Source organism: Pinus tabuliformis, chromosome 9 (genome assembly GCF_031772625.1).
Source record: "Pinus tabuliformis cultivar Carrire ecotype Pingquan chromosome 9, CPIR1, whole genome shotgun sequence".
Classification (NCBI taxonomy): Eukaryota; Viridiplantae; Streptophyta; class Pinopsida; order Pinales; family Pinaceae; genus Pinus; species Pinus tabuliformis.
Window position 1 is genome coordinate 1,540,560,844 of NC_142307.1, and position 72,089 is coordinate 1,540,632,932.

Consider the following 72,089-nt stretch of genomic DNA (forward strand, 5'->3'; position numbering starts at 1 on the left):
TCCAACTCATCATCTTTGATTGCTTTGACTGCCTCTCTGACATCCCAGGCTTCCAAGGTGATGTCCTCTTCTCGGTCATGAAACCCTGCCTTTCTCTCTACTTCCTCCCATTGCCTGTGTTCTTCTTCTTCTTTGACCCCTTCCAGCAGTCCTAAAAGTAATGGAGGACTGAACTTTAGGCCAATCCAGTTGGCCTTCAGATTTTGCATTGACTGTTTATAAAGTGGCACTCTTGCCAATGCCTCCCTCATTCTGGTTAGGGAGTGGTACTCTCTTATTTTCAGACTATGAGGCAATGTGTTCCATCTCCTTGTGCAAGCATGAATGCAATTATCACCAAACAGTCTTTCCATGTCCTCAAAGTGAGCAATGGCCTGAGCTTGCCTTTCAATGTAGTTTGGGAGAACCTGAGGGTTGTTGGCAAGGTGCTGATGGGCATATACTAAAGCTGAGGGATCTTCTGGTTCTGCACTGATCATGAGTGGCTCACTTAGCTCCCTGTCCATAACTTTCCAAATTTCTGTTGCCCTCTTTTCCTCATGGCTTAACCAAGAAGCCATGGCCATGAGTTGCACGTCTCCCAATGCAGCATTGGGGTCCCATAGATTCATGTTTGAAAGTGCCAAGTTGTGTAAATAGAATTTTGCTAACTTGGCCTTATCTTCAGTTGAGCTACTATCACACAAATACATAAACTGATTGTAGTTCTGGAATGGAATGGTGCCCCTTTTTTCTAGTGTGTTAATTTGAAATTGCAACCATTGATTTTTAAGATATAATGCATAGGACTTAGCAAGTTGCCTACATTGTAAGGCTTCTACTGCCCAGCTGGCCATGCAGGCCATTTGGGATTCTTTTTCTTACAACTGCTGTTTCAAAACTTGTATTTCTTTTGCTGCCTGAGATTCCTGTTCTTGCAGCAGTTTTGTTAGCATATCCACATTAGCTTGTAGCTCTTCCTCTTTCTGTTGTTTCTCAGTTGTGTCCTTGTCTGCTGGAGGTCCTTCTTGCTGCTGTTTCCCTCCCAAAATGGACATCCTATCTTCCTTATGGACTTCCTGTAGCTGCAACTGTTTTTTCAGCAGCTCATTCTCCTCCTGTAGCTGGGCTCTTTTGCAGCTTTCTACATGCCTTACCATGGCCAATTCTCCCCTTAATTCTTTTAACTTATCCTCCATGTGGCCTTTGTCCTCAACTCCCTTGGATTTGGAAATTCTCATCCAAGTGTGAGTCCTAACCCGTTCTTGTTCCAATGCAAAGAAAAGTAGTACAACAAACTTCTGTGGGATGATCTTCCCACTTTTTAACAAGTTGTAATATGAACCCAAGCTAGGCTGAGGGCTTGGTTCCAGTATCTCCGCGGTCTTGTCTTCTCCTTGTGATTGTTTGGCTGCCTTCTCCTCCAATTTCTCGGTCTCTTTCAACTTAGCTAGAGTCTCCTGTAGAGATGTTTCAGCTTCTTGTAGAGTTGCCTTTGAGTCCGTCATTCTAATTCTCTCTTTCCATGTGGAGGTTTTTGGGCTCCCTCTTTCATAGGTGATAGATATCTTGGAAGGAGACTCTTCCTTATGTTTAGTGGTTGTGTCCTCAATGACAATTGGTTCCTTTGGTTGTGGCTAAGGTTTGCCCACTTTGATCCTTGTGCTTCTTCTGGCTTTAAAGTACATGAAGGTTTGCCTCTTTCTTTTTCCTTTTTGTTTTGTAGGTGTGCTTATTGCAGCAAGCACAGCCGCTGCTTCCCTTGCCAACTTATCGGGGGATTTCTCTTCCTGCTGTTCTTTTCCTTCACTTCTTGAAGAAATCTCTGTATCCATTGTTTCTGTCTGTGTTTCTGATATCTCAGGGTGTGTTTTTCCCTTCTCTTGTTGGGTGCCTGCTTTGGCTGTGGCATCCTTCTGCTGGGCCTTCTCGGCCTTTTCCTTTCCAATATGTGTCCTCTTTTCCTTCGTTGTTCTTGATGTTGTCCCTTTCTCTATTTTAGGTTCAGCAGTCTTGCCAAACCCTTCTTTTTCTTTCTGTTCTTCCTCTGTTTTGCCCTCTGCTTGAATGTCCTGTGCTCCCTCATCCTTGTTCTTCTCAATTTCTTCAGTTTGTTCCCCCTCATCACTGCTAGATGGGGTGATGTTCTCAACCAAAGTTCTAATGTCATCATCCCTGGACATATTTCTGAAGATTTCCCAAGCTATGGGGATAGTATAGGTGTGTAAAGCATCTTCCACCAACAGTTTGATGAGCCCATGGTGGGCCAATTGATCTGGGATCCCTTCATTTAGCTTTGTACCACATTCAATTAAGGACTGAAGTAGGAAATATGGGATGCTCAGTTTTCTGGCTGGAGGCAAGTCCATCCCATACCTTAATTCATGTAGCAACCTGAAATGGTATCCATAAATGATGCTAAACCTCCCTTCACATGTGATATACTTCATTATTTGATAACTAACTTCACTCCAGAGAGGAGGCAAGCTTGTCCTTCTAACCCCGTTTTTGTCTTCTACAGGATGCTCCTCAGGCAGAAAAAATGTTTTCTTAGCAACTTGTCCCAATGATCTCTCCTCTTTGCTCCAAGGGAGCCCCAATGGTAGACCAGTAATTCTACTGATGAGCTCAGGTGTAAGTTCTAGGGTCAAACCCCTAAAACTAACTGTGGCATGTGTCTTCGAATGTGGTCTTAGGGACATCAGAAACTCTTCAGTTATCTCCTCATCATAACCCTGAATTCTGTCAAAGAAGGATATCCAATTTGCCCAGGTGAAAAGGTCCACTACCTCGGGGTGCTCATGCAACTTGCTAGAGTCTGAGGGTTCTTTCCTTATGAATCCTCCTGGCATGGTGTTGAGTGCTTTTTTTATGTTTTAACCAGAAAAGAAAATGCTCAGGTGGAAAAACAGTCAATCACTGAAACAGAGGATAGCTGAATGTGGTCTCTTTTGAACCCAAGAAGGAATGTCCCGGGTGCTTCTTTGCAATATCAAATGGCAATAATTCTCCTATTTTAAACTGCTGCCACCCTGAATTTGACTTCCTAGTTTTGAAAAGAAAGAATTTTTCTCTAGAACAGAGGATAAGGACACAGGTTCTTTTCTCAACACGTAGACAGATATGCACAGTCGTTTTTTTTTTCACACACACACAGGCTAGCCTTTATTGCTGCATGTATCTTTCTTACAGGAGAATTTTGAAAAAGGATGGGGAGATTTCAAATGTAGAGAGAAAAAGAAACTGTGTAGACTCAAGGAAATATGCACGCAGACTTTCACTTTTTCAATGCACAGGCAGACTTCCACTTTCTTTTTTCAATCTACTGTTGTGTTCAATTTACCACCTTACTCAAACAAATCATGCACAGAGGAGTTTTCCCGAGCCTACATCATTTTGGACTTGAATTCCGACAAAAAACCCAAATTTCCTCTCCACAGAGCTGTTCTCTGCCTTTCCTATAGAACCCTTCCTGTAGAAATCTCCCGGCTCCTGTAGGATAGAACTGTGCTTCCGGTAGAGCCCGATAGGTGCGAGATTTTCGAAAACAGGCAAAAAAATCATGGAGGATGACTGGTTAACTGCTCTGGAAGCGGTGGATGCGTACTCCAGTCGAGAACATCGTGAGTGCAGAATGAACAAAGGGTGGTGAAGTTTCAACTAAGCTGTCTTTTAACTGTGGTGTGATTCGTGGTGAGGGGATGAGGTGGCCAGACCGGACCGTTGATCCGACGTCACAGCCATAATGTTTTTGCATGCCATCTGACTGCCATCACCTCCCTTCTCCTGTTAACCGCCGCCACCACTACCAGTCCCGATGATTTCTTCCTGAATGGACACTCCACACGTGCTGGCTGCACATCTAATCGGCAGTTTTGAATTTAATGGAGCTCGTTGGGATTCCACGAGGATGTGTAACTAGCCGAGGGTGGCCAGTTGACTGGCCACTGATTCCACTCAATCTGAACCATTCCCATAGTCACGCAGCCTTGAAATATGATTTATGTAATTGAAGAATGAGTTTAGGCACTTACCTGCGTAGTCAAGACCGTGTTATGTAGATTTCGGATGTTGGAGCCCATTTCTTCGTCTGCTGTTGCTGCATGCGCACTGCGTGCTTGGCCTTGGGTTGTTGCTGATGTTCACACGTTCAAGCAGAGCTCCATGCATGTTTCTTATGCCATACTTTGTTGTCCCTGTCTCTGGAGTATGTCTTTCAGAGGGATCAGCTGCTACAGGAATCCTGTAGGATGTCCTATAGCTGCTTCTCCTCCTGGAATGCAAGCTAGAATGAGCAGGGCTACACTGCTGACGAGGGTCTCGGTTGATGAGGAGTCTAGATGGATGGTATCAGGTATGGTGAGTGAAAGACTGCTGCTTTGATTTGTCATTAAAAAAAATTTGTTGGCAGCATGAAGGAAACAGGATTTATGTGTGTGACTGTGCAGGGACATAAAAAATGAGCACAATGGAGGTGTACAGAGATGGAAAAAGGGCGACATATGGCGATGGATGGAAGCAAGGAGGTTTACATGCCTCATATACAGATTCCCAACCTTCGGGTCCTCTTCTGAGATCGATTTTGGCTTGTCTGTAGGTTCTACAGGATCTTCCTGTAGAAGGTGAAATCTTAGCTCGAATGAGACCAAATCTTAGGAAAGGGTAATGGTCATGGAGGAATGGATTGTGAGGGATGCTTGCAGCCTGGTTATGACCTCTGTCTTTGTCTTGTGCGATCCTCCTAAAACCTGTAATGACCTTCCTGCAACCTGCAATTTATCCAACAGAAATTAGGTTTATTTTTCTTTTTCTTTCTTTTTCTTTTTTTGTTTGAGACAGCTGGGGCGCCTCCAGGAGGTTTTCACCCTCACTGTCTGCCCTGGGCGCCTCCAAGAGGTTTTCACCCAAGGATCTTTTATTCCTTTTTTCTGTTTTTTTTTTTTTGTTCAAGGTGTGGGTGGAGTGGAGACAGGGGCCTGCTCCACTACCAGCACTGATTTACCCAGAGTTTCAATGAACTCCTGCTTAGAAAGGGGCTTCCTGTAGATTTTCAATCGATGCCCATTGACGAGCATGGGGATGGCTTCTTCATCAATGGTCCTGATAAGGACTGAACCATTGTCGTTGCATTTCTCCACTGTATATGGTCCCAGCCATCTTGTCCTCAGCTTTCCTTTGAAATCCTTGTATCTTGAATCATATAACAGCGCCCAATCTCCTGGCTGAAATTGCTTTTCTTTAAGGTGTCGGTCATGCCATATCTTTCTTTGAAGTTGGACCACCTCTGAGTGGAGAAGGGCCTGCATTCTCTGTTCATCTAGTCCATTCAGCTGCAGTAATCTTTCCTGTTGTGCATGGCTGAGATCTAGGTCTAGCTGAGCTGCCAACCTCAATGTGTTATATTCAAATTCTATGGACAGCAAAGCCTTCTTCCCGTAGACCAGCTCATAGGGTGTGAAACCTATTGTAGTTTTCCAAGTAGTGTTATAAGCCCAGGTGGCCTCAACCAAGCGATTTGCCCAATCTTTTCTGCTACTGCTCACTACCTTAGTCAAAATCCCTTCCAAAGCTCTGTTAGTAACTTCCACCTATCCATTTGCTTGCGGATGATAAGGGGTGGAAGTTCTGTGCTTAATCTTGTGATGAGTGAGTAGGTCTTCAATCAGGTTAGAGGTAAACTGACTTCCTTGATCTGTGACTAATTCTCTTGGGTAGCCAAACTTGTAGAAGATATTTTCCCTCAAAAACTTAGCTACCTTTTCTTCTGTTACTGCTTTGATTGCCTTTGTTTCTACCCACTTTGTCAGGTAATCTGTGCACACAATGATGTAGGACCTATGTTTTGAAGGAGGGTTAATAGGACCCACAAAGTCCATGCCCCACTTCTCAAATGGCTCGAAAGTCACCTAAGGCTGCAAGGGCATCTCATCCTTTGGAGTAGGTTTCCCCATCCTTTGACATTTGTCACATTGGCTGATGTATGTCCTGACATCTTGATGAAGAGTGGGCCAATAGTAACCTACCTGTAAGATTTTGAAGGCGATTCTCTTTGCTGCAAAGTGGCCTCCACAGGGCCCATCATGACAAGTTAGGAGGATGTCAAAAACTTCCTCCTCCCTGACACATCGCCTCAAAATCTGATCTGGGCCAAGCTTAAAAAGATTGCCCCCAATCCAAGTGAATGGAGTGCTTTTCCTCACGATCTTGCTCTTCTCTTTTGAGGATAGGTGTGGCGGGAACTGTGCTGAAACCAAGTAATTTGCTATATTAGCAAACCATGGAGAGAGTACTGAAATAGAAAACAGGTGTTCATCTGGAATTTGATCATCCACCATCCCTTCTTCACCTACAGGCAAATCTAGTCTAGACAGAAAATCAGCAACAACATTTTCCTTACCTGGCTTATCAACAATGGTCAAATCAAATTGTTGCAATAAAAGTAACCATCTAATGATACGAGCATTTACATCAGGTTTATTCATCAAATACCTAATTGCAGCATGATCAGTGTGTACGAATGTTTGATAACCAGTGATGTAGTGTCTGAACTTGTTTAGGGAATGGACTACAGCTAGGAGCTCTTTCTCGGTTATAGTATAGTTTAACTCTGCCTTGGACAGGTTTTTACTGAAAAAATATATGGCATATGGTAGCTTCTCTTCAACTTGTCCTAAGGCTACTCCTATGGCTTTGTTTGAGGCATCTGTATGAATGTGGAAAGGTAGGGCCCAGTTTGGACCTCTCAAGATTGGGGCAGTTACCAGCTTACCTTTCAACGCATCCAAAGCCTCTTGACAGTTGTCAGTCCATATAAACTCAACATCTTTCCCCAAAATACCAAACAATGGAGAGGCTAGCTTACTGAAATCTTTAATGAATCTTCTATAATATCCTGCTAAGCCTAGAAAACTCTGAACATCTCTTACCTTTTGAGGAGGTGGAACCCTTTGGATGATAGCAATCTTGTTGGGATCCACCTATAATCCTTGCTGAGAAATTGTATGACCTAGCACGGTCCCTTCAGTCATCAGGAATTCACATTTTTCAGGACTGAGGGACAGGTTCATTTCAATACACTTGGTTAAAACTTTTCCCAGGTTAGTCAATTCTTCTTGGAAGTTGGACCCATAAGGAGTAAAGTCATCCATATAGATTTCCACCGAATCATGAACCAGCTCAGCGAATATGCTCAGTACTGCTCTCTGGAAAGTGGCAGGAGCATTGCATAACCCAAAGGGAAGGACCCGGTAGGCAAAGGTACCCCATGGACAAGTGAAAGTGGTATTATCTTGGTCTTTCGGGCTGATTTGGATCTGATTATACTCGCTAAACCCATCTAGGAAGGAAAAGAACTTCCTTCCTGCCAGGTCATCTAACACTTGATCTATGAAAGGCAAAGGGAAATGGTCCTTCTTAGTAGCTTTGTTAAGTTCTCGATAATCTACACAGATTCTCCACTTCCCATTCTTCTTGGGCACAAGCACCAAAGGAGAAACCCACTCACTGTCAGAGATGGGGTAGATGAATCCTGCATCCAGCAACTTTTGCAGTTCTTCTTTGACAATGTCCTTAAGGGCTGGATTCATTCTCCTCTGAGGCTGCCTGACTGGTTTACAATCCTCTTTAATGTAAATGTGGTGGGTACAGACTGAAGGGTGGACTACTTTCATCTCTTTATAGCTCCAAGCAAAAGCATCCAAATGGCTGTTCAATAAGCTACACAACTCCTTATCCTGAGAGGGGGCTAGGGATGAGTTGATTTTCAAGGTTCTTTCAGGGCCAAATTCCACATTCTTATCTCGGGGAGAGGTTGGATCAGCCACACAGAGATCCACTAAAGCACTGGCTTGGGTGTCTTCTACCAACTTTTCTAATGGCAACTCACTGGGGGGCAGATTTTGAATCAAATCTTCAATAAGATCATCCTCGGTTTGTGGACCTCCCCTGGTGGCTTCCACTGTGCACAATGGTGTGGAGTAGACTTCATCCTCATCTTCCTCCTCCAACCAGAGAGGCTATTCATGTTCTAGTAGAGGTTGAGCAGGAGGATATAGGCCAAGTTGTTTGGACATAGGCCCATTCTTAATGGTCATGCTCCTAGCTCGACAACTGATATAAGCATCTGCAGTAGCTAACCAAGGCCTTCCCAAAATGAGGGGGTATCCAGTGAGTTTTGCCTTCAGCTGAAGGACCAAGAAGTCCGCAGGTTACTCCCATGAATCAACAGAGACCATGACATCTTCCACAATCCCCTCGGGGGTCACGGTGGAGCAGTCTGCTAACTGCAGTACTCTCGAGGTCTTTCTTAGGGAACTTTGAAGCTTGAGTCTGAGCATAGTGTCCCTAGTCATCACATTAATGGCAGCCCCTAGATCAATCAGCGTGTGGGGGATTATGGTGACATTAATGTGGACATCGACTACAGGACTCCCAGGGTCCAGATATTTTGGACAGATTACTTGTCCCAACATTAGGTCAGACAATTGTCCTATGACATTGATAGTTGGGAAATCTTTCTTGCGCCTGCCTGGGTGCCTGAAACACTTCTCTTTGATCAATTTGTTGTAGATTGGTACATCTTTTATGGCTTGGAGAAGTGGTATTTTTACACATAACTGTTTAAGTTCTCCCAGAAGTTCAGTCTCTTCTAGGTTTGGTTGCGTGGTTCCAGTTAGTCTCTCAGGAAAGGGTGGAATGGCTTTGGGTTCACTTTCCTGTTTTTCTTCCTCATCCTCCTTAGGAGGAGGTTTGCTATCTGGGAGGACCTTCCCAGATCATAGGTTAATCTCTTGAATTTCCACAGCATAGGTAGGGCATGTTGTCTCTCCAGTATATACCTGCTGGGTCTATCTGTTATTGGGGTTCAGGTTCGGTTGAGCAGGCATCTGGGGTTGTCTTGGAGGAGCAGGAGGAAATGGTTGTGGTTGAGCAGGTGGTGGAGGCAAAACAGTGAGAGGAGAGTTGTACTAGGGCCTCCACCCCTGTTGAGGTGCATTCCACTGAGGTTGTGGCTGAACATGAGAATGAAATGAATGAGCAGCAGGTTGAGTATGGTATTGAGATGGATATGACCAAGGAGGGGGTGTGGACCAGGAAGGATGAGCAGGGGGACCCCAAGAAGGTATGTGAGTGGATTGGTTGGGGTTGTAATAATTATGGGATGTCCCTTGCATCCCCTGCTGGTAAGGTCTGGGTCAATGTGGCCTCCTTTGGTTCAGGAAGTAGAGCGGTTCAGTGGCTCCTTCAACCCCTTGGTACATAGCTTTAATTCCGGGTAAGGTTGGGCACTGGTTTGTAGGGTCTTCTGCCTCACAAACGAAACATACCTCTATGGAGTGCAATGGGCACTCATTCCTAGGATGCTTCCTTGTACATCTAGTACAAAAGATGGCCAAAGCCCTCTCAGCTTCCTCTTGCTTCTGTTGGATTCAGAAGGTATCCATTTGCATGGCAATGGTCTGTCTCACCTCACTTTTGAGGTCTTCCATCTGATTTGCAAACTCGTTTTTGGATAAGGTGGTACTAGCTGAAAGTTGACTCCCCCTACCTTTTTTCCGGGCTGCCCTAGAATGGTTTCTAAATATAGTATTTATGTCATCATAAGGTAGCTGGTAGATGTCTCCCCCAACCAGCAAATGGAGGGTATCTAGAAGGTCTTCAGGGACTCCTCGGAGCAGAACCAGCTTCAGAGATTCGGGGTCAAGTGTGCACCTGGCCCTTTTATAACTGAGTTGGAACCTTTCTTCATAGTCTTCTAAAGATTCATCACTTCCCATGGTCATCTGAAAGATTTCTCCCTTTGTTTCCTTTGACCTACAGTAATCTCGGTATTTGTTGTTAAAGGCTTGCTGCATCTGAGCCCAAGTTGTGATATTGTTTCCAGGTAACCCCATGAACCAGCGTAGTGCTACATCCTTGAGGGTAGAGGGAAAGAGTTTCAACTTTTGCTCATCTTCTGCATAGTCATAAGTTCGACAAAGGACAGCAAACTCAAACAAGAAGGTATCAGGGTCTTCAGTGGTCAATCCATGGAAGTGAGGTAAGGCTGAGGGACTTATGTTTTTCATTTTTGTGTCCCCATTGGTCTCTCGAATGGGAAAGGTGCCTTCTATTCTCTCCCCATTTCCTCTACCGTTTCTGTTTTCAGCCATGGTCTCAGGAGGAATGTTTTCTTGCTCTTCTTCTGTTATAGGATCTTCGTATATCTCTGGAGGTTCACCTATAAGATCTTCTGGATCACTGCCACTGAAGAAGAGAGAAGGGTGACTCAGTGATGTGGTGGGGGTGTTGGGTAAGAATTTTCTTGAATTGTCTCTGTTCCTACGAGGCATGAAAGGAAATCTTTTTGGTGGTTGTTGTTTTGTTTTTTTTTTTTTTTGCTTGTACCTGCAAAACTGAAATTGATTGAACAACAAATTGCAACTAACTAAAATAAACCTTGCTGGAATGAAAATTGCAGAATTGAAATGAAAGCAGGAAATAACTAATCTATGCTGCTGAAATGAAATTGCAGAATTGAAATGCTAGGCTATGCTTGCAGAATTGAAATTGCAGAAATGAAATGCTAATCTACGCTTGCAGAATTGAAATTGCAGAATTGAAATGCTAATCTATGAAAGCGGGAAATGTCTAATCTATGCTTGCTGAAATGAAATTGCAGAAATGGAAATGAAACAACTACTCTACTCTTGCTGAAATAAACTACTTAGCAGAAGGTTGTAGTAGAAAATAGAAGAAAAGCAGCAATCACAAATACTCTGACACTTCCCCGACAACGGCGCCAAAAATATGGTGAGCTCCAGTATTGCAGCAATGATGCTGCAACTCCTGGGACTCCCTACTTTACTTTTATGAACCCAGTAGTTCGTAACAAACTTGGAAGCGACAATGCTATATGCACAAGTACTAGCTCTTACTGCAGGCTGTCACTTGATCAGCTGGCACAAGTTCGCTAGGAGCTTAAGCCAACTTATATGAGTTCTTAGAAGAAGATTTTAACTGTGATGGATGAAAGCTAACTCAAAAGAGACTAGTCTACTTGCAGAAAGAAGATGAAAGCTGAAAGGAAATGCAAACCCTAGTTTTACCGACTAACCCTACTTGTGCAAGAAAAGAGATGAAAGTTGCGGAAATGGATGCCATTGACTCTTGGAAAGGTAAAATGCATGTGACTAAGCTACTTCTGAAGGAAAATATGAAAAAAACATCTTTTTGTATTTTTGAGTAATTTTGTAGAATTATTATGCATGTGCTTTAACTATTTTTGACTGTGCAGCGGTTGATTGACGAAAGGAAATGGAGTGGGTGCTTGCAGGAGGTTGGGAAGGTGAGAAGAGGGCCTTAGGGGTCCCTAGCACTCTTCTAGAGAATTTCACAGCGATCAAATCTCGAAAAACTGCTCACGTGAACTTCTACAGGTAGTCTGCAGGGGTTCTACAGGAAGTTCTACAGGAACGACCGAAAGAGGATTTTAGAGGGTTGATGGAGGAAAAACGGTGGGAAAGTGGAAATGAAGGATGGAAGGATGTTAAGGGGTCTAGGACCTGGTAAATGAAGCTAAGGAGTGATGAAGGTGGTTGGATTTGTTCAAGGATGGAGAAAGCAATGTTGCACAAAAATATAGAAATTAGAGTTAGTTGGGAAAGTGTGGCGAATGAAGGGAAGGAATCTTGGATTAGGGGTTGGAACAGGTCGTATGATGGAGGAATGGTAGGTAGGAATGTATTACAGGTACTCTGCACACTTTTTTCCAAAACTGATCGAACAAAGACTGAAAAAAATAGAGATCTATCTATTTTGACCTAATTTGACCTATGTTGGGTTGTGTTATATTCTTTCCACGACTAACCCACGTAGTTAAACGGGGGGTTAGAGGGGGGCGGGAGCCCCCCCTGTCCGGGGGGTTTGAGGGGGGCGGGTAGCCCCCCTCTATAGGGTCCGGGGCAGCGCCCCGGGAAAAAAAATTTTGGACCCTATATTAGGTTGGGCGAACCTACCTATGGTTTTGTGCATGATTTTCGCACATGGTATTGGACGCGATGGTTTTTCAGTCCATGGTATTGGATGCTTCGGCATGTATAAATATGTATTGTAACATTGAAAGGAACATAATGAAAAAATCAAGCTGGTAGTCCCGGTTTTGGGATCCAGGGAAAAATCTCTGTGCATATGTGTTTTATGGGTTATGCTCTCGCATTGTTTATTTTCTTTGTTTAAGAATTCGTATGCAGGTAATTTCTGTACAGGGTTAAAACCTACAACCTAAAACCCAGAAACATGATGAACAGAAGTTTATAGACAGAAAATCATGCAAGAGAGCTATGGAAACTAAGCAAGAACAGATCTAAACATGAAGACACAACTGGTATCAACTTCGCCAACTCAAAATCTAACATTAGCAATTGCATTGGAAGGCAAAAACAGTGTTTTTGTGGCAGCAAGTGTACCTTGGTCTCGATTCATGATCCCAAGGAGGGAGAAATGAGATCAATGACTGCTTGGTGACCTTTTTGTGGATCTTTTCTATTACCAAACTGTCAAATCAACCTGAAGCATGAAAAGCTATCTTAATCATCAAAAACAACGTAAGTAACAAAGAAAGATCTTAACCTAAATAACAGAAATTATTCTATGAATGCAAGGAAAACACATAAAAGTACACAAAGGAGGTATTGGCACTTGGGTTGGGCCCCACCCCAAGAGCTACAGCCTGCTAAGAAAGCTGAGAGCTGGTGCAAAGTGAAATTCATCTCCATTACTCAAAAAATAATAGTCATGTCACAAAACTATTTACAGCAAGAGCTCGAAAATGAGCTAAAATGCAGAGATGCACTAAAGTGTGAAAAGAAATTGTTCCATAGCTAAACTACCAAGGCTTGAAGCCTTCCTACTTATGCAACACGAGGACTCCCAACAGTCCTCCTTAACTTTAGGAACTTGGCTGCCCAAAACTGCAGTTAATCAACCTCTTCACTAAACCTGCTCGGCTGCCCCTTGAAATCATCTTTGGTGCGCTGTTGAACTCCGAGCTGATGGTGGAGAGGAAGGGGTCATTTAGTGCAGGAGACACCCCTCCTATAAATCCTCAACCTTGTTCCTTCGTATTTGGCTGCCAATTTGCTCATAAATGCCTGACCTTGGTCCAAAAAATGTCCAAAAATCTGCAATAAGCACGTATTAGACTTTGTGGTCAAGTGACTATTCTCATTCATTAAATTACATAAATATATTCAAAAGCATGCATAAAACTATGAAGGATGGTGGATTAATCGAGAAAAATAGGCAAAATGAGCCCATAAAGTTACCCTTTTTTGGGGTTCATCACTAGCAATCATAAAACCCTAATCCAATAATATTGGATTAGAATATAATTGTAGTTCCTTTAACTAAATGAACAAAACCATGGGAAAAACCACCATTTGCCCAAAAACTATTAACAATGAAAACCACTTGCCATAAACCGCTAAAAATGGAAACAAAAAACCATCCTTTTTTTTCTACCTCTGCACCCAGCGTGTACACATCACATGTGACACTAGTCATGCAAAGAATATAACACATACCCAACAATTTTGAATCTCTCAAAATCATTTGATTTTTCTTTAAGTAACCCATGTCATTCTTGTGTAATCATCAATGAACAACATAAAATATCTTTCACCTTTCAATGTTTATGTCCTATTTGGTCCATAGAGATCTGTGTGGATGAGCTGATATGGTTTTGATGTGGAGTATTCTTTTGTTTTGATGAAAACTCTGGTTTGTTTCCCATGTTAACATGGCTTACAGATAGTCTTTAGGAAAATAATTATTTGGTACTCAAGAATTTCCATGATTTTTTTCACATGCGCAACAGCCCAGCCCGAGCCTGCGCTGACCTAGCCGCTGCTGCCCCTGCAGATCCATCTCTCAGTAGCCTCCTGCTGCTGAGGCCAACCAGACCATGCATCCCTCTGAGGAAGACATCCTCACTCTTCCACGCAGCCAGGGAATGAAGAAAACGCAGAAGCCTTCACATCTCTGATCGCAGAGAATGGAGCTCCAAGGAACAGCCCATCAATCAATAAATTTGTAAAGAAACTTGAAAGTATCCCAGAGATTTCTCTCCCTCTAGCACTTCCAAGAAGAGCAGCCATCTCTCTAGCAGAACGCGGACTTGTTGGATAGTTCATAAGGCTATGGCCTTCACCCAAATCAGTGCAAAAATGGGTGGAAAGAAACTGGAATGCAACCACACAGGGGAAGATAGCAATACGATTCTGTGGAAGGGGATACTACACCTTTCTCTTTGAAACAAAGGAGGATAGAGATCTAATATTTAGAAACGAACCTTACTTCATGGACTCCAGAGGTTTATACCTGAACAGGTGGACGCCAGACTTTGATCCGGAGATGGATGTTCCAAACGCAGTGCCTATGTGGGTCAGGCTCCTGCATCTTCCCCTCCACTCCTGGGAAGACGAATCTGTAAGGGCTATAGGAAACGCAGTGGGCAAATATATTGACAGATGTGAGCCAAAATACAACATGCACGCGTGCGCAAGAATATGTGTGGAAGTAGATCTTGGAAAAGGCTTCCCAGAGGCAATAAAGATCAAGGTCAACCAGTGGACACACATTAAGCAACTGGACTACGAGCAAATACCATTTAAATGCAAGGTATGTTATGAGTATGGTCATTTTGCAAATAGGTGTCTTAAAAAAATAGAGCATGAAAATGTAAAAGAGAAAGAACCTACATGGGAACAAGTGAAAAGGAAAAAACCTACCAATAAGCAGACTGCATCAAATATCTATCAATCCCAACAAGTGAATGAAACAACCTCTCAGCCTCCAGCGAAGGTTACTCCTCCTGATCACACAACACCGAATCCTTTTGAGCCATTAGAAGACTCCTTTGATCCACCCTCTCCCAGATCCCCACCCTCAAACCCTATCTCTTTAGCTCTCATATCCACCCCCAACCCTATATCCTCCCCACCTCCTCCCTCAGTGGACCGCATTCTAACTAGAAACAAAGCCAAAGAAATCCCCCAAGCCTGGGATCAGCAAAAAAAAGTGGGAAGGAAATCCAATAAAGAAATTAGAGATGAGGCAGCAGCTAAACAGGAATGCAATAGCCAATGGATTCATTCCTTGGGAAACAAACAGGAAGTCATGAAAAAACTCAGCAAAGAGGAAAGGGAGGACCACACCAACACAACAGTAAATAATGATAGTGGTCTCTTGGAATTGTCGCGGCCTTGGCACCTCCTTTAAAGTCAATGCAGCTAGAGACATTTTAGCCAAGGAACAACCAGACATATATATGATCCAAGAGACCAAACTAAACAAGCAAGAAAATCAAAAAATGATTCAAAAACTAAAAAATTATGAAGAAGTAGCGTTAGAAGCCACAAGAGCATCAGGAGGAATCAGCACCATTTGGGATAAAAGAAAATGGGAATTAATGACCCAAAAAATCAACAGACATTGGATTCAAACAGAGTTGAGGAATCTCAATACAAAAGAACAGTATAGCATTATAAATGTGTATTCTCCAAATCACTATAGAGAGAAAGAACAATGCTGGAAATCAGTTAAAGAAGAAATAGCAGAGAGACAAAGTGGGCACTTAATCCTGGGAGGAGACTTAAATCTGATAAGGAATACAGAAGAAAAAATTGGTGGAATCTTCCACAATGATCCATCAAGAGAAGCTCTTGAAGGAATAATAGAAGAACACAAATTAATAGACATTCCACCAAGCAATGGAAAATACACTTGGAACAACAAAAGAATTGGAAAAAACAACATAAAAGAAAGGTTGGATAGAATTATTATTCATGAAAGCATAGCAGCTGCTTACACTCTTGTGAAAAGTAAAATTGTTCACAACTCAGCTTCAGATCACAAGTCGGTGGTGCTAACCTTGGGAAAGCTGGAAAATCAAGGACCCCTTCCCTTCAGATATAATTCAATTTGGGACAGCAAGGAAGATTTTGGAAAACAAATAAAGGATAGCTGGAAAAAAAGTGTCACGGGATCTCCCCAGTATGTTTGGGAAACTAAGCTAAAGAACCTAAGGATGCACTTAAAAAATTGGGCAAGAGAAAATGATCTCCGGGACAAAGCTAGGAAAATCGAATTGCAAAAAAAAATGGATAACCTTTGCAAGGAAAAAGAGAACAAGGAAGAAAGTAAGCAAGATCATATACAAGAAAAGGAAATATATCTGGAAATATATAAGCAAAATAGGCAAGAAGAAGAGGAAAGCAGACTGAAATCAAGATGCCTCTGGCTAAAATTCGGAGACAAAAATACAGCCTTCTTTCATAATACAATGAAAATAAGGAGGTCAAAAAATCAGATTGAACAGATTCAAGTAAATGGTCAAGAAATAAAAGGAGTTGAAGTAGTAAAAAATGCAGCCCATAAACACTTTAAAGAACTCCTCTCAACAAGTGACCAACAGGCAGCTAATTGCAGCATATAAAAGAAAAAAAATGACCTTTAAAACAGGGAATTAGACAAATAAATTACTGAGGAAGAAGTCAAAGAAGTTGTGTGGAATCTCCACCCTGATAAGGCACCAGGTCCAGATGGGTTTACAATGGCCTTTTACAGACAACATTGGGAAATTATCAAAAAAATACCTAATGAGAATGCTCAAAAATGCTTTCCAAAAAAAAAAGATTGGAGGAAATACAAAATCCTCCTTCCTAGCCCTCATTCCCAAAGAACCCAATCCTACAACTTTTAACAGATATAGGCCAATCTCCCTTTGCAACTCGTCTTATAAGATACTCACCAAAATTCTAGCAAACAGAATGAAAAAATTACTTCTGGAAATAATTTCAGAAAACCGAGGATTTGTCCCCAAGAGGCAAATCATAGACAATGTGATAATTGTTCAGGAGGCTATTCACAGCAGTATCCAAAGAAAGGAGAGAGGAATGATTGTTAAGTTAGATATGGCTAATGCTTTTGATAGAGTTAACCATAACTTTCTTGCAGCAGCTCTCAAAAGGTTTGGCTTTTCAACAAATTTCATAGAGATTATCCAGGCATGTATATCAAATCCTTGGATAGCTCCTTTAATCAATGGTCGGCCCAGTAAATTTTTCCAAAGCACACAAGGGTTGAGGCAAGGCTGTCCACTTTCTCCATTCTTGTACATCATCATGGCTGAATCGCTGAGTGCTATGCTGGAAAATCAGAGAAAAGAGAAAAAAATAACAGGGATCCAAATATCGAGAGGAGTCAAAGATATAAACCACTCTCTCTTTGCATATGATACCCTTCTCATAGGCGGGGCATCCTGCATTATAGCAAAATGATTCAAAAAAGTCTTGGATGAATTTCTCCTAGCTTCAAGAGGAATTTTAAACAACTCCAAATGCAAAATTTATTGCAACCCCAACAAAAACAATGCAGTGTATCTCACAAATACTGGAAATACCTTTACAAATAAATTGGAGCCACTTCACTTATCTTGGGCTGCCCTTAGCAAAGGAAGTGGTAAAATCAGAAGTCTGGAACAAGCAAGTGGAGAGAATGAGGGAAAAAATTGAGAATTGGGGAGTGATGTGGTTCAACCTGGCAGGAAGAGTGACACTGATTAAAGCACTTCTCTCGGCCTTGCCTATATATCAGTATGCAATCATTATGGCTCCAGCAAGTGCCCACAAGAAAATGGAACTGATAATTAGAAGCTTCCTCTGGCAAGGAGGAAAGATAATAAAAAATTCAGCCTTGTTAAATGGGAGCAAGTTACACTTCCCTATGAAAAAGGAGGTATAACAATACTCCTCCCAAGACTAATGAACATTGCTCTAGGGAAAAAAATTATCTGGAGAATGATAAATGGGAACGGTCACTGGTGGGAAAAAGTACTAACAATGAAATACTTAAATTGTCATAAAACAAAGCTGCTCACTGATACTATTCTAGACAGGCCATGCACCCAAATCTGGAAATTGGTTAAAAGGATAATTCCTCTTATTAGAGATCAAATATCCAAAAATCCAGGGAATGGCAAAACAATTTCTATCTGGGAGGATAGAATAATGGGGAAAAACCCCTTAAATCAGCAACAAAATTTAAGGGGACTTCAGAGATGGATGGAAGAGCAAAGTTTTAATACTCTTTATTCTATTTCGGATTGGGATCAGAATAACTAGGTAAGATGGAAAAAGCTGGCTACACCACCAAGACTAAAAGTAAGTGGGAAATTTTAAAAGTCCATCTGGCAGGGGCCACGCCCATCAACATAGAAGAGCAAGATGACTTTGTTTGGGACCCAAATGGAGGGGATTACACAGTGAAATCAGGGTACAACCTCCTCCAAAAACTTCACAATCAAAATGACTGGAGTCTTTGGAAGGCAGCTTGGAATTCAGAGAGTGCCCAAAATTAAAGTCTTCACCTGGACCCTTCTCAAAGGTAAAATTCTTACCTCTGAAAATTTAAATAAAAAAAAAGGAATACAAGGGCCCTCAAAATGTGTCATGTGTCAAAAGGAGGAAGAAACAATCCAACACCTCTTCATTAACTGTATGGTGGCGAGAGAGTGCTAGAAACAGGAAACAAGTCCTTTGGAAATAAACATAAATCCAATAATTCAGTTGACAACTCTTCATAAAAACTGGGATAAAAGCTACCCATATACAAAGAAAAAAAAGGCAACAATAAATAGGATATGGAAATGTCTCCCTTCAATCCTGTGTTGGAAAATTTGGTTAGCCCGAAACAAATGCATTTTCAAAGAACAAAAGCCAAATCTAGGCAAGATCCTAGCAAAAACTTGGAGCCAAGTTGCAGAGATAATAAGTACAAATGGAATCTCAAAAATGGACCAGAACAATTTACAACAAGAAGAGAAAGACTGGTACAGCAAAGCAATGTTAGAAAACAAAGCAAAAGCAGCAGCTATAGCAAAAAATAAAGAATTTCACACAAACAAGAATTGGAAATTAAGATTGGAGGATAAAGAATTTGCAAAATGGATAAAAGAATAGAAGAGACACATTCTCTTTTTTTACGGAGCTGCAAAAAATAACCCAGGTAAAGCAGGGGCAGGAGGAGTTATACTAGATCCAAATGGAAAAAAAATAATAACCTATGAATGGAGCCTTGGAGAAATGACAAACAACAGGGCTGAAGCATACAACCTTCTCCTAGGCACAAGGCTTTTAAACAAAAATGCAATCAAGGACCCTATAATAATAGGGGACTCGGCTATCATAATAGCCGCATTGGATGCCAAAAGGGACTTCAAAAGCATAGCCATCAACAAAATCTATCAAAGGATCAGAACAAGTTTTGAAAGTCTAGGAAAAATAACCATAAAGCATGTCCTGAGAAACCAAAATAAGGACGCTGATAGCCATGCCAACAAAGCAATTGACAGACTAGTTGGGGTTGTCAAAGAGAATAATGAAGTTTATGAAGAAAGTATACCATGACCCCATCACCCAGTATGAGGATCGAGAAAGAAGATATAGATCCGAAGAATATCACAAGAAATTTTACAGGGGAAAAAAATAAAAAAGAAGAATCAAAACATCAACTCAAGATGGAGATTGCATGAGGAAAACAGAGAATATATGTCAGCAGAGGTTCTCAACTGTAATCAGCCTTGCTTAGAGCACACGAGTCTCATAATCCCAAAAAAGCTACACTATGTGATGAAACAAGATTTCAATTGTCCTCCTCTCTTGGGCGAAGACAACATTAGTCATGTCAACCATGAACGCCTGGACTGTAACGGTAATGCAAGTAACAATCAGGTCTCCACGTTCACCTGCACAAGCTCCCAGGTGACCTGAGACAGTATGGAAATCAACAGCAGCAAGTCTCTCCTCAACAGAGACCAATACATTAGGAACAGAAACCACAAAACATTGAAGAATTTCCGCAAAGAAAGAGTGAGGAGACAGATGAAGAATCATCGCACAAGAACCGTTGGATCCGGAGATCAACGGATGAGGAATGACATCAGTAGTATCGGGAGAGGAACTCGGAGAAGCCGTCACAGCCATCGATGGTGGCATATCAAGGGTCATCGGGCGCTAACTTGCTCGAGATTTAGTCAAAGAGAAAAGGTGGGAATAAGCAGGAATGGTATTTCGGGAGGTGATTAAGCGGTAAGTGGTTTCAGGAGGGAACCACCCGATTCCACTCACCATTGGACACGTAGCAAGTGGGTGGGGTGAGAATACCACTTTATCGGGTGGGTATTCTCCACGCGATTTGCCCACCCGAAACCCCTGTTAGCTGTTGGATCTATCGGTGTGGATCGACGGTGGTGGAGTGACGTGCAGGTTGAAGGATCGGCGATCGGTGGTGTCCGTCAGATCTGACGGAGGAAATCTATAGTGGAGACTGAGCCTAATAAAGGTAAGCCATGAAAATCGCACCAAGGCTTTGTAAAAGCAGAAATTGAGTTCCCGTGTGTTTGTGTTTATGTCCGCCTTTTCCAAAGTTAAGTGTGGGTTTATGGTTAAGTCCGCTTTTTTCAAAGTTAAGTGTGGGTTTGGTTACTTCGCAAGGCTTAAGGAGTTCAAGTCAAATTTTGGAAAGTTATCCCATAGCTCAGAACCTCGACATCAGCACTTTAGTTTTTGAAGTTTATAAGAAACAGGGTTGTTAAAGTAGATGTGGGGACTGCGCTCCCTTTTGTGCACTACTTTGATCCAGCCCTCCTCTGATTATACAAGGAACTAGCTTCCTTTCCCCTTTTTTTTTGCAATATATAAAAAGTAATTGACTGTGTTAAAAAAAAAACATGGCTTACAGATAGGATTGTCTGATTTTGATATCTTTAGCATATCTTTCACTACTTGAGTTTTTCTGATTTTTATTAGATTTTCAAAGCTTATGTGACCCATCCTCCTATGCCATAACCAACTCTCATCTATTTTTCCCACACAACATCTTTCTCCTTTACTACATCAAGAACATATATGTTTCTTGAAGTCATGTTTTCTTTGCTACTAGTTTTCCTATTTCTACATTTCTAATTTCACATTCTTTAGACTGGAATGTGATATCATATCCTTGATCACACATTTTACTGACACTCAAGAGAATTTGTTTTAGTCCTTCAACATATAAGACATTTTAAGCTTTAGTTCTTCCATTGTTTATGCAGATTGTTCCTTTTCCAATTAATCTTATGGATGCATTGTTTCCAAGTATTACTTTGCCTCCATCTTCTTCTTTTAAATTAATAATTTACTTTGATCTCCTGTCGTGTGCCTTGAACATCCACTATAAACATATCATTTGTTTTCTTTGTTTTGGGCATTCAACACAAAATTGCTTCTTGTTTCTCTTGTTTCCTTTTCCATATTGTTGAGTATTGGTCTTTGAAGGTGTGCTCCTCCTTGCATTGATTTTGAGGCGTGCTTCAACTGCTTCTACAATCCCGATATTTATGCCCATACTTGTTGGATTTGTAGCATTCAATTTAATCCAATAAGGGAGAAAAATAATTACTTTTTCTAATACCACTTTCATACATACTTCTAGGTTTTTTGCTTAAATATATGTCCATTGGAGGTTTAAGGAATTCTCTCCTCCCTTAATCATTTCATGTATAAGCTCCACAATCAGCTACTTTATGACCAAAATTATTACATGAAGATAAATATCCATAAAACAAATTTTGGTACTTGGATGTATATTATCTCCTAAAAGGACTAACTTTGATGAATCTGCTTTACCTACCTTCTTTGACATAGTCATAACCTTGATGCTCCTTATTTGTACTGGTGTATTTCCTATTGTTGATTGATCCTTTTAGCATATTTAGATGGCCACCATATTCTCATTTTCTAGTTCCTTTGATTTTCTTTCGACTTTTTCTTGATTTTCTGAATGAACCAACCTTGTTTTGGTGGAGGAGGATTTAGGATTTTGTTGCTCCTTCGTATTTTTCTTGAGTACATTAGCAAAGCTTGTAGGTTATTTCCACTCCTTTTCTGATGTTGTTTTGTTTGACTCCCCCTTAAGGTTTTAGGATTATATTCATAACCAAGACCTGTATTGATTAAGGGATACCTCTGACAGTTGAAAATATGATCTAATGTTTCAGTTCCTTTTATCAACTTTAAATTTTGATTTAGCGGACTTGTGACTTTATCTAATTCCTTTCCCAAGAAGACAATTTCAACTTCCAACTTCTCATAGTGTCCTTTTTATTTTAGCTGATTTATTATAATCTCCTCTATTCTTTTAGTATCTTATAGTTCATTTCTTAAGAGAGTGATAGAGGATTCGTCAAAATATTTATTCTTACATTCTTGCAATTCATGTTTTAGTTGATTGACCTTTTCCCTTAGTCTTCTTATTTCTTCTAGGGCACTCACAAGTTCTTCCTGAAGTTTCACTTCTCCTTCAACTTATTATTCATCATTTTGGTTGTTCATAACTATGAAAAGTATTTCTCCTCTCTCACCATTAGATGTACATTCATCGCTTCCATCATCACTATTTTATTTTGAATACAATTTTTTATTTTTTCATATATCCTTTTATTATTATGAGTTTTGAATTCTTATTTATCATCACCATAATTTAATTTTGCATAAAGAAACTTATATGAATGGTGACCCATTCTACCACACTCAAAGTACTTGAATGGAAGCTTACATTTGAATTTTCCAATTCCTATTTTTATCTTTCCCGTGAATTGTGCTTCTTCTTCATCTGATTCATGACTTGAATCTTCATGAGCCTTTTGTTTCTTTGTTTATTTTGTTACTTTAAATGACGTCTCCCTTGATCCTAACTTTTCCTTCTCTATTCTTATTTTGTGTGCACTAAGAATTCGATGAAGAATCCATCTTCAGATTTTGAAGATATAACATTTCTTCAATAAATAAAACTCTTGGATCGAAACTTAAGAGAAGGGATCTTACTATTTTGTGAAGAATTTTAGATTTCTCCATTATCTCACCAAGACCCTTTACAGTATTGACTATCTCATCTACACAAATAAAGAGTGTTGCAACATTTTCATCTTCATCCATTATTATACTTTCGAACTGTCCTTTATGAGTTTGTAGCTTATCCTTTTTCACTTTGTCATCGCCTTCATAGCTACTTTGAAGCTTGTCCTAGTGTATCACTTTGACAAACTCTATATCTGATAGTCCACATAGTATGGCATTTTTTGCTTTTGCATTATTTGAATAGAACACTTTTCTATTTGGATCAATTGGATTTGTTGGAACCTGATAACCATTTTCAACAAATAACCAGATATCAGTTCCAAGAGACATAATATATGTACTCATTGTTATCTTCCAAAAGTCATAATTTGATCCATCAAACAATGGATCTTATCTTGAGAAAGATCCCTTATGACTGGCCCTTATCCCTTGTAATATCCCTTCGAGTGGTTAGATTGCTTCTTCAAGGAACCTACTTTGATACCAATTGTTGGAATTATGATTATATTGAGAGGTTGGGGTTTGGGGGGGGGTGAATCAATATAATGGCCAATTTTAACATCAAAACATTTCAATCCATGTAAAATATCAATCGTGGCAACAACATAAGAGCACATCATATATACATGGAAACCCTTACGAGATAAAACCACAGAACTTATTATATGAATGTTCTTGTAGACACCAACCTACTATTACATTATTTTACCAGCCCCAACTAGAATCAAAGACCAATCCCATGAAATTATTAAGATATGATACTATTATGTGTCCTACACTGAACACTCTTGCACATAGCACTAATTCTAATCTTCACAACTCACTCTGTTATGTTCTTCACAACTCTGTCGCTATAATTTGTCTTGTTTTTTCACAACTCTACTACTACACCTTATTCATCACAGGACTTATTTTTGTTTAGTACTATACAGATTAAACATTGCTCCTCTTTGTTAAATTTTCATATTGTTCTATGTTGTTTCAATTACTTTAGCCCAATTCAATTCTTCAATTAGAAATCTTTCCAATAACAATTAATCTTTCCAATCATCAATAGTAATTGAATATAGAACAATAAATGCAATGACAAAGGAGGCAATCAACACATCAACAAGAGACACCGGGTTTGGTCAAAGACCATGGGAAAACCCCATAAGGGGGAAAACCCTTTGAAAATATTCTTCTATTAGATTGTCATAAAATGTTTAGAAGAGAGTACAATGAGCCTAATACAATATCATCCGAACAAATAACCCAATAACATTCAAAAATATGTTCCTAGCATTAGTATATATCAGAGACGACTTTTCCTGTATGTTGTCAACCGTAATCATTTGCGATCAAATGTCAAATTTTTTCCCTAGTTTCCAGTCGCATGGAGGAAGAGTCATGTGTGCGACTAAGAGCTTCCAATCGCTCCCTTGAACCTACAAGCTTGCGACTGTAGTTGAAAATTTCCTTTGACAAGCATGCGAATCTGACCCAAAAACCCTAGAAACATGTGCGAGCCTTGAACCCTATAATTTTGGACCTTTATAAACTTCTTTCATTGACCCAGCCTCAAACCTATGCAAACCAATCAATGAGGAAGAGAAGAAAAATATGGTTAGTGATGTTCAAATGAGCTTGAGTTCACTTGAATTTGTATGCTTCCAAGGGTGACCAATTTCCTGTTAGGGCTGACCTGTCCAAATGTGCATATGTGGGTTTGTCTTCATAAGTACACTTTCCCTTATCCAAATTGAGTGCTTCAATAGTCAAAATTGGTCCTCTCAAAAAGAGGATTCTAGTCCCATGGTTGGAATTTATCACCGAGTACCAAATTAACACTCCCTCTGAAGAGCACATCTCAATCTGAAACAATATCAGGGAGTACATCTCAACCTGAATCTTCATCAAGGAGCACATCTCAACCTGGAACCTCATGAGGGAGCTAAACATATTTGACCCCATATCGAGAAATAGGTGATATAGGGGATCACATCTCTACCCATCCTATTTCCTACTGATCTTCCCATCAATGAACTTCAAGGGTCATGTGGTAGAACACCTGCATCATAATCTGAGATTGGATGAGATACCCGACTTACCAAAGGTAAGGATCACACACCCCCAAGCCTTCTTAACCTATTGGCCAAACAGGGAGGGACAATCCCAACAAGCTCAGCTTGTGGGTATGATGTCAACTGGGGTATAGAATGAAAATACAAAGACAGGGGAGAAACATCTCCAATCCTATGGGTAAAAAATAGGGGTGATACCCTATTATCTAGAGATCCCTCAACCCTAGGATCCCTCCATCTCAATTCCACACCTTGGGAGCTGAAACAGGGGGGAAGAGTTTGCTTAGTTTCCTCGATCAACGATGCCCCTTATTAGGAGGGGTGACATTTGTCATTCGAAGCTACTCTATGAAGATCAAGAACTTCCCTTTCGGTAAATCCTTAGTGAGAATATTTGCAATCTGTTCATCTGTCAATATATGATGGAGTCTAACAGAACCTCTCTGTACCACGTCTTGAATGAAATGATATTGGATATCTATGTGCTTAGACTTGTCATGTAATACGAGATTCTCTTCCATACGGATCCCACTCTTGTTGTCACAATATATCACTATAGTTTCTAGGACCTGCTCAAGTAGCTAACCAAAGAGATTCCTCAACCAAACTGCTTCATAACTATCCATGCTAGCAACAATGTACTTTGCCTCAGTGGTACTCAATGCTATGAACTTATTCTTCCTTCTCATCCAAGATATCATGACAGATCCAAGGCTAAAACAACATCCAAACGTACACTTCCTATCAACAACGTTTCCTGCCCACTCAACAACAGTATATCCATGAAGTCAAACATCTCTGATAGTATATCTCAAACCAAGGGTGATCATCCCATGCAAATATCTCAAAATGTGTTTGGTAGTGAACCAATGTGTATGGAGAGGCTCGGTCATGAATTAACTCAATGTGTTCACTGCATAGCATATGTATGGACGGGTGTTCACTAAGAACATCAGAGCCTCAATCAATTATCTATACTCGAATGGATTTTCCAAATCAGGTCCTGCAGCTTCCCCACATAACTTCTTGAAGTCAATTTCCATCAGTGTAAGCAAGGACTTACATTATGTCATTCCAAATCTCTCCAACAACTTCACAACATATTTTTCCTATGAAAGGGAAATCTCACCGAGCCTTTACCACACCTTAAGGCCTAGAAAGTAGTGCATGATTCCAAGGTCCTTCATCTCGAATTCAGAGGCTAGCTCCCTCTTACACTCGATCATTAGGGGCTCACTACCTGTCAAGAATATATCGTCACCATATAAAACCAAAATAAATGGCATAGCTTGGACTACCTTGAAGTAGAGGTTGGGATGAACATTGCTTCTTATGAATCCAACTTCACCAAGTAACTACTTATGCAAGTGTACCATGATCTAGGGGCTTGCTTCAAACCATACAATGCCTTCTTCAACCTACAAACATGTGTCTTTCGATCCTCTGCCTCAAATCCCTATGGCTGCTCAACATACACTTCTTCATGTAACATACCATGAAGGAATGCAGTCTTCACATTCATCTGATGAAGGGTCCATCCTTGTCTTACGACAAGGGAAGCTATCGAATGAATGGTTGTATATCAAGCCACAGGTGAAAATATGTCATCATAATATTCTCCCTATTTTTTGGAGAATCCTTGGGCCATGAACCTTGCTTTATATTTGTCAATGCTACCATCAACTCCATGCTTGATCTTGAATAGCCATTTCGAAGTCACCATATATTTTCCCTTTGGTCTCGGCATGACATCCCATATATCATTCTTCATTATTGATTCACATTCTTTGGCCAAAGCATCCTTCCAAACTTGTTCTTTCATTACTTCTTCAAATGTGGGAGGTTTGGCTTGGATCATAGTGCTCATTGTTGCAACATATCCCTGGTATATGCATGGATTCTTTCTTTCTCTAAATGATCTTCGAATGGGAACTCATCTCTCATCATCCTGTAATGTGTCATGGAGCCAAAGTGGCCTCTTTCTGGCAGGAGGATCACATGAAGGAGGATATAAGGGCCGATAGGCTCCATGGGATCATCAACAATGTCTGTCTCAGATTCAAGCAAGCAAGACCATCTAAAATATCAATATCATCATTCTTCTTAGGAGGAGGAGGTGGAGGAACATCCCTCTCTTTCCCAAGTGAAACATCTTCATCAAACGTTATATCCCTGATAATTTCAACCTTCCTTTGACCATAAATATATATTCTAAATGCTTTAGAATTTTCACAATATCCAAAAAACATATTGTTTCTTCATGTGGCTCCCAACTTATTTCTTTTGTCCTTTGGCACATGGAAATATACAAGGAAACCAAAGATACAGAGATGGTTAACATCAGGTTTGGCACTTGTGAATACTTCTTCGAGGGTCTTGTTGTCTGTTACACTAAAAAATGTCACCTTGACTACTTACAGTTAGTATGGCTCAAATCAACAGTCATGCTACCCTCTTAGGCAAGTCTCATGCCTCTGTTATCCATCTCAAACTCAAAGAAGAGAGAAAGTCTTGTAAAAATTATGTTTATCTCTGGGGTCGCAGGTTCTCTCTAGCCTTACCTGCGGGGACGCTGACCATGTTCACAAAATCTGCGTCCATGGACGCTCTGTATGTTAAGGGACAGGTGCGTCCCTCTGTAAAAGGCAAAATGCGCGAGTTTTATCTTGAAAAAGTTACTTGTGGTTACTTCTAGAACATTCTAGAGGTCGGTTTGATGAAATGGATGCGCCTCCAGTTGGTTCATGTATCTCTATTAAGGGGGAACTTATCCCATCAATAAGGGAGCTATCCCACCCATAGAGGGGGATGATCCCATTGATAGTGGACCTGAATAACCTCTTTACAGCACTATAAATAAAGGCATTGAGCCAGAAGGAGAAGAGGTTGGAGCTATACATTTTCTTTGGGTAAATGCTGCAGGATTTAGGTCTTCCATTAGAGCCTTTGTGAGGAGAGATTGTCTTCACTTGATTCTACTTGGGAGAGGGTGAGCTTTGTCAAAGTAGAGGAAAACCCTTGATGGACCCTGGGAGGAACTTGCACAACACCAAGGCCAGGTTGTAAGAGTTTCTTTGTTTCGTTATTAATACAAACTGGTTTATTTTTCTCAATAGCTTGTGTTAATGAGTTATTTCATGTGTTCCTTGGTCTGCATGTTGAATATATGTTTTATTATATGAAATGCAAGTGCTTGGTAATTGTTTGATTGTTTGTGGTTGCAGGAATTGACTTGAAGGAGGAGCTCATCCGGATCGTCAAGAACGGACTTCAACAACAGCGTTTTGGAATAAGGTAAGCCTAAACACTTGTAGTTTTCATGTTGTAAAAGGTGTATTTAGAGAAAGATCACTCCATTTTGTCTTGTTTGTCATTAGAATGTCTTAGACTTCTAGGAAGGTCAGTCGTGTCCGCACCCTTGACAGATTCCGTGTGACAAATTGGCGACTCCGCTGGGGAATCCATTAATGAGAGAGTCTTTTCCTTTATATGAACTTTGCTTTGAGAAAATCATTTTTATTTTCTGGTTTTTGACTGTGAGAATTAGTATTTGGGTGGCTTAGCTTTAGATTTAGTTGGCTTTAGTTTTTCTTCCTTTTTCCAGAAGGACGCAGTCTCTGTGTGCTGCACAGTGCGTCCTTGGACGCGCTGTTGTCGACTGCACAGTGCGGGGCCGCACCTGTGACAACGGGTGGCCTGCGTCTTCCTGTAAAAGTTAAGAAAATTCCATTTTTGCTTTAAATTACTTTTAGATTTTGTTTTTCCTTAGTGTTTTCTGCCCAGATCCTTTAGTACCCTGTCAAGAATTCTCACCTGAACTAGTTTTGTGAGCTTTGAGTGTTTTAGTGGTTTTCAACGAAGTTTAGACCTAGGGTTTGATTTTTGGAAAGGCTTTGTAGTGACTTTGATAGTAGAAAGTTGTCCAGCCTTAGATATCTCTGGTTAGTCAACCTTCTTAGAAGTTGAGCCTGTCGTAAAGTCTCCTTGTTTGAGCAACTTGTCATTTGAGTTGTTTTGGGTCAAATTTCGAATTGCTTGTTTTTAAAGTATTGATTTCCATTTTCAAAAAGGACAAAAAGATTAGAATTTTGTTTTGACTAGTTTTTGGTTCTGCAATAAGCTAGTCCTTGATTTGATTGTGATCAAGTAAAACACCTTAGAAATAATCATTGTTAGTTTTGGCCTCGTTAAGATTGCTTAGAGTAAATTTGCCTTTAGTTTGCTTATGAGTGCATTTTCATAGATTTTAAGAGTTGTTAAGATTGATTTTTGGTTATATTAGATTTATTTGCTTTATTAAAAGAAAAATACAAAAACATCTTCTTAAAAAGTCTTGTTTCAAGTAGCTTTTTGTTTTCAAAAGAAGAAAAGAGTTTTTTCGTGCATGTAAAGAGAAGTTATGTTTTTATGCTTGGAAAAGAAAAACGAATTGTTTCTTTGATTGTCTTCAATTAAGAAGTTGCTTTTATAAAGATTGCATTCTCTCAACTTTTTAGTTAAGCAATTCATCGAAAAAGTAAAGTAGTGGATAAATCATTTTAGGTGCATTTTGTAGTGGTTTCGAGTCGAGTCAACACACCACTAGTTTCACTTCCATCACCTTTTGACTTAAGAAACAACCTTAAAAGTAACGCTTAAATTAAAATCAATCTAGTAATCTTTATTTTTCTAGGGCTCTGAAGCACCAACATAGCTTAGGCTAGGGTCTTGGAGTAGGTGAGTACTTAACTCTCCAAGACTACAAAACCAAACAGATAGTCTATCTTGAGTAGAACAAATCCAATTGTTTCAGTTACATTCTGGGAAAGCTCCTCTTAAAGGAGAAACACGAGCTCGTGTCCGAACCAGTGAGGGGATCATTCCTCCCTCGTTGGGAACGACGCCAGGCAGTACGTATTACAAACGGTAAACCTCGGATTAACCATTGTCGAGGAGCCAGGGGTCACTTATCGGTAAACCTTGGATTGTTGTCAAGGAGCCGGTAAGGGGATTGGAGCTTGCTACTCTGCCCTTGCGTGCTGTCGGAGTTTAGACTGTTCCCCCAGGTGTAATTGTTGTGATTGGTAACCTTAGTGGCCATAATATCTAGGATTCTACCCAAGGTGACGGTGGAGGGAAGGTCCCACTGTACCTGGAGCAGACGTCGGTTATACTCACTTGGATTTTCTGGGGGGTTCGCTTCACTTCGAGACGGTTAAAGTGGAGGAACTTGGTCCAGTCTATTCATTAAGCAGGTTGCCGGGGTAACTGTTCCACCCACTATTTCTGTACTGAATCCTGCGAGGTTGGGCCTAATCACCAACTAGCGCTTTTGGTCCGGAAGACTACTGTTTGTGTGTGGTTTGACGCTCTAGATTATTTAGGCGTGTGCTTCAAATTTGATTGGTTCTTTAGAAGACTTTAGGTGGTTTGATTTGAAATTTTTTACTTTGTTTTCGTGTGTTGTAGTTAAAATCTTTAATTGTGGCGGAATTACCGAGACAGTCCCGTAGACTTCGGGGCAAGTCTCCTGAGATTGTTACCGGAATAGATTTGTTAAGAAAACTCCGTAAATCGCGGGGTGAATCTCCTGAAGACATTCCGGGTCATTTAGAAGGGTTAAAGGTCCTTGTAACTCCTCCTAGTGGCAGTAGAGTAGGATCACCTGAAGAAGGAGAATCTTCCTTGGTAGTCCATCCAGATTACCAAAGTTTAGAAACAGGTTACAATCCCGAAGCTGTTACAGTTTCCGAGCTTGCTGGTAGTTTTTCATCTGCCAGTGAAACAGGCGAAGAACCTGAAATTTCAGAACCTGTTACTCCAACTCCTAGTGTTCCTGATTCACCAAGAATAGAAAGAATTATCACCGAAAATCTTCCTGTTGGATTAATTGCTATAGAAGAACTTGTTCCAGAGGAAGAAATAGGCGTTTCTGATTCTGAAGATCTAATTACCCTTGATCTAAGGGAGCGTGAATCCATCTTTTACAGTCCTCCTAGAAGTGAATCTTGGTACCTTGCATTAACCAATTTTTTAGACAACTCAGTAGGTTTTTCTACACCTCGTACTCCGGTTCCACCTAGAGGAATTCATTCTCCTGTAAATATGTCTGGTCAGTCATCTGTGTTTTCACAAAGTCCTGAATCATTTTTACATGGCGGTCCTTCTGTTCCTACTGGGTATCAATCACTTTCTGGTACCTTTGCGGGAGCATCTCCTCAACCCATTGATCATGGGTTATTAGTTGGAAACAGTGGTAATGTACCATTGAGTATAGGTGAAGTTTATATGATGTCAGGTTCAACTCCCATTAACCAACCTCAAGGTGGCCAATTACCGCCTGGGGGGCAACCTTCGTTAATGCCTGGGGGGCAACCTCAAGGTACTTCATTTGTGACTGGGGGGCAACCTCAAGGGTATCAACCCCAAGGGTATCAACCCCAGCCTCAATATGTACCCCAAAGTCAACCTCAGTATCAGTATCAACCTCAAGGATGGCAACCTCAAGGATGGCAACCCCAAGGGTATCAACCCCAAGGGTATCAACCTCAAGGATACCAACCTCAAGGTCAAGGTCAACCCCAGTATTCGTATTTACCTCAAGGTTATCAACCTACGGGTCAATACCCTGGTCAAGGTTATCAACCACCTCAAGGGCAATCATATGGGACTGCACCTTACAGTTATCAACCCTATCCTCAATACGGCTATGGATCTCAGTATCCTCAACCTGTTACGAGTCAATACCCTGGAATGTTAACATGGGATCCGTCACAGGGTCAACAGATGTCGCAACCAAGTATACAGTCGGTACCTCAAGCAGGACAACCTGCAGTTCCTGGTCCACCCCAGCAACCGCAACCTGTCCAGTCAAGTGTTCAGACCCCTGTAACTTCTGTAGTTACTCAGCCGCCAATTGCACCTAGTACTCCACCTCACACGGCTGCAGCAACTACCGCTTCATCTACCATGCTTACTTCTGGAGTATCGGCAGCTCCGGTTTCTACTGTCCCTGTAACCACTCCTCAGACATCTGTACCGTTGTCTGGACCCACGGTTCAAACCACAGTCCAGATGCCTGCAGGCCAACCTGGTACAAGTACGGTTGTTACTACTCAACCTCAATTTGTTCAACCTCCGTACCAGGGACAGTATCAACCTGGGCAAGCTGCCCAACAACCGGTTTACCAGTATCAACCGTATCCTGGGTACACTTATCAACCACCTCAGCAACCCCAGTACGGTCCGGTTAATCCTGGTTTTCCAGGAGGATATAATATCCCAAATGCGACTCCTGTTCCTAGTTATCCTGGATATCCTCCTCCTGGGGCTGGTATTGTGACTCAGAGTTTTAGAGATCCTAACCGGCAGTTACCGTTTATTGCGACTTTAGATTTACCCGACTTGACGCGCCTAACGAACGATCCAATTCAATATCTTCCGTTCTGGCCGCCAATGCCAAATAAGTTGCCCAGCGATATACCCAAGTTCGAAGGTAAGTCTGGAGAGGATCCGTCTAATCACGTGATGACTTACCACCTCTGGTGTGCATCAAATTCCATCTCAGATGATTCTATCCGCTTACGTCTTTTCCAGCGTACACTCATTGGTCTCGCAGCCAAGTGGTACATTGAGTTACCACGGGCCTCTTTTTACAACTTTAGCCAGTTAGCTACCTCGTTCTTAACTCATTTTCAGTTACCAGTCAGATACGATAATGGTACAGAATTATTAACTTCGCTAAAACAATCGACATCCACGTACATTTCTGATCACATCCATGAGTGGAGACGTCGAAGGAGATTAGTGAAAGTTTTTATCCCGGACCAAATCTTAGCTGAATGGTTTGTAAAATCATTATTACCAAGAATTACTGAAGATGTAGCTAAGGCCGGAGTAGTTACTGAGGAGCAAGTCATTGCTCAGGCACAATACCTTGACTTAGTTTACACTCAGTCGGGTACGTTACACGAGAAAATTCCGGATCTTCCAAAGTCAAACCAAATCGCTGCTGCTCCTTCGGGATCTCATGCCGCTGATGGTATGATCGGTATCGTGACTACGAAGAGTAAGAAGAAGTCTTCCAAGACCTCCAATACTCCAATTATCACTTTGCCTGATTCTCCGACAGGAGAGTCTTCTCCTCCTGAACTTACCGCCGACATTCACGCTGTAGAGTCATCTACGGCCAAATCCAAAAACGGTGGAAAGAAGAAAGGAAAGAAGAAGGCTAAAGCAGACAAGGCTCCAAAGGAGAAAACGGAAAAGTCGGAAACCAATGACGAAAAGCGCAAACCTCGTTATCCTTGTCTCATTTGTGAAGAAGATCATTTTACGAGAGACTGCCCTCATCGGGCCGAGGTAGTGAAAATAGTCAAAGGTTCTCCCACTCCTGCTGTGTTAAAGAATCCATTTCCCGAGCAGGAAAATAAGATGATAGGTTCTTCTTCGAATGCCAGTGAAGAACCCATTTTGATGATGTCTCATGTCAGGATTGCGACTCGATCGCAAGATTATGGTAGTAAGGCTCCTGTTGATGGTAAAGAAGCAGAATCTTCTCACTCTAACCCATCAACCTCAGCTCCTGGTTCCGATCCACTACAGATCGAAAAACCTAACCCAGACTTAGTGATTAAGCCGCCCGCCAAGGGTGTACTTCGAAGGTCTGCTTTCAATCCACATGCGAGAGCAGCCCAGAATTACAACATTGTTGAAGACTTAGCTGTTTCACCTTCAGCAATGTCGGCACTCGAAGTGCTGCAATCATGTCCAGCGCAACGAAAATTGCTTTTGTCGGCTATTGGAGCTGTCGATGTTCAGGACCCGAACCTAATGATCTTTGATCTAGAAAGTAGTACACCGCGTCTCCCCCATCAAATGGCTTTCCAAATTCCAGTGATAGTCAAAAACAGGCCTATTCATCGGACTGTGATTGATGAGGGAGCTTCTACGTGTATTATGTCGATTCAATGTTGGAGATCGCTTGGTTCTCCTTCGTTGAACCAATCCCCCACCATCCTTAAGGCCTTTGATGGCCGTGGGTTCCGTCCGTTTGGTATTCTACAAGAATTGCCTATAGGGGTCGAAGGTAAAACCGTTAGTCTGGATGTGGAAGTGGTTGATGCCCCTCTAGACTACAACCTTCTTTTGGGTCGAAGTTGGTCATATGCTATGACAGCGGTCGTTTCATCGGTCTTCAGAGTCATTAAGTTTCCACATAACGGTAAGATCGTGACTATTGATCAGCTGACATACTTTTCATCCGACCCAACCTCTTTAGAAACTATCCAGCATGTTGGTAAAACGACAATCCCTTATAGGGACATTGGTGTAGGTTTAGTTAAGGATTCCGGTTTACTGGGAACTTTTCCTCTCCCTCCACTCAATGCAGACCCTTCGTTTGCAACAATTCATATGATCACGTCAGAAAACATTATTTATGATGATCCTTGGTATGTTCCCTCTGACTCTGAGCTAGACTCACTCGGTGATGTTATGCCGTTGAGTCCGTATGAGATTGCTTATGAAGCTCTTATGTCTTTTACCGACTTTCATTCAACCGACCAAATGAATGTGGTCAGTGAAGAGTCACTTTTCACCTCACCCTTAGAACGGATAACGTTTCCCGAAGAAGTGTCATCTGACGAACAACTTCGCGAAATCCTAAGTGTAGATGATCTACCATGGGAAGATCTCCATCACAGATCTTCGTTTTTACCTAAGGATGATGCATTTGAAAATGATTTTTCATCTATCTTTACCGCTGAATATGTCAAAGACGCTCAGGATCCAACGAAACATTCTGATTCAGAGCTGAATTTAGGGAATATTTCTCGTACTATTCCCATTGATATTTCAGTGAAGCCCGGAATCGAGGAGAACATTCATATAGGTGCCGCATGTACTGAAGAAGAAATCCAAACTTACAAGGCCCTATTCCAAGAATTCCGCGACGTGTTTGCCTGGTCCTACGAAGAAATGCCAGGAATCGATCCTGCCATTGTTGTTCATGAAATCAAAACCTACCCGGATGCTAAACCCATTCGGCAACGGTTGCGTCAGATTCACCCTCGAAAAGCAGCTGCAATCAAAGCGAAGTCGAAAAGCTGTTGAAAGCAGGTTTCATTTATCCGATCCCGTTAACGGATTGGGTATCGAATATTGTTCCCGTCAATAAAAAACAAGGAACAATAAGAATCTGTATCGACTATAGGGATATCAATCGAGCTTGTCCAAAAGACAACTATCCTACGCCTTATATCGATCAAATTATTGATGATTGTGCCGGAAGTGAGATGTTTTCCTTCATGGATGGTTTCTCAGGTTATAATCAAATCAATATTCTACCTGCCGATCAACCAAAAACGGCATTCATTTGTCCATGGGGGACATTTGCTTATTGCAAATTACCTTTTGGCCTTAAGAATGCCGGTGCTACTTTTCAACGGGCCATGTCTTATGCATTTCATGACATCAAGCACATTGTGCAACCCTATCTCGATGATTTGCCTGCTCATTCTTTACACCGAGCTGATCACCTTGTCCATTTACGAGCAATCTTTATGAGGTGTAGGCATTATCGAATTCGGTTGAATCCCCACAAGTGTGTTTTCTGTATAGAAACAGGTCGATTGCTGGGATTTGTTGTTTCCAAAACCGGCATTCGCGTCGATCCCTCGAAAGTCGAGGCTATCATCCAATTGCCTCCTCCTTCGAGTTTGCGCCAACTCCAAAGTTTGCAAGGGAAAGCGAACTTTTTACGCCGATTCATCCCTAACTACGCCGAGGTCACTAAAGGTTTTACACGGTTGTTGAAACAGAACGTACAATTCTTTTGGGACGAGATTGCTCAACAATCTTTTGATGCATTGAAACACGCGTTGACCCATGCACCGTTATTGCATCCTCCCAACTACAACCAGGACTACTTCTTATACCTCGCAGCTTCGCATTCCACCATTGGAATGGTGTTAGTTCAAGAAGATGAATTCAAGGCAGAGCATGTGATATATTACCTTAGCAGAACCTTAAATCCAACTGAGTTAAAATATTCGCATGTGGAGAAATTGGCCCTGGCAGCCGTTCAAGCTGTCCAGCGTTTTCGTCACTACATTCTTCTCCGCAAAACTACTGTTATTTCGGATTGCAACCCTATGATTTATATCTTGACAAAACAACTGCTAGGGGGCAAGTACTCTAAATGGATCGTCATCCTGCAAGAGTTCGACTTGGAGTTTGAGAAGTCCAAGTCTAAGAAATCTTTAGTCTTCGCGGAATTGATGTGTGATTTCCCGAGTGCTGACACAGAGACTGTGGCAGAGGAGTCCATTGCGGACGAATCTTTGTTTCTTATTAGCACTGTAGATCCGTGGTATGGGGATATAATCATCTATCTCCAAACCCAAACCTTTCGGCCTGAAGCTTCCAAGGAAAACCGTCGAAAAATTCGGTTTCAATCCCAGCAATACAGAATTATTGGAGATACACTTTATCGCCTGGGGGCAGACTTAGTTTTTCGACGTTGTTTAACTCACGATGAGGCTGAGAGAGTTTTGAATGATTGTCACTCTGGAGCATGTGGCGGTCATATGTCTGGGTATGCCACAGCTCAGAAGGTGTTGCGCGCTGGCTATTTCTGGCCGTCTATGTTTAAAGATTGTATCCTTGCCGTCAGAAAATGCCACAACTGTCAAGTGTTTGATCGCAAGATGCGCGCTCCACCTGCTCCTCTCCACCCTATAATTGCCGCTGGTCCATTCGCCAAATGGGGCATTGACTTTATTACTTGTAACCCTCACTCGGCCGGGGGGCATGCGTATATCATCCTTGCGGTTGATTATTTTACTAAGTGGGCCGAGGCGATGCCTACATTCGACGCAAGCGGCAAGACAGCTGCACTTTTCGTATTCAATCATATCATAACTAGGTTTGGTGTCCCACAAGCAATCATTACGGACCATGGAAGCCATTTTCGAAATGTCATGATGACTGAGCTTACAAGCCAGCTTGGTTTGCGCCACGATAGCTCTACACCTTATTATCCGCAAGCCAACGGTTTGGTTGAGTCAATCAACAAAGTTCTAGTCGTCATGATTCGACGGATCATTGGTATCCATCGAACGAATTGGCATAACATGTTATTTTCGGCGCTATGGGCATATCGAACTTCAGTGAAAAATTCAACAGGTTTCACCCCTTTTCAGCTAGTTTATGGCTTAGAAGCTGTGTTACCTATTGAGTGCGAAATCCCATCACTTCAAATGGCTGTCGAATTACTTCCAGCTACTTCCGAAGAGGAGAAACGGTTGTTATACTTGGCTAAATTAGATGAGACTCGACGTGACGCTACTTTAGCTATCGAGACTCACGCGAAACGAATGAAAGCTCAGTACGATAAAAATGTAACCCCTCGAAGTTTTTCGGAAGGAGACCTAGTACTATTATATGATCAAGCTAACGATAAGCTAGGTGCTGGAAAATTCGTTCCCATGTGGCATGGGCCCTACATTGTAAAGCGAAAGCTAGCAAAAGGGGCTTATGAGTTAGTTGATTTTGATGGGGACTCTTTGGGTAAACCCAGAAATGGACTTTACCTAAAGAGGTATTATGCTTAAAATGATGGGTATGGAGAAATTTTTAGATAGGTTAGATTTTCTTTCTAGCTAGCAAGTGTGTTAGTTTAGTCAGTGTGCTTAGCTTAGCAAGTGTGGTTTTTCGTCATTATTTTGGCTTATCTTGGTTTTACTCTTGATATTGTAGATGTCGACGCCTCTCCAAACATACATTGGATTTGCTGATGGTGCTTGTCGTAGTACACGGAATATCTCTTCCGCAGCTTGGGTTATCTATTCGCCCTCTGACGAGTTAGTTTCTATGCATGGGGTAAGCCTCGGTCAAACAACGAATAACATTGCAGAATACAGTGCAGTGGTTGAATTATTATCCGAATCTATTTCATTTGGAATTCGACGTTTGATAGTGAGGTTAGATTCTGAACTTGTTGTATTACAGCTTAATAGAGTTTATGCCATTAGAAATCCTGTGTTATTAAGGTTGTTTTTGAGAGTGCGTCTCTTGGAACGTGAATTTGATTACATTGAATATCAACATATTCCAAGGTCTTTGAATACATTAGCAGATGCAATTGCTTCTCGAGTGTTGGACAGACATTTATAATAATCATGCAAGTAAATTTAAAGACATTTCATCATACATGTTAAACAAGATAAGCCGGTAATAGTGATATATAGATATAGATAGAAGTGTGTCCAAAAATATATACATCGTCTTCGATCATAGGTTTAACACACCTTATGATCGGCAAAATGATAGTACAAAAAGTCAAAAATGTCACATGTGACTACAAAAGTGACTAGTCAATCACTGGTGGTGCTCTCTGTACGACACCACTGCGCGGGCTACCTTACGCAAAAATCTCCTAAACGGTCCAGGGACCGCGACTACGAAGCGCTGAAGCCTCATAGGAATGTCGTCCATAGTAGTCTCAGGTATATCTGCCGTGAGACGCTCTAGATCATGCTCCAAATCAGCTAGTACTTCTGCTGTCGCATCCTGTGGGGCCGGTACCGGTGCAGCTGGATGTCGTCTGTCGTAAGGCCGGAGATTGGCTGGACGCTGTGGTCCAACATCTGCATTTTTAAAATTTTACTGTTACTTTGAGACGATATATATGAAAAATAAAAAATACATAATTAGAAAACTTGTGAAAATGAAAGTACCTCTGTCATCCCATTGTTCTCCCTGTGGAAGAACCATGTCCGGATCACCTCTGAAATCCATTCCGGCATATGGAAAGTCTTGTATCACAAAAAGCTGGCCCTCTAGCCAGTCGAAGTAACTGTCCGAGAATCGAACCACTGCAGCACCCTCGTCAGGATGCCGGGCCATCACCGCAACCCATCGAACAAGCTTTGGCTCCCGAGGACCCAAGTCATCAACAGTGAGTTGCTGAGGGATCAGCATAGGAACTCTCTCCAAGGCAAAGCTCACGACTATAGGCCCATATCCAAAAGTCTTTAGTCGTCCGTTCTTTGCCTTGGTTAGTTGGCTCTTCATATGAGCCGACACAGCTTCGCACCAGTTGAAGATGGTGCCTTGGTAACAGTCAACTGCCATCCGCATTTGGGATCCGGAAGCAATGTGCAAGGCGGCCGCGCCACAAATCCTGGTGACCGTAAATGCAATAACTCTAAGTTCCGCCAGAGCGATGTGCTTTATCTCCACGCCTTTTTTATGGCGAGTCCCTGGTCTGCACCACTCCTCGCGGAGATCATCAAGGGATTGGCCACCCGGCCTGGTCCCCGCAAGGTTGAGTTGCTCACCTCTGTTTGGCAAGCCAGTGAGAAAGTATACATCCGAGGGCTCTATCTCGAGCTGGTGCCCTCCAATGTAAAAACATTGATCTTGAACGTTCCATCGCTCAACCAGCCATTCCAAAAATCTTACCTGGCCCCTCATGCCCGGTATGGTCCAATATTTGTACAATCCACATGTTCTTAAGGCATCCAGAGAGGGTTGGTGGTTAATCGCAGCTTCATCGTCCTCTACGTGCTCTCTCTCTCTCCAGTCTAACATGTTTTAGGCCCTGCACATCAAAAAAGTCAATTAGAAATTAATTTGAGAAATTTGGTGGTTTTTTGAGAGAGTTGGGGTTTTGAAATGCGCCCTTTGCGGAAGACGCACCCCGGCTTTGTAGCACAGGGCGTCCGGACGCAGCTCGCCTGAAGGCGGACTGCGTCCCCCGACCTTTTTCCCGTGTGAGAAAAAGTCGGGGGACGCAGGTCACCCGAAGGGCACCTGCGTCCGCCGAGGGGCGCATTTTGAACCCAAAACCCCCCCAAAAAATGAAACAGAGACCAAAAACAAAAAACTAAACGGATAAAAATGAAGAGTGGGATGTGTAAAATACCTCGGTGAAGCGGCGTTCGATTCCGACGGTCAGATTTTCCGCAGCAACCACGGGAAGTTTCTTGTCAAAAGCTCCTTTTTCAACCTCAACAGTGAAACGGTAAAAATGACATGGTAAAAGGTCTTTTTATAGGTTTTTTGGATGAATTAGTTCATTTTTTACCATGAAAAGATGTTTTTGAATGTATTTTTGCCTATTTTAAACAGGTATGAGTAATGTGTCGCTTTTGTGCAGGACAAAGGGATTTCGAGGGAAATTGTAATTTTTCACAAACAAAATTTCAGAGTCATCTTTTAAGCCCTTTTCTGACTCCTAAAACATGAAAAGATCGCCGAGTGTTTCTTTTTCACTCGTTAAAACGGAATTAAAAGACGGTCCCCTTTTAGCTCTTTTCTGACCGCAAAATCAGGAAAAGATTGCCGGGTTTTTGTCGTTTCAAACTCGATAAGGAAATAAAACGACGTGTCTTTGATCGCTTTTTACTTTTCAGGTCAACGACACTATTATGAAAGTACTCCTTGGTCGCAAGATCAAGCGGTTCCCCCAGGTATTATTTTATACTTTTTCGGGCTTGAGGGACACAAATTACGAAAAAGTTCAACGTGGAGTTTCCTTAAGTTTTTCAGACTCTCTAAAAATGAAAAACGCCGAGTTTCTCCTATACTGGGCTCGTTAAACTTTTACAGTAAAGGACCTGTTCAATTACAAACAGGAACGAACCACTCCTTCCTAGGGTTCGAATTTAAACTAGGTTGGACTCGTCCGAAGGATGAGCTTATAATCAAGCATATGTTATCCTCCTCAAGCTTGTTAAAAATAAAGAGGTACTTGCCAGAAATGGTGGGGGAAAAAAGAGAAGAATGAACCTATTTGTCACCTTTTGTCTCAAAGAAACTTTATTACCACTCTTGAACACGACACTTTTCATTCACCTGGGTTGGGAAATCTTTTACCTCACAGTTGACCAAATCACTTTGAAAATCTTTAACCGGGTTCAGGGATCAACTTTGAGTTATTCGTCACCAAACCATCTGTTGTGTCGTTATGTGTTCAAGAGGTCTGCAAGCAAAACTTTCATCTGCAAAATACTTGTCATCCATTTGACCATCCCTGAGTCAGTCCTTACAGCAACATTTCTTCAACTTGAACAATGATTTCGTGTTGCGGGCTTGCCTGCAACGGGTCGCTTTCTATCGACATCGACACATTATCTAGAAAGATGACTTAGGAATCGACAGTACCTTGAAGTCTGCATGCATCAATGGCAGGTTTCTCGCCTTTGACGTCAGTTTACATCATTGACTTTCGATCAGAGGATTCCGTGAAGTGTTCGACATCAAAACATCTATTCACATTTCACGGGTTGTGCTTGGTACTTTGAGGACCATTGACATTACTGGTGGTTTCTCTCACGCTTGTTAACAGTTTACATCATTGACTGGTAATCAAGTGGTTTCTACCATGTTCGACATCGAATCATTTAATCACATGGCTAGAATCGTACCAATTCGGGAAGTAGAAGTGAAGACCCTGGATCTAGTTTCTACCATCCAGGCTGCGAGGAGTTTTGTATTCATTATCTATGTAGACTAATCATAAACAGATGGCTGCGTCCATACTGTGTCTACAAAAGTCTATAAAAATGATGTACTGCAAGATCATTCCTGTATCAGAATAGTTAGTCCATTAGTTAAAGTTTTGAATCTGAGTATGGGAATGCCTACCTCAGTGATGATATAATCTTATCCATGTATTTTGTGTTGAAAATTGCAGGTTCCAACCAGGCCATCCACAAGGCAATCCTTGAAATGATAAAGCGCTTCACCCTTCCTAGAATTACAAAACCCTATTCTATTCCAGGCTTCGCACTTTAGGGGGCAATCTGTTACACTAAAAAATGTCACCTTGACTACTTACAGTTAGTATGGCTCAAATCAACAGTCATGCTACCCTCTTAGGCAAGTCTCATGCCTCTGTTATCCATCTCAAACTCAAAGAAGAGAGAAAGTCTTGTAAAAATTATGTTTATCTCTGGGGTCGCAGGTTCTCTCTAGCCTTACCTGCGGGGACGCTGACCATGTTCACAAAATCTGCGTCCATGGACGCTCTGTATGTTAAGGGACAGGTGCGTCCCTCTGTAAAAGGCAAAATGCGCGAGTTTTATCTTGAAAAAGTTACTTGTGGTTACTTCTAGAACATTCTAGAGGTCGGTTTGATGAAATGGATGCGCCTCCAGTTGGTTCATGTATCTCTATTAAGGGGGAACTTATCCCATCAATAAGGGAGCTATCCCACCCATAGAGGGGGATGATCCCATTGATAGTGGACCTGAATAACCTCTTTACAGCACTATAAATAAAGGCATTGAGCCAGAAGGAGAAGAGGTTGGAGCTATACATTTTCTTTGGGTAAATGCTGCAGGATTTAGGTCTTCCATTAGAGCCTTTGTGAGGAGAGATTGTCTTCACTTGATTCTACTTGGGAGAGGGTGAGCTTTGTCAAAGTAGAGGAAAACCCTTGATGGACCCTGGGAGGAACTTGCACAACACCAAGGCCAGGTTGTAAGAGTTTCTTTGTTTCGTTATTAATACAAACTGGTTTATTTTTCTCAATAGCTTGTGTTAATGAGTTATTTCATGTGTTCCTTGGTCTGCATGTTGAATATATGTTTTATTATATGAAATGCAAGTGCTTGGTAATTGTTTGATTGTTTGTGGTTGCAGGAATTGACTTGAAGGAGGAGCTCATCCGGATCGTCAAGAACGGACTTCAACAACAGCGTTTTGGAATAAGGTAAGCCTAAACACTTGTAGTTTTCATGTTGTAAAAGGTGTATTTAGAGAAAGATCACTCCATTTTGTCTTGTTTGTCATTAGAATGTCTTAGACTTCTAGGAAGGTCAGTCGTGTCCGCACCCTTGACAGATTCCGTGTGACATTGTCTAATGCTTGATTAGGCACCCTAATTTAAACATATACGAAATCATTCATTGCTTCTCCCCAAAGGAACTTCGACAACTTTTGATCATGGAGCATGGCACGTGAAACTTCTATAATGGACCTTTTCTTTCTTTCATCCACCCAATTTTATTCGAGAGTATAGGGAACAATTGTCTCTTTATTGATACCTTCCTTATTGCAAAAATCAATGAACTCCTTTGATATGTACTCTCCACCATTGTCAGACCTGAATATTTTGATTTTCTTCCCTATTTTATTTTTTTATCAAATCTTTGAATTCCTTGAAAATTTCAAAGGCTTCATCTTTGTGCTTCAAATAATATATCCATGTCTTTCTTGAGAATTCATCAATGAAGGTGATATAGTAGAGATGGCCACGAATAGAATGCATGGGCATCAGACCACATATGTCAGAATGAATGAGATGGAGGATGTCATTTGCCTTGTTCTCTCTTGAGGGGAATGGTCCCCTTGTCTTCTTGCCACCCTTGCAACCTAGACATACTCCATAATGTTGGGCTTGAACCTTGGGAATCCTTGAGACCAATTTCTTCAATTTCGGAAGAGCAGCATAGTGTAGATGGGCCAATCTTCAATGCCATAACCCGCTTAAATGATTTGAATCATGGACCAGTGCTAGAAGAGGTCTTCCAGTAACCATGTAGAGTCCTTAAAATCTTGATCCCAATGTAAATGCATCTTTCATAGGTCATCCAACAAGCCAAGTAAGAACCTTTCCCCTGATGAAGAAAACCCTCATCCCTTTGTCCTCCAGAGCAGATATTGATACCAAATCCTTCTTCAATCCTGGCACATACATCACATCATGGAGAAAAATAGACTCCCCAGACTCCAAATGAAATTTGACGGACCCAAAGCCTTTCGGGGGATGAGTGGAAATGTCTCCAAGAATAATTTTGCAAATTTGACTCCCTCTCTACCAATTTAGAGAGATTATTTATACCTAGAGAAATGATGAGTGGCCCCACTATCAACCAACCAATTATCCCATGAATTTGGAGGAGAAGAACTAGTGAGGGCTGAAATAAGAATATATTCATATTGATTTGCAACATTACTTTCATACTTTGATAATCTTGACTTCTTTTGGGGACGACGATCTTCTTCATGATCACTTGGAGCATCTCTTCTTCTTCTTTCATTTCTTCTATTGCAATCATTCCTTCGATCATTTCTTCTTATTCGATTATTAAACCTATTGTTGTTGCTTCTAGTGTTGTAGCGTGGACTATTGTTCTTCTCGGGGTAATCTCGAGCATAGTGACCTCTCTTATGACAATTGAAGCATTCAATGTGCAATGATTCCTTCCTTCTATTTGAATTTTGAGGAGGATGCTTTCTTGAATTTGATGGACCTACTTTTCCTTTCTTCTTCTTCTTGTGATGAGTGATGAATGTAATGGGCTCTCCCTCTTCATGCTTTTGAATCCTTCCTCTTGATATCATCCTTGATTCTTCTTGAGTGAGCTTTCCAACAATATCATCTAATGACGAGAGGGTATTATTGTTTCTTAGAGTAGTAATGAAGGTTTCCCAATTAAAAGGGAGACCTCTAAGAGTCACAGTCACCAATTCCCTGTCAGGCACAAATTCCCTAACTCTTTGCAATTGATCTCTAAGACAAGATATCCTCATAATGTAGGATTGCACAGACTCCCCTCATATTTGTGTCTTTGATTTGATCTTTCAAGGATATGATTTCATTAAAATTGTTGAATTCATACATGCAAGTTGCCTTATCATGCATGTCCTTAGACTTCCTCAAATTTCCAACGTATGCAAGTAAATTATCTTGTAAACCATCAACCTTTTTTTTTTCCTTTTAACTCGTCTTTCTTGTTCTTGTTCTTGACAACATTGGAAGAATTCTCCGGAGGCTTGGGTACATTTCCTTGAATGTATTCCAAAACATCATTGTTATCATCTATGATCTCCAACCTAATTTTCCATGTAGAAAAACTAGATGAGTCACCAAAATTATAATTTTCCTTGAAGAAGGAAGACATCTTGACTTGACTAGATTGGCTCCTTCAACTTTCCAAAGATGATTCCTTCAATGCTTGTCATATTTTGAGCTTTTCCTTCACCTTAGCTCTGAAACCATGTTAATTTTTTAGATTGTTCTATGTTGTTTCAATTACTTTAGCCCAATTCAATTCTTCAATTATCAATCTTTCCAATAACAATTAATCTTTCCAATCATCAATCGTAATTGAAGATAGAATAATAAAGGTAATGACAAAGGATAAAATCAACACATCAACAAGAGACATGAGGTTTATCAAAGACCAGGGAAAAAACCCATGAGGGGTGAACCCATTGAAATTCTTCTTCTATTAGATTTTCATAAAATGCTCGGCTGAGAGTACAATGAGCCCAATACAATATAATCCAACAAAATGTACCCAATAAAATTCATAAATATGTTCCCAACATCAATATATATCAGAGATAACTTTTCTTGTATGTGGTTAAATGCAGTCAACTGCATTCAAATGTCAAATTTTTTCCCTAGTTGTCAATCGCATGGAGGAAGAGTCATGCATGTGACTGAGAGCTTCCAGTCGCTCCCTTAAGCCTGCAAGCCTGCGACTATAGTCCAAAATTTCCTTTGATAAGCCTGTGATTGTGACCCAAAAACCCTAGAAACATGTGCGAGTTTCGGAGCCTGTAATTTGGGACTTTTGCAAACTTCTTTCGTCGACCCAACCTCAAACCTGTGAGAACCAATCAATGAGGAAGAGAAGAAGAATATGCTTGGTGACATCCAAATGAGCTTGATGTCACTTGAATTTATAGGCTTCCAAGGGTGACCAATTTCCTGTTAGGTTCGACCTGTCCAAATGTGCATATTTGGGTTTTTCTTCATAAGTACACTTTCCCTTATCTAAATTGAGTGCCTTAATAGTCAAAATTGGTCCTCTTGAAAAGACGAATCTAGTCCAATGGTTGGAATATTTCACTGAGTTGTCAAATTAACACTCTTTTTTGTTGCAACATTATTTTTCTCTTCATTACTTAACATTATTCCCAAATAAAAACATTTCACTTAATTATAGACTTTCCCAAGATAACCTTACATGTTTACACCACAAAATTCATTAAACACTTCAACACTCTTTTCTAGATGGGTTTCCTTAGTTCTTAGTTTGGACAAATTCCTTGCATAGATCACACGTCTTCTTCAAATTTCATTCTCATAATTCTTTGTACTAGACCTCATAATTCTTGACTCTTTGTTAGATCTTCATGACTTCCACAAACATGCATTGGTCCTTCTTTTCTCCTTTTTTTTCTTTTCTACACATTGCATCGATTAGAGGTAGTAATAGATCAACACCACAACTAGATGAAGGTTGACACACCACAAAAATTGTTCCAGACCAACAAAATATCATGGAGCCCTTCTGGGGGTAATACTTTGAACTGCTCGAAAGCCCTGGGCCAAACCATGGGCTTGCCCAATATTAGTGCCCAAAACCTCATACACCAATTTTTGGTTTTGTCGACATGAAGGGTAAACCCAAATTTCTCCTTTACATGTAATAGCGAGATAAAACTCAAATTTTAAACCCCTTGGCTTGGGTGCTACAACCATTAATCATATAGAACTTGGTGTTATAACCCATTACTTTAACTTAAAGGCACTTGGCCCATGAGATCCAGCTATCTAGAAATATGGTTTACCCTTATGGTGCACATTCGTTTGTAGTTCATATAAGCTAGAGGTTGGATATAATAAACGAATTTGAGTTTGGATAAGTTTGACTTACCACACGATTTGGAGATCTGGAGATGTCCCTTTGTACCTTGATATAGATATCCATATACCTCGATATGACCTACTAGATACAACACCAAGCCCATTAAATTTTATGTTAACAACTGTGAAAACATTTTGTTGTCGATTTCTTGTCTAACACCACAAAAATACCTACAGTAAGGACTCCAACAAAACTACCTTAGTTGTGGAACCATGAACTGCGGGAACCTTTCTCTATACCAAATATCGAATTGTGTCATTTCTTTGTGCACTACTATATCTTTGTATGCTAGTACCTTGATATGCTTATGTTTGGTATGCATTGGGACCAATATGCCTTAGTGTCATTGCGTTGTTGAACTTCTGTTGGATTCCAAAACACCAAGAACACCATAATTGTTTAACACTACATAACCTTACCAAAATGGGTCCTGGAACAAATCCTGAGACTATAATAACTGACATATCATGCCACTATAGACCAATAATGAACACCACCTGTCATTTTGGCACTTTTCCTACCTTGTCTCCTTCCACATGTCACCTTCCAATTGTTCCTTTAACCTATCAAAAGTGCCAAATTTTCTTCCCATATGTCACCACCTCATGTATCCATGTCATCATTCGTGCCACATGTCCTTTTCGCAGTTCCACCTATCATCCTCATCACCTAGATTCGAAAATCCAAAAATCCAGAGATTTAGATGATCTTTATAGTGCATCATTATTGTTTGTCCAAATATTGGATATCTTTTTGGTTTGGATATCTCTTATAGCGCTTTGATCCAGTGATCTAGGGATTCAACTTGGACTGCAACTGCACTTTTATTTATGACCCGGATATGTTGAGGGGTTGAATATCATATTTCATCTGGATGTCCTCCGTGATCTAGATTATTTTGCGTCCATATTTCCACCTCATTCTAGATTTTTGTGTCTTAAACTAGTAGAAGCATTGTTGCTTTGTTAACAAACTTTAATAGGCATACGCTCCCCTAGAGAAATAATATCCTCATTAATGACAACACATTTGACATCAATGACTACACCTTTGACATCAATGACAACACATGTGCAACAATTTCCACTTATTTATCTTCACAGTCTATGTAGAATAAGTTCTTCTCACTGAATTTATGTCCCTTACTATGTTTGTTGCCACAATTGAAACATAGTCCCTTTGTTCATCTTTCATCCATTTGTTGAGGATCCAACCTTGTCGATTTAGGAGAGGGAGCATGATTTTCTATATATTTATTAGTGACCAATTTTTTAGTGGCTATATTTTTACTTTGAACTTTCCTTTCCAAACCGAAAGCATGCTATAGAGATTTAGGTTCAAAGGGATACACCTCATATTGGGTGCTTTCCTTTAAAGTTCCCATAAATATGTTTAACAGATTATTGAATTTGTTATGTAACTAGACTGTTTTTCAAGATTTACCAATTGACTAAAGAATGTATTACTCTTAATATCCCCATAATGTGCTATCATTTCTTCTATAAAAATGGACCAAGATATATCATAATCATTTTTCCTTTCAAAAATCCATTGATACCATACATGTTAGTCTTATTATAAAAACAAGGATGCAATATTTACCTTTTATATGTATGTCACTTGGCATAGATCAAAGCATTCCTCTATCTAAAATATCCATGTACAAGGCCATTCCCTTCAAAATTCCTGATATCGATCTTCAAAATGTAGTAGTTCCTTGGTGTTGACTTGAAGCGCTAACGATGTGGATCTTAGATTGAAAATTTATGATTATGGTTCCATGATTCATATTTGTGCTCTCCAATTATGATACTATATTCCCATATGATATTGATTCTCAACACCATGTTTCTCCTTATGTTCATGATTTCCTTGGATCTCCACATCCCTTTTAGGGAGATCTTTTAATAAAAAAAATTGTAATTATTTTATTTCTTCCCTAGTGGTTTTTTGCATTTCTTTCTTATTTTCATTCATCTTCTTTTCCATTTCTCTTTTAAGTTTTTCTTGAGAACTTGAGAAATCCATCTTTTTCAACATACTACCATCCATTTCATTAACTTTCTTCTCTAATTGAGATAACCTAAATTCTAAGTCTTCACTTTATTCACGACTCAAGGATGAGCCTTCAATAAATTTAATTGGTGTAGTAGATTTATTTAGAGGAATGTTGGAAAATAATTACAATACTCATCTTTAACACAACTTTCAATCACAAAATAAATGGTATCTTCTAATCAATAGTTAGGTCACTTGTAAGTTATGTACCATAATTTAGAGAATATTTGAATGGTTGAAGTTTTTCTTGATACATATCTGAGATTTGAGTCCTTCTATATCTAAAATATTGGTTTGTAATACTCTGATATGTCTTTTATGTGATTCCATAGGTGTGAATATAATTTGATGTACCAAGTGAAATTTAACTTTCCTAAAACTAGTTGACTTTTGGCCACTTCCCATGAACAAAACTTGTATAATGTGCCATGTGTACAATTATTCAAATATAATTCTAAAATTTGTACTTGAGGTGCTTCCTCGTGTCTCTTGAGTTTTTCGAATATTTTACAGTCTGAAAAGTCCCAGAAAATAAGATATAACAAAAATACTACACTGGCTTGTTTAAAATTTATTTCAAGATTGTTCACAAACCCTAACTTTCACATGGTATAACTTTGAAAATGTAGCGAACCAAATTCTAAAATTTGAACCAGATGTTCCCCAAGGTTTCTCATTAATATGGTCCAATTTTCACTATTTGAAACTGTTAGCGTTTGAAATTTCACCTCAGGCTGAAAAGGCAAATCTCAAAGCTACACCAAACCATTCAGCCTCGTAGCTAGCCCTACGGGGCAGGAGAAGGCTCTCTCCGGTCAAGCTCGGTAGATCTTTCAATAGGATGAGCTGACCCAATTAGGAACACTGATATTAGGCTAGTAAACTGATAAGGAGGGTTGATTTAAAGTTTTTTTGGGGTTTTTGGTGGCAATTGGAGGGAGTGCAATTCAGGGTGCGGGGATTGAGCTCAGGTTTTGCAGGTGGGTCTTTGGGGCAAGGTAGGAGTTTGTGTTGATGCCTTTAGCTGAGATGGATGATCAAGGAAGAAAAAAGAGAAGCTAAGGAGGGCAAACAATGACTTTGAATCCTCTCTAGACAGTGGAAAACATAAACATTAAACAAATTTGAAAGCTGAGCATGGCAAGCATGAATTCAAACTTTATCACTTCATTTGTTTAATAAGCTGCAGTAAAGAAAGAGATGGAACACATAAACACACTTACAATTACAATAAGAGAACACACCATCAACACAAGAGTCCACAAGAATCCCAATGATGTCTGCAAAAACCCTAGTCTTCCTTTTCCTCAAATTGCAGAGATACAAGTAAAATATAGAATAGGAGCTTCTCCCTCAAGAGTCCAACCATGAAAATGAGCAAGAGAAGGCATAATATAGATGATCTAACTCCTTTCCCCACCTCTAGGGGTCGAGCTCAGCTTCCTAGGAGCTGTTTCAACTAATTCTAAACTGAGCACTAGATAATAGGCAGTCAAAACAACTTGCCTCTAAAACTTAGGAAACCTATCCATGCATTAAATATTTACCATTTACATCAAAGAATCCTCTAGAAGTGATGAAGGAGAGTAAAAGTATCTAAGTGCCATGAAAATTACACAAAAATCCATCATTTACATGCCTCAAAAGTCAACCAAGATGAAAACAGTGTTTTGCTGGCCGAACTGGTCAAAACAGGCAAATTTCCCTGACAGGTCGCGCACATCACTCTGACAGGTCGCGCACATTCACAGCTCTGTTTGAGGGCCTTCCCAGTGTCCAAATCAGGTGCAAGATAGCTCGTTGGAAAGGTCTGTGAGTCTACTTTCCAACCCCACCGGAATTTTTGAATTTGGAGTTGATTTGACCCCTCAAAAGTCATTTCTCCAAAGACAGCTTTCTGCGACTCAAAATAGGGGCAGAAAGTCAAAATTTGCATGTATTTTGAGCTTTTGGAAGCCCAAATCTCCATAAAATCTGAAACCCATCCATAGGCAAGTGTATTTTTGCATGAAAATTCCAAAAATGCAAAGTTTTCCCCGTTCTGAGTTGCCCCCATGTAGGGTCGCACGTGGGGTGAGACCCGTCAAATGGCCAAAACCTGTAAAATTCCCAAAAATGCTTCAAAACTCTCAAAATTTCTTGGGTTTGCTGCTAGGAGGATGCTAATGAGTATCATGGTGAGTGAGAGAGGCCTCAGCCAAGATACGGAGCGGGTTGGTCTTCTTCTTCCTCTTGCGGGCCTCGGACAACCTCCTCTGGAATATCTTCATCTTTGCTTTGCAAACATGCATCCTCGCCCAGTAATGATTCTTCATGTTCCGTAGCAGTCTCTTGTCCTGGTTGGCCTTCTCCAATAGCCTCTCCAAGTGTGCATTCACACGGATAAGCATGGATTCCCTCTCCTTGGGCAGCAAGTCACCGGGCCTCCTACGGTTGATGACTCGGTCACTTCGAATCCTCCACAGCTCATCCAACTCTTTCTCATACTCAAGTTGCTTGTTGCGCTGCTCAAGATAGTTTATTGTCCATTGGGCCATGTCGAGCTTCTGCTGTAACAAGCGGTTTTCCACCTCTCTCTGTCGGATGATCTCATGCAAATCTGAAGTGGGGGAGCGAGCATCAAGATCAATGATGTCAACCTGTGTGTCACCGGCTCTCTCCTCCTCTGTCATGGGCTGTTTTACCTCCCATACTGCTGATGGAGAACACGAGGCCCCTTCCACCTGGTGTGGAGACAACACTCGCTGACCTGTAGATGATGATGGCGAGACCCCTTCCACCTGCTGTGGAGATAGTACTCGCCGAGCTACTGCAAACAAGGCCCTCGGGCCTTTCTGATAAGTGCGCTGAGGTGAGGAAGCAATATGTCTCGGAACAGTGATCTCAGGCTGGTGTGACGGACCTCCCTCCTCATAAATGGCCTCTGGCTCTGGCTCTGGCTGTGGTGGCACTGTAAAGAACTCATGAGAAATGAAGTCTGCCCATGGAATGCCCTGCTGACTCAACTGATGGGAAACAATGAGCTGGATGAGACCATGATGGCACAAACTCCTATACTGCTGAGCTGGGGACCGCCTCTGAAACACGGACACCATCCTCTGAATGCCCTGGAAGAAGAAAACTGGGATGTTCATCATCCTCACTTGGGTAAAGTGCATCAACTGGCGAATGTGATAAGAGAAGACCTGTGAAAATCTCCCCTCACATGTGAAGTAATGCATGATAAGCCGCATGATCGGAGCATACTCCCCCCGGAGGAATCTGAAAGGAAAGACCCCCGACAAGTGGCTCATGAATTTTGGACTGACATATGGCTCAAAATAAACATAATCTAGCATTTTGCGCTTAAGCCACACCTCACCCACATTTGGTATCCCGGTAGCCTCTGAAATCACCTCCGGAGATAGCACAAAATTCACCCCTGCAAGAGTGACCTGCCCATCATGAAGGTGAAAAACAAATAAGCGGGCCAACTCCCCGTTGTGCTGAATCTGGGCAAGCCTCTCACAGAACTGAAAACATGACATATAACGGAAACAATTCACTGCCATAGGACAGGCCTGCAACTCTGCCAAAGAGGTGGGTTCCTCTCTTTTATGATGACCACCTTTGCCACCCCTACGAGGCCTCCGCTATACCTCAACCTCTGTGGAAGAAGACCGGTCATCACCTTGCTCATAGGTTTCAGTGGTTGACATGGTTCTTTTGAGCAAAGTGGAGAAAATAGATAAAGTAGACTGCTGCCCTTGCCTGCAAAAATGCTGAGTTGTATGTTGTTTTCAAGGGGAAAAAAATCATGAAGGAAATGTTAGGGGAGGGGATTTTTCATAAGGAAAGGGAAACATATAAAAATAGGGAATTTCTAAGGGACAATTCACAAACTGTCAAACATACAATCTTATCTTAATCACCGGGAAATCATTTGCAAAGAAATGTTTTTATTAGGGAAACATGGATGATAATAAACAAGGGAAAGGATATACATGCTCAACAGGGGGGTAAGGGACAGCATGTATAACAGGGGTATGGGGCAGCATAGATCACTAGCATCAACAACTTGCTCTTTGATTTTGTCCTTTGACTGTACATTATAAGGCATACTCTGTTTTTCAAGGGATTCATGTACATTTGATGCTAAGGGAAACAAGGGATTCTTTTACATTTGTCATAGGGGAAGGAGGGCTTTATTTACATTTTTGTCAAAGGGGGAAAAGGGATTTCATTGACAACTTCAAAAGGGAAAAGAGTTGTATTGAAACAAGGATATTAGGGGATAGAAGGGAAAAGGGAAAACAGGGTTTAGTTTTGGGAGTCACAGCAACATTATTTTTGTAATGAATACTCAAAGCAATATGTCTTTTTGATAAATATACACAGCTGCATTGTCTTTGTTTTTGCTTTGAATATACACAACAATATGTTCTCTGTTTTGTAATGACTATGCACAGCCATATTGCCTTTCTCTTAGTTTTGTCATTTTGCCATCATATTGCCTTTTTCTTTTTGCACATCATTTTGTTTTTCTTGCATAGAAATTTGTTCTTTTGCTGTGTGTTTTTATATCACAATGGAGGGTATTAGGATTTTGGGAATATGTTTAGGGAGGGATAGGGTTTGACATTTGGAGATGGGAAAATTTTAATTTCTTTGCAAATGACATATGATAGAGATGTATAATGACAATTGCGAAATCAATGGGAAAAAATGGAGGGAATATAAATGGGAATAAAAACCTTGAAAAAACACCAACCCTAGCACTATGCCTACATGAACAAGCAATAACTAAAATCCATTTCTCTTTACATTCTTGGTAGCAAAAATATATATAAGCACAAGCCCAACATCCTTGATTCAAGCATCCAACATGTTAAAAGACCCTACCTCGATTGATTTGGCAAGCACGAGGGCGATTGAGCAAATTTTGAAGCGGTTTTGTGAGTGACAGGTTGACGGGTCGCGCACAGGCTTTGACAGGTCGCGCACGGGCTGACAGGTCGCGCCCGTTATGTTTTTGCACTGCGGAGAGGCGCCTGACAGGTCGCGCACCGCCCAACAGGTCGCGCACAGTCCCTGACAGGTCGCGCACCTGAAAAACGACCAATTTCTCTGCACTTCGCCTTCGTTCGCCTCTTCGCCCTATCTCTTTGCCTTGCAAGCTCTTAGATGCACAATGAGGGTGTTTTAGAGGGAATTTGACTCTTTATAGGCCCAATTTGAAAAAAATTTACTTACCAAACCCACTTTCTAATGTTTTGTTTTGGCATTCACTTTTAACACTGATTTGAGTTTTCTTTGTCCTGAATTTGGCTCTTTGAGTGCTTTAACTCCGTTCTTTTTGCAGGTAGACCATCTGATGGACTCTGGCGAGAAGACCAGGGCTATTGCCGACATTTTGAAGAATTTTTGAAATTTCCTTATTTTTTGCAAAATTGACATGACCTTGGCTTTAAAAACAGGGTTTTTAAATCCAAGGTATAAATGAGCTGTACCTGATGAAAATATCAATGAAACATATTTACATACCTCCTTCTGGCTTGCTGGGGACTCATGGACTTTTGACTCATGACATTGCAAAGACTTTTGACCGAAACCCTAGACCTAAGACTTTGGACTTCAAGACAAAGCAAAACAAATGTGACACAAGCTCATTAACTGATATGACCTGATCCAGCAAAGCCAAGAAGGGAACAAGGACCAGCTCCTCCATCAGTTTTATGGCATGCCTAACGGAATGCAAAACTGACATTGATGAGACACCTACCTATGCATAATGCAAAGAGCTTTTGATCACCGATGGAGGGCATCATGACCGACACTAACAGAAACCACTAAAAAAAAAACTAATAAACAAAATCATGAAAATTCCAAACTGACCTGTTAGACACTGATTTCAAGAGCATTAAGGAACATGGAATTCCTTAGAGCATATATCCAAAATTATAGTGAACCAAGATATGAAATTTGAACCAATTTTTCAATGAGGTTTTACTTCAATCTGGGTCAAGTTTCATAATCTGAAACTTCACATAAAATGTTATAGAAAAAATGTGGATCTACCTATTTGAGATTGATTTCAAGAACATTTAGGAACCCTGAATTCCTTGCGGAATATCTCTGAAAATATAGTGAACTGAGATCTACAATTTCAACTAGATATTACCCGAGATTTATCCTCAATATTCTCCAAGTTTCACTATATGAAACCTCCAAGAAAAAATAAAAATAAATAAATATAATTATAATCTATAGAAAAAATTCCACAATAACATGTTTGAAGCAGCAAAATCTTCGAATCATGAGCTCTGAAACCAAATGTTATGAACCTTGTGCTTTAAAAATGATAAGAAACCAATAATTACAACCTTGTTTGAGGGAGAAACCTCCTTTTACAATAAATACAATGTACAAGACAATATTTGATTATTCTAAGACTAGGTCTCCTTAGTGTATATATAGGAGACAAAGGTTACAATGATAATAAAATGGGACCATGAGAGGTTTTAACCTACATAACAATAGAACAATAGAAATGTAATCATTGAATATCTAGGGTTGATAAGGGTTTTAATATTAACATGGAGCTTATATAAGACTTAACAGTTTAGCAAGCTACATGCCAAAGGGACAGATTGATTAGTTGTAGAAGAGTATCCAATGGACATGAATACCATAAGTACCAAAGTAGAGTTGAATATCATTTCATTGGGTCCATACTCATGGACATGTATTGTTTGGACAAGCATCATACTATCCTATACTACGATAACAAGTCATTTCTTCGTCCTAATGAAGAAGAGTAGAAAAGAGTGATACAAGGAATTCCAAGACTTATTTTTGTAATGGGAATAACAACAATGCAAATCAAAAAAAAGTTTTTGAAAAGGATGCCATATCTATCTAGACTATGTGGATGAAGAGGCCAATAATAATGTACTCATATTATCTAGTGCTAAATGAATATGAGGATGTTTTTGGTGATATCTTGGGGTTGCCACCTAAAAGGGATATTGAATTTTTAAATGATTCGGTCCTTGGAGTTGCCCTAGTTTCCAATATACCATATAGGATAAGCATACCTAAACTTAAGGAGTTACAAATGCAATTGCGAGATCTTTTGAAGAAGGATTACATAAGCTCGTGTTTTTCACCTTGTGCAATGTCCCTCAGCCCACTACTGGCCTATTCCAGACTTTGTTGAGGTCTAATTCTATCATAGATATCTTTGTAACCTGTAATCTAAAAAAAATCCCTTTTTTTGGGAAATCCCACCACCTAATGATATGCATACCTAATTACATGTGTGAATGCACTACTTATGCACAGGCATGTTATACATGATTACCATACAAATACAATTCACTAAACTGTATAGAACATTACAGCAAAAATAAACACAAAATATGAATATTTATCTTTTAATTGTGCCCAACATGCCTCTTTTTATATGCATGCATTTCTTATGACACATGGCACTTTTCCAAGCTACTTAGTGGACCTTAGTTATATGCATGTGCACTTTTTAATGATTATTAAATCATATGAGCCCCTTTTATCATCCATGGGTTCTCAACCCCCCATACTCTTTATTTATTTCTGGCATGTAGTCGTTAAATATTTTCATTAACATGCATGTGTTATCATAATTACATTTCCATACCATCTGAACTTAAAACACATATAAAATTAACAACATGTGAACCCAGGTATACCAGTCCCAAAACACAAATGCACATGTACATGGGCACAACAACCCCCAAAATAAATCCTCGACTCAACAACCTATGTTTCTCATATACATGTTATTTACATTCCATGGGTCAAATAGGTGTATTGTGTTCCCCTCCCCTTTATTTAGGCACTATCCTAAGTGCATTATATATACACATATACAACAAGTTTATCCAAAAATATGAGGGCATTATTCGCTCATTACACCTCATGCTTCCATGTAGCATCTTTAAGACTGAAATGGGCCCATTGTACCTTTACTAAGATGATGGCTCAATTCCGGAGCACCTTGACTTTCTCCTCCAAAATCCGCACTGGGTTGACATGAAAGTCTCCCTTAGGCTTGACTTGAACCATATTTCAATTAATCACATGGTTAGCATCAAGAACATAAGTAATGAGACATGAAAAAAATTATGAATGTGCATGGATGTTGGCAGTGCAATCCTATATGCCAACTGATCGATCCTCTCTGGTATTTCAAATGGTTTGCAGTATCTAGCTGCCAACTTCCATCACTGCCCAACCTCAAGGAACTCTCTCTTTCCATTACTCTTAAGAATACAATATAACAAAAAATGTACTAAAAATTAAATTTAAAAGAACCAATAGGATTCAAGATGATGATGTCATCCTTAGGGGTTAATATTTTGGAGGGAAAAGAGGAAAAGGACTTTTTTAATTGTATTTTTGGCATATCTCCTTATAGCTTTACTAAAATGTCAAGTGTAGACACTCATTGGATGTGGAAATGAATTCACATCATCGAGCACCCACGTTGCATACTTCTAAGTAGACCCACATTGAAAAAAATTAAAAATAGATGAAAAAATTAATAAGAGAATCAATGTTACTTGGTCAAATAGTGGTGGTTTTGAGCACATGGTTCTGGTTGCCCATGGTTTCATTCCTATGGATTGTATGTAACAAAGCTTTTAAAATTCTTGTGAAAACTTAATTGTAGTGGGCCATGAAGGTGGGCAATGAAGGCTCACTTGGATGGCTTGGATGGCTTGGTTAGGTTTTGGCCAAGGACTAATAGAATTCTATTAGTTGATTTTTCCCTTGGATTGGGTTTTTTCTAGGTTAAATATTGTGTGCATGTTTTGTTGTTATTACTAGTTTTTATCTCTCTTAGTGAGTTTTTACGCTTTTTTGGTGGCTTTTAGCACATGGTTTTTTCCTTTAGCATTTTTATGGTGCACGGTAGTTTTTCCCATGTTTTTTTTACTTTCAATTAAGAAACTACAATTGTATTCTAAGCCATGTAAAATGTATTGGCATTTTATGTCATCCGCGACATACATACATACATACATATTATTGTAATACTATATAGAAGAATATATTTTGAAAAAAAAATCTAGTTTTCCCAATTTTGGGTTTCCAAGGTAAAATCTTTGTTTTAATGTGTGCGTTTGCCATTGCATCTTTTCCATTTTATTAAGAATATATTTGCAACAAGTAATTGTATAGGGATAAATCCTACACATAACTACAATGTTTTGGAAATACTAAGAGGGGGGTGAATCAATATTTCCCTTTTTCTTTTTCAATTGGTTATTTAATAAAATATAATCAAAGCATGCAGATCAAAACATAAAGACAATTATCCCATCAAGTAGACAATACACAAGAATTGGCTTTAACTGAAGTTATGTTATGTATGAGATACATGCAACATTTACTAGGTGAACTGGAAGGGAGTGCAAGACTCCCAAAGTTTACCAGCAAGCTGAAAGGAAGAAAATGCTCCCTGAAAGTTGGGCTCCCGTACCAGGGATAATGGCCCAATTACAATGAGTCAATCAAATGTTGCTACAACCACCTATTGCTTCTATTGTCACTATCACATCCAATTCAAATGTTGTCATTGTTACCGTTGCTTTGATTGTTTCCAAACAGTGCTGCTACCCCAGTTGTCCAATTTTGTTTTTGTTGCTCTAACAAACCATTGTTGCTATTGATATTGTCCATTCTCTACTACAACCTTCATTGTTTTCATCACCAATGTCATCATGTGTTATAGTCACATAGATCATGAGGTCACTACAATCTAGTTAATGTTATGTTCACTATTAAAGGGTTTTGTTAACATTGTCACTATGTCTTTGCCTCTGCCTTCCACTGTCATAATGTCACTTAGGTTAATGTCTCACTTACTGCTACTGCAGAACTTAATCAAATTCTTGAAAAATTAAATATTCTACTCGGAAACTTAGAGTCAACTAAAATCCATGAACTAAATGATTAGGGTCAAAATCACTTATCACCAAGGCTTCTCTCAAGGTACAAAGTTCTATCCACAAGTTCTCGCTGACAAAATAAAGGCCGCTATCGATAATCAAGTTCTTTGTCATTGTAGTTCATTGTAATGCACAACCTAGTCTGTCACAATACAATCATGCAGCTGGTTCACTGCCATAGTGCATCATTATTGTCTTAAAAACAACCTTCCTGCTTAAGTGATTAAATACTTTCTCTCTATAAATCTTGCCAATAATCTGCTATAAGACAATGGAATGATATAGGTCTCACCTCTTAAAATGAACCTTTGTCCTTTGCAACAATGTGTCTGTCAAATCCAATTTACTTTCACAACATTGTCAAAGGGCTACCGTCTAACAGTTTTTATTAAGATAAACCTTGATTTCCTTCCTTGAAAATCCTATAGCAATATTCTAAGTTACCAAAACTTCTTGATATTGTTGCATAATCTTCAGAATTATTTCGTAGAATAGTTCTAACTATGATTTATGGCTACAGGACCCACAACGTATTTTGACTTGCAGTCAATCTATGTACCCAATAAACCATGGTCTTTAGATGATGTCGTGCAGTTAGGCTTGTGCAAGATCACAACGTTCTACTTGAGGATTCCATAATTCTTAGGTAGTGTTTCCCAACAATTTCATTGGAGGTTTGAAATGTCATGACAGGGATTCAATTTTTTTTCCTCAAGCTCATATGAATCTAGATAAAGGCCAAGTTCCTTCAAAATTAATATTAACACGTGTACACGCAGAACATGTCATCTTCTGAGCTATGGAAGTCGTATGTCCTAAAATTTACTTGACATTTTCTTCACTGGGTCTTTAGCAATGAAGCTACAACTTATCTCAGAGAGTGGTGTGTGAATACTTCATGAATTTCGAGTCATCTTGTTTAACACTTCCATTATTCGTATTGTTAATATTTACGTTGTCACTGCTTTAGTTCATAACCCAACAACGAATTGTTCCAAAGATGAGAGAACCTACAAATGTCAAAAGAAAATCACTTCTCATAAATCGATAAGAAAACAAAAAAAAATATTCATATAGGACCACAGCTTTAGTAATAACTTCAAAATTGTTCCAGGCTTAGATACTAAGGAGAATTCTAAACCAACGAAGAATTAATTGTGCACATGTCTTCAAAACATTGATTCAAAACCAAGTTTTTGTTTTTAATGTATTGCAGATTCATCTGCAATAGAAAACACTTCCAATGAACCTTCATGCAATAAAGTAGTGGCTTATAACCTAACAAACCCCCCTCCACAAAAAAAAAAAAAAAATAAATAAATTGTAATTAATTAATTAATTACAAATCAGAAACCCCCATCAAACCTTATGGTAGTAGAGATTATTCACCTCAAAGGAAATTTCACATAGTAAATAAACCCCATTTCATTCAATACATCCAACTCTCCAAAAGAATTTGAGTTATATAAATTTGTAGAGAAATTTATAGGATCACAAACGAGTTTGGTCGCTGCAAAGTATATGTCGTAGACTTCAATTATCCAAGATCCAATGACCTACAAAATCGGTATTTACAAACCCAACGATGCCCAGAAACTGTCACAAAAACCCCAACATGGCTCCCCAAAAAAAATCGTAAGTTAAAATCCAACAAGTCAAAACCCTTGACAACAAAAGAATGCCTCAGGAAACCAAAACCCTTCATAAACAAAAAAAAGTGCCTCAGACCAAAATCTTGGCCATTTGAAGAGATGCTCCAGAACTTTATTGTGTCGCATACATCACCGGATTGGCACATTGATACATCGATTTGAAGGAACAACAAGGCATGTTATATAGTTTTTTGATGAGGATTAGGGTAGCTGAGTTTGAAAGAAATTTCAATTTTACTTTAGGTAACCGACTCATTCAAAATGAAATTTGATTTTTTTTATTTTAGCCAAAAGATTGACCTCCCACTTTTAAAGGTGCACATTTTTAATTTCAATTTTGATTTTTAACAAAATTTCCCCATTTTAAAAATCTCGACTTAATAATATTAAATAATAATGATCCATGGTTTTGGGCTCGCCTTCATAGAAATAATTCTTTCGATATATGTTGCTCCTCCTAACTTTATGATAAGTGTTACCACATAATTAGGTTGGGGATTTGATTTCATTTCCACATCATCAAAAATACAATGCCACATCATCCATGCTTATGATGCTACTTCAGTTACCCTTGGGGTTTTGGACCATGAGATGGGTGCACCAACTTTGACTAAGTATTTCTCTCAAACCGTGAAGGCCCATGTGGCACTCAACATATCAACGAAACAAGGAGACAAGTAGAATCCAATTGAATATTTTTTTAATACAAACTCAATGATCTGCAACTCTAAACCTCCAATCAAAGGTGGGGTGTCTCCATCATCCAAGGAACTCAAATCTTAAGACTAGGATTTTAGACAATAGTTAGGATTTCATCTTCCACCTATAATATTAACAACATCCAGGACCCAAAAACATCAACTTGCATCATTATTATCTTCATAACAATTCCAAACCATAGAGTTAGGGTTTCATCCCGTTAATTAGGGTTTTTTCTTCAACTAGAGTTTTTCAACACCATCATTTGCATATGTTGTTGCAATTGCTTTGACATCAATGACGTCCTACAAGCCTACTTTTGCTCCATCAATGACATCCTGCACACATGCTTATGCTCCATCAATGACGTCCTTCACACCTGCTTCTACTCCTGCTTTGACATCAATGACAACATACTCAACAATCTCCCCCTTTGTCACTCATGTCAACACATCTAGCAAGACAAGGTATGTTGCATCCTTCATCTCTCTCTCTCTCCCTTGATCCTTCCAAGTTTCTCTCCCCGATTGACATCAATGGCAAAGGGCGACTAGCACATCAAGTGATATGGCTCCCCTTGACAACGTGCTCTTTGTATCAACTTTCAAAGCTCCCCCTGACAAAATGTTGCATCATCTAGGCTCCCCCTAATAATATTCTTGATTCTGCTAACTTGTAATCTAACTCCCCCTGTCAACATGATTTCCTACTGCATCGGATCTTGTGTCGATGCTCCCCCTGAACAATATGCTTCTCCTACAAACCCCCCCATCTTTGTGCATCTACCAATTGTGTGAGAGATTATGGAGAAAGATGTTTTATCTGCTAGACCCTGGTGGTCTTGTCTTCCTACCTAGTGAATGACCTTGCTTCCTAATTTTGTGATCCACGACAACCACTTCTACAATCTTATGCAAAATAACCAGTGTTGTGACATAGATAACATTATGCATTCCTTCCTTCTTGCTTCTACGAAGTCCATGTCAAGCCACTTATGAAATCTCAAGTAATGTAGCCAATATTATGACATACATAGCACTCCACATTTGATCTTAATAATGGGGCAAAAGAGTTATAATTCCTCCTATCATAGGTGTAAGGAACTTTGTCTTGTCTTCTAGAAAATATGATGCAAGGGCTTTGATAAAACCCTTTGTGAATATTCCTACTATATTCCATGCAATATCGAGCTCTGTGTCCATAGTTAGAACATGTGTAACATTAACCATGAAATTTCTCTGCATACATGGGTGTATAGGGTGAAAATCTGCTAAAATTGTCCCTTCCCTGAGAATATTTTTGTTTTTCTCCACTCTTAAATGCTCTATCATAAGTTGGTGTCCTGAATGCATCATTCTGATTTGAGGCATTGGTCTTCAAGCTTTTCGTATTGGTTGATTTGTGTAGGACCTTGAATTTGGGCTTCTCTCCATTTTGGGGATGGGAATTCCTTTCATAAGACTTATTCTCTTCCTTGACGTGTGGTTGCTCTTCATTTTTGGAATAAGGTTTCTATTCTTGTGGTTGTTCTTCATCATTGGGATGAGGCTTCTCTTCATGTGGTTTCTCTTCATCTTCTTTGACATGTGGCTACTCTTTGTTATTGGAATGTGAGGACTCACCAATATATCCAAGACCTCTCTTGATGAGTAGTGATCTTTGGCAATTGATAATGTCTTCCAAGGCCTGTGAACTTCTCAGTTTTTGTTTCAATTTGTTCACTTCAGCTCTCAAGGTGACAATTTCATGCTCATGGTTTATGCAGTCTTCTTCCTTCTACTTTATTTGACCTTTTAAGACATCCTCAACCCTTTTGGCTTCTTCAAGTTCCCTCTTCAAGGAGGTGATCTACTTTTCTTTATCCTGCTTGTTCCATTTGTTTTTCTTTTCCTTGAGTTGGTTTGTCAAGTTTCTTTCCCTATCATTTGCCTCTAGCAGTTTTCTTTTGAGATGCTCCACTTCCTTCTTGGCTTCATCAATTCCCTTATCATTTTCAGATGATTATATTTTATCAATTTGATCTTGAAGCTGGATATTTTCAGCATTTGTAAATTGAATACTTTCCTCAATCTTCTTCTTTTCAGCCTTCAAGTTTTCATGTTCGTTGTGAAGAACACCATACAAGGTTCTAGACCTCTCCCAGTCAAATGTTAGTACTTTAACTTTGTCTTTGAGGGTTTTTACATATTCTTCAGAATCAACAACCATCTCATCAATAAATTCTAAATGCTATGGATCTTCCTTCAAGATGTTAAGCTTCCACTAAAGGACTTTCTCTTATACCAATTGTTCGCAATACTGAGAGGGGGGTGAATCAGTATTTCCATTCCTTTTTTTTTTCAATTGGTTAGTTAAGCAAATATAATCAGAGCATGTATATCAAAAAATAAATAAAATCATCTCATCAAGTATACAACACACAAGAATTAGCTTTAACTAAAGATTTGTTATGTATGGGATACATAAAACATTTAACAAGTGAACTGGAAGGAAGTGAAATACTCCCAAAGTTTATCAGCAAGCTGGAAGGAAGCAAATGCTCCCTAAAATTTGGGATCCCGTACTAGGGATAATGGCCCAATTACAATGAGTCAACCAACATTTGCTACAACCACCTGTTGCATTTGTTGTCACTGTCAGCTCCACTTCAACTGCTACCAATGTTACCATTGCTTTGACTACTACCACAACCAATTCACATTGTTGCTACTCCAGCTTTCCATTTTTGTTGTTTTTTCTCTAACAAACCATTGTTTCTACCGATGTTGTCCATTCTCTACTATAGTCTTCATTATTTCCATCACCACTGTCATCATGTGTTATAATCACATAGATCATGAGGTCACTGCAATCTAGTTACTGTTTTGTTCATTGTTAAAGTGTTCTGCTAACACTATCACTCTACCTCTATATTCCACTGTCATAATGTTACTTAGGTCATTGTATCACTTATTGTTGCTACAGAACTTAATCATGTTCTTCCAAATTCGACATTATGCTCAGAAACTCAGAGTCAACCAAAATTCATGAACTAAGTGATTAGGGTCAAAATCACTTGTCAGCAAGGTTGTTCTCAAGGTACAAAGTTCTATCCACAAGGTCTCACTGACAAATTGAAGGTCACTATCACAAATCAAGGTCTTTGTCACTATAGTTCATTTCCATACACAATCTAGTCTGTCACAATATAATCATGTAGTTGGTTCATTGCCATAGTGCATCATTATTGTCTTAACAACAACCTTCCAACTTAAGTGAATAAATACTTTCTCTCTATAAATCTTGCCAATAATATGCTATAAGGCAATGGAATGATATAGGTCTCACCTTTGAAAATGAACCTTTTCCCTCTGCAACCATGTGCCTGCCAAATGTAATTCACTTTCACAACATTGTCAAAGAGTTAATGTCGAACAATCTTTATTAAGATAAACCTTACATTCATTCCTTGAAAATCCTACAACAATTTTCTAAGTTACTGAAACCCTTTGTTATTGTTGCATAATCTTCAAAATTATTTCATAAAACAATTCTAACTATGATATATGGTTACAGGACCCACAATGTGGTTTGACTTGCGGCCAATTTGTGTACCCAATAAACCATGGTCTTCAGATGATGTCATGCAGTTAGGCTTGTGCAAGGTCACAACGTTCTACTTGAGGATTCCATAATTCTTAGGTAGTGTTGCCCAACAATTTCATTAGAGGTCTCAAATGTCATGACATGGATTCAATTTATTTTTTTTTGCCTAAATCTCATATGGATCTAGATAAAGGCCATGATCCTTCAAAATTAAGATTAATAAGTGTATGTGTAGAACATGTCATCTTCTAATCTATGGAAGTGGTATGTCCTGAAATTGACTTGATGTTTTCTTCGCTATGCGTTATCCTCTACAATTTCCTAGGCTGAGGAGGAGATCGAAAGAGGTAACCTCGAACCACTTTTAGCTCAGTAGCTAGCCCTACTGAACCAGAGAGGGATCTCTCAAAGGATTTGTCAATGAATAATTGTAAAGAACAAGGTTTTAGGATAGATATGCAAGTTTGTTTTGGGTATTTGTGAATTTACGATTTTAAGTTTGTTGGACTAGAGTTTAGAATAGGTAATTAGGTCTAGGCTTCAAGTATGCAGAGACAAGTATAAGTAGGATCTAGATATCAGCGTGTTATGGTGAACTTAGAGTGTTTGTCAATGTAGTGTAGATTTGTGAATTTAAGAGAGCCTAATGAGAATGTGAAAGCATGAATTCAATAGCTTTAGAAGAAAAGAAACACAAGTATGAATTCCACATAAACAGAGCTTAAATTCAAGATTCCTGCCTATATAACTGCAAGGAAATTCATAGGAAAAAGATAAAGAATGTAAAGAGAGATGATTTATCCATTAGAAACTGATAGGAAGAGAAAACAAACACCATAGACTCACTGAACTAGAGTTCCTGAAATATAGCTGCAACTGCTCCTGTATTAGCTGAAGAGAACATAAGATACAAGCCTTCTCCACAAAAGTCCAACCCCTCTCTCTGAATGAGAAATGATACATATAGACTCAATTGAACCACTTCCCCACCTTCAAGAGTTGAATTCCTAGGTGGTGGAACTGTTTCCAAGATTCTCTCAACCAACAGGTGAGAGTGAGAAGGTCAAATACAAACACTTCTTGTAGACTTTGTTTTGGATTTTGCTTCCTTAATGAGGCCTAATAAACCATAAAAACAACCTATCATGTCTATTTATTCATTCTTACATCATCTAACCTCGAAATAACTTCAATTACATCAAGATTTTTGACTTTGACCAAGTCAAATTGAAAACTAGGAAATTTACACAGTGAAATTTAAATGAAAAACACATAAATTTGCAGAAGCGTAGCGCCAACTTTGAGCCCACTTTAAGGTGCCTTCCTGAGGTCCAAATGAAGATATTAAAGAACGGTCAACTATATTTTCAAGTCTAGTTTTCATAACACCTTTAATTTTTTTAAATTACCCATGGGAAGGCCTTCAAAAACTCATTCTCCCAAGGTGACTCCAGAGGCGCGGCGCCTGTGAAAAAGAGTGGCAGAATGATGATTTTTGACCCCTTTTTCTCCTTTTTATCAAAATTTGATCCCTCTCTGAGAAATTTGATGAAACAGGTTTTGAGAGGAGGCTAACATCTTTCCAAAAATTCAAGCCATTTGTCATTTGGAGGCTGAGGAAAAATCGCAGTGCCAAGGTGCTGCGTTTTTGGCATGGTCAAAATTTTGGGCTTTTTTGCAAATATAGGGCTCAATGATGGAGCGATATCTATCTAACCATAAGGATTTTTGTAAAAATGAGAGAGGTTTTTGTAGATAAGGATTTTTTTAAGAAAAATATCTCTCATTTTCGGGAAATTAATTTTCATTTGCTCGGAATCCGTGCCACAACATCATGACTAAAACAAGAAATTAACTTGAATTTTTTTTATTTTCTGACATAGGTCTCCAAGAAAGTTTCATATCTCCCAATATATAATACCTTTGTAAAACATTAAGGAGTTTTTTTTCCATTTGTATATGATTGACAAAAACCTCTTCCAGTTTTGTCAATTTCATCTCCATTTGGTTAGAAACACACTTTGAAGCAAAATTGTCCCTGTGTGCCGCAAATGACCTCTTGATGAGTTTGTGAGGCACTGATCTCTTTGATGTTAGATGGCTCAACTCTTCAGACATGTCCTCCATTATTTTACTTCTTATTGTCAGTGTGTTTGGCCTCTTCTTCCAATGTGAAACCCTAGCTCACTAGGAGGAAGAATTAGGGTTTAGTTTTAGGAAAACAGGGGATTTGAGACAATCTTGTAGATGGAGGAGAATGAAGTGGTTAGGGGCTTTCTAAATTCTTGGAAAAAATTTGGGTGGTATTTATAGATGTTAGGAAGTGTAAGGAGGTGGAATTTCTTGAAAAGAGTGGGGGAAAGGTGTTAAAAGGTCCAAAACACAGTCCTAGCCTAGAAATTTGCAAAAACACATCATTAAGCTAGGGTTTAGGGAAAACGAGGGGAAATGAAGGGAATGGGTATGGGAAATGGTTGGGAGGGGTATATAAGGTATGTGTGGGGGTTATGGAACATAAAAAATATGATTTTTCTCACTTCAATGAAGCAAAAGCATTTGGAGACCAAAAGCACAGCGAAAACCTAGGAGATGGATTTTCACTGAGTTCTTCAAAATGAAGGATGCATAAGAGGTGCCAGATGTTTATTTACTTGCCAAGGAGATGATTAAACTTGTGAATGTTGAAATGAAACCATTTTATGCTTTGGATGGTCCTTTGTAGCTTGAAAGTTTATTTTTGCTTTGGCAGTGGCATGACATCATATGTCCCTTTGAGAAATGATGAGACGAGGTAGTGTACTGCAACATTGTCTTATTTGAAATAAAACATTACTTTTACCTTTATTTTTCTTTCCCTAATATGCTAACTCCCTTTATCCACTAACTCACATGATGGACATGTTGAAAATAGCAACAAGAAATGATAAAAATAGAATCCAAAATATTCCAATTTTAATTTGTCCTTGAATTAAAATTGTGAATTAAAATCGAATTTAGTCCCACAAGCTGCTTGGAAATAATTAATTAATTCCTTATGGATTAATTAGTTGGAGAAATTCAAGTTAGAAGTCTTTCTGAAGTCATGCAAGAGTTATCCCTTAAATTAAGGAGATTATCCCTTAATTAAGGAGATAAGATTGAGTTATATTTGAGTTGTAATTAGTTAACTCAGTTTACTGAGTTAAGTCCAATTAAATTAGTTCCAAATTGTTTGAGGAACTAATAGAGAGTTAACAGTCAGTTGATCCATGCATGCACTCAACTAGTGTACTCCAGATAACTGAAGATTCCCTCATTAGAAACTCATGCATGTCTATTATGAGAAAGACCCAGTTGAGCTAAATGTCAAAGACAATGTACTATCAGTTGCATGTGTTTTCCTATAAAGGAAACTCATGCATGCAGTCAAGGTAAGGTTCATTGACGACTGCGCAGTTTTGACAGTGTGTTAGAGCATGTGTGAGAGCAATGTTACACTGGGTGAATGAGATCATCCCAAAGGTAATTGCGCAAGGAAATAGGAGCTTGGAGGGCAGAGGAGATGGCTTGTGAGAAACTTTGATTGCCTGTGAGCATCCAGGAGGATTGTACTAAGAGCTGGCTAGCTGTGAGAGCTAAGGCTTTGCATAATTCTGATGTATTTCCACCTTGTATGATAATTCAAATAGTGGGCTTTTTAGCTGAGGCTTTCCCCTGAGTTTTTTTGGTGTTTCATGTGCATTGATTCTTCTTCTTATGGTTATATGTGTTCAACTCTGATTCAGCTCGATCTTTAAGCTTCCACAAGTTTGATAATTGAAGTAGATTATAGTATTTTGCTTTGGTATATTGCATTATCGAGTTAATCTACAGTCAGATTTTCTACATAGATCTCAGAGGTAGATTTGTAGAGAATTTGCAGAATTTCTACAGGACATGTCTTTGTTTTGACATATGGTTTCATGACGACACATGGAGTGAAACCCTAGACCATGACCTAAAATGAGGAATTTAACCATTTCATGACCCAAGACACTAAAATGAAGATATGATACCACGAAGAAGACAATGACCATGATGAGTGATGAAGACCGTGAGTAAGTGAAGGGAGCAGCAGTGACCTAGACACAACAACCAGTGACCAAATTTTATTTTGAAACCTAATGAAATGATAAAATTTGACCTCGAGACCCTAAAAAACCTAGTAAGAGCATATTTGATCACTGGTGACTAACATGACTGGTAGGAACATACACTAGGTATTTAGCAATGAAGCTACAACTAATCTCAGAGAGTGGTGCACGACTACTTCATGGATTTCGAGTCAGCTTGTTTAACACTTCCATTATTCATATTGTCCATATTTACATTGTCACTACTTCGGGTCATAACCCAAGAACGCATTGTTCCAAAGATGAGAGAGCCCGCAAATGTCAAAATCAAATCACTTCGTAAAAATTAATAAGCAACCAAAATAATGTCTTCATATAGGACCACGACTTTAGTAATAACTTCATAACTGTTCCAAACTTAGATTCTAAGGAGAATTCTATGGCGAAGACTTAATTATGCACACGTCTTCAAAACACTGCTTCAAAACCAAGTTTTGGTTCTTAGTGTATTGTAGATCCATTTGCAAAAGAAAACACTTCCAGCAAACCTTCTTGTAATAAAGTAGTGGCTTACAACTTAAACCCCCCCCCCTCCCCCCACCCAAAAAAAATAAAAATAAAAAAATTACAAATCAGAAACCCCCATCAAACCTTATAGCCACGGAGATTTATCACCTTAGAGAAAACTTCACATAGTAAATAAACCTCATTTCATTCAATACATCCAGCTCTCCAAAATAATATGAGTTATATAAATTTGTAGAGAAACTTTTAGGATCACAAATGAGTTTGGTCACTGCAAAGTCTATGTCATAGACTTCAATTATCCAAGGTCCATTGATCTGCAAAATTGCTATTTACAAACCCAAGGACACCCATAAACTGTCACATAAACCCTAACATCCCCCCCCCCCAAAAAAAAAAAATCATAAGTTAAAAACCAACAAGTCGAAACCCTTGACAACAAAAGGATGCCTCGAGAAACTGAAACCCTTGTCAAACAAAAAAAAAGCCTCAGGCAAAAATTTCGGCCATTTTAAGAGATGCTCCAAAAATTTATTGGGTTGCAAACATCACCGAATTGGCACACTAATACATCGATTTGAAGGAGCAATGAGGTACGCTATATAGTTTTTTCATCAGGACTAGGGTAGTCGGCTTTGAAAGAAATTTCAATTTTACTTTAGGTAGTCGACTCATTCAAAATGTTTTTTTTTTTTTTTTTTTTTTTTAGCCAAAAGGTCGACCTCCCACTTTTCAAGGTGCACTTTTTTAATTTAACAAAAGGTCCCCTTTTAAAAATCCATGGTTTTGGGCCTACCTTCATATAAATAATTATTTTGATATATGTTGCTCCTAACTTTGTGGTACATGCTACCACATGGGGATTTGATTTAATTGCCACATCATCAAAACTACAGTTCCACATCATCCATGATTATGATGCTACTTCAGTTTCCCTTGGGGTTTTGGACAATGAAATGGGTGCACCAACTTTGAGCAAGTGTTTCTATCAAACCGTGAAGGCTCATATGGCGCTCCACATATCAATGAAAACAACACGACAAGTAGAATCCAATTGAATAGGTTATTAATACAAACTTAATGATCTGCAGCTTCAAAGCTCCAGTCAAAGGCGGGGTGTCTCCATCGTCCAAGGAACTCAAACATTAGGACTAATATTTCAACCAATAGTTAGGGTTTCATCTTCCACCTGTAATATCAACAATATCCAAGACCCAAGAACATCAACCTGCATCATTATTATCTTCATAAGAATTCCAAACCATAGAGTTTTGGTTTCATCCTATCAATTAGGGTTTCTGCATCAACAAGGGTTTCTGCAACACCATCATATGCATTTGTTGTTGTAATTGCTTTGACAGCAATGATGTCCTACACACTTGCTTCTACTCCATCAATGACATCTTGCACACTTGCTTCTGCTCCATTAATGACGTTCTGCACACCAGCTTTTATTCTTGTTTTGACATCAATGACAAGATACTCAATATATCTTTCTTGAGATCTGCCTCACGCCCCTTCTTAACTAACAATTTGACCCAAGTATTCAACCTCTGAAGCCCCAAACTCACATTTGAATGTTTAAGGAGAAACTAATGGTCCTAAACAAGTCACAAAGCTTTATCAATGTGCTTCACATGGAAGTCCCAAGTTTTGTTGCATATTAAAATATTATTGAATAACAAAACACAAAGTTGTTTAGGAAGGATAAATAAAGCTGATTTGTGAGGCTCTAAAAATTGGATGGAGCATTAAAAGTACAATGGGGATCATTAAAAACACATAGTGTCATTCATGTGTACAAAAGGTTATCTTGGTGATGTTCACCTCCTTCATCCTTATTTGGTGGTAACTTGAGTGAAGGTCTAGTTTAATGAAGAACTTGACTCCTTGAGGCTCATCCAAGAGATCATTGATAACTAGAATGGAATTTTTTTATTTAATGGTCAACTAACTGAGAGATCTAAAATTAGTATACATGCACCAACTGCCTTCTTTCTTTAATACCATGAGAATTTATGACGAGTAAGGGATTGTACTAGAATGTATAAATCCAATCTCTAATTTTTCATGGATGATATTTTCTATTTCATTATTCTATGCAAATGTGTGTCTATAAGAGCATGCATTAGGTGGTTGACTCCCTGGACTAGGGTAATACCCTAGTCATGCTCACCATATCAAGGCAGTAATCTTCAAGGTGTTTGAAATACATGTTGATTTTTAGACAAGACCAGCTACAAATTAGGTTGAAACACTTGTGGGGGTTGTCCATAACTTGTATGGCATTCAAATTTGGGAAATAATGCTAGAGTGTTTGTTCTTCAATAACTTCTCCATATACTAAGAATTGATAATATTATGTTAACCTTATGCCCTTCCTTATTGAAGTTATTGGATAATTCCTTGAAATCCATGGTAATATGACCAAAAGTATGTAACCATTTTGTACCAAAAACTACATCACAACCAACCTTTCCGGTAGCAAACATTTGAAATTTGCGTTGATATTATCCCATTTGAAGTTTCATATTTTCACATAAAATACCACCTTTTATTATACCTCCATTGGCTCTTATAATTTAAAAATTATGCATTGCATGAGGACATAGCAATGAGTTTCTTCAACCACTCTCCTATAGATAAAATTGTGTGTGTCATCTTTGTCAATTAAAGCTATCCCTTGTGGTTCTTGATATAACCAATCAACTTGAAATTTGGGGTGTGGAAATGCTCAATAATGCATAAATGGAAATTTAGGGTTCGTCATAAGGAGTTTCTAAGCTCACTTCTTCCTGAGGAGGAAAGGTTGTATCTAATAAGTCCAATTTAGGATTTTCTTATACTTTAATGTGTTTCTATTATTCTTAAGA